General features: G+C 39.5%; 1 protein-coding gene across 1 annotated transcript; it reads left to right on the plus strand.

The window, feature by feature from the left end:
- Positions 1 to 21,839: 21,839 nt before the first annotated feature.
- LOC149279458 (thioredoxin-related transmembrane protein 1-like) lies at positions 21,840 to 25,993 on the plus strand. The gene is made up of 8 exons (XM_089501166.1): positions 21,840 to 21,985; positions 23,209 to 23,324; positions 23,521 to 23,566; positions 24,020 to 24,148; positions 24,967 to 25,012; positions 25,148 to 25,249; positions 25,337 to 25,406; positions 25,836 to 25,993. The coding sequence occupies exons 1-8, from the start codon at positions 21,855 to 21,857 to the stop codon at positions 25,991 to 25,993; spliced, it is 798 nt and encodes a 265-aa protein (XP_089357292.1). The 5' UTR covers positions 21,840 to 21,854.
- Positions 25,994 to 72,089: the final 46,096 nt, after the last annotated feature.

Here is a 72,089-nt window from a genome sequence, read left to right on the forward strand (position 1 = left end):
AGGGACTGTCGTGCAGCAGATTCTGGAATGGGCAAAATATGGTTTACTAAACTCAACAAAAACTTGGCTAAATACGTCAGGAAATTCGAATGCAAAAAAAACATTTTTCTTTTGCTTTCTCAGCTTCTGCTTAAAGATCCAGAATGCCGGCTTGGGACGAATGGTGATATAAGAGTGCATCCTTTCTTCGGCATCTTGAACTGGGACCATTTGGAACAACGCAAAATCTGTCCCCCATACCTGCCTCTGGTGGTACGTGTAGCCATTACAAAATGCTTTAGAGCCACTAAGTTCTAATATCACAACTTATTGCTCTTGAACCTTAAAAAGTACTTAATGATGTAAGCACACGTCCCGTGCACAAAGAGAACCCCCACACACATGTAAAGTTACTGTATACGATTTCTTCTTTCGAGCCTTGATACATTTCCTTCCACCAATTAATCATTGCTAACGAGCCCATCTAATGACAACTGACGAGCGGTTTGTTATTACGTACCTGCCGCCATAGTATACATTATGATGTGTTTTTGAAATCAAGGAACTTTCCGCTTTTTTCTTGCAGAACCCAACTGGAGATCTTCACCTCAGTTCCCAGGATATATCCTTTTCATCTGTACAGGGGGCTAATTGTAACAAAAACAAAAAAAGTTGGGATTTGCCTGACCTGTCTTTTGTTAGCCCCAAATGGAGGGAATAAACATCCCTCCATGTATCCAACATCTGAGATGGGAACAAATTCTCTTTTATTCAGGATTCAGCTTGAAGATCTTGCCTGAAAACTCTCCTGTTGGACGACGACCAGCAGTCCAGGGTGTCACCTCCCTGATTCATCTACCACCACAGCAGAGCTGTCCACCACCACAGCAGAGCGCCTACCTCAACAACACAGCAACTCCACCTGCTGTCCACATCACAGAAAACCACCTTCTACAGCTGTCCAACATCACAGCGCGGCACTTCCACCTGCTCTGTCCCACATCACAGCGCGGCAATTCCACCTGCTCTGTCCAACATCACAGCGCGGCAATTCCACCTGCTCTGTCCAACACCACTGCAAAGCCTCTACTTCAGCTGTCTAACAGCACAGCACAGCCATTCCACACGCTGTCCAACATCACAGAAAAGCATTTAATGCAACACAACACCACACAGAACTTCATTGCTGTCCAACATCGTAGTGCTGCACCTTGTCCTGTTGTTCAACAACTTAGCAGCGAGACTCCATCTGGCCTCTAACACATACCTCCCAACTTTTACCCCCAGTGAATCGGGATGCAGGGGGGGTGGTGGGTGGGCGCATGCATAGTAGAGCTTACCTTTAAGCTCTGTCCCCCGGGGTCCTGATTCACAGAGGATACAATGTTACTGCACATGCGCACTGCCTAAAAACTTAGCAGCGAGACTCCATCTGGCCTCTAACACATACCTCCCAACTTTTACCCCCAGTGAATCGGGATGCAGGGGGGGTGGTGGGTGGGCGCATGCATAGTAGAGCTTACCTTTAAGCTCTGTCCCCCGGGGTCCTGATTCACAGAGGATACAATCTTACTGCACATGCGCACTGCCTAAAAACTTAGCAGCGAGACTCCATCTGGCCTCTAACACATACCTCCCAACTTTTACCCCCAGTGAATCGGGATGCAGGGGGGGTGGTGGGTGGGCGCATGCATAGTAGAGCTTACCTTTAAGCTCTGTCCCCCGGGGTCCTGATTCACAGAGGATACAATGTTACTGCACATGCGCACTGCCTAAAAACTTAGCAGCGAGACTCCATCTGGCCTCTAACACATACCTCCCAACTTTTACCCCCAGTGAATCGGGATGCAGGGGGGGTGGTGGGTGGGCGCATGCATAGTAGAGCTTACCTTTAAGCTCTGTCCCCCGGGGTCCTGATTCACAGAGGAAACAATGTTACTGCACATGCGCACTGCCTAAAAACTTAGCAGCGAGACTCCATCTGGCCTCTAACACATACCTCCCAACTTTTACCCCCAGTGAATTGGGATGCAGGGGGGGTGGTGGGTGGGCGCATGCATAGTAGAGCTTACCTTTAAGCTCTGTCCCCCGGGGTCCTGATTCACAGAGGATAGAATGTTACTGCACATGCATTCTCCAGTGTTCCAAACACCAGAGAATATAATCAGAATTGAAGAAATGTGGTTCTGAATCCTGCTGTCCCATAGAGCTCTTCCTCTGTCTTCTCTTTTTGGGACAGAGCTAGAGATCGGTAGCGAGATCGAGTGGCCACACGCAAAGCAGGACTGCTGGGAGCCATGCAGTCTGCTGTCCCCTGTCATACTGTGTCACAGACGGGCTTCCATGCTACGTAACATCAAAGTAGAGGATCCTTTGCTGTCCCACATCACACAAAAGCACCTACAACACAGCAGATGATCTCCCATTCTACCAAATTACAAATAGTATTCCTACCCTACACAATGTAGTAGAGGGAAAAGGTCTATCTGCTTCTTAAAATGTGTTCCTTCTTTGTTCTAGATCCAGCGTGGACCAATTGGACTGAAACAAGTGGAACATGATGATCACATGTACCACGGACAGAACTAAACAAGGGCACTGATTCATTTAAGAAGGTCTTTTGAGTTATTAAACCTTCAAGAGGTTCGCTTTGCCTGGCAGCTGAAACTGTCCCCGGTGCTTGAGGAAAGAACCCTTCAAACCGGAAACATTTAGAATGAATTCTGTCTTTTATCTGTAAGTCTCTTGTCCCCTACTAAAGGTTATAGGTAGTTTAAAATAGTATACATGTACTAACTTATTACTCATTTCTTGTTTCTCTTCATATTTAGAATTCCGCATGGATTTAGATTTTAGCAAACTAAAACCTGCAAGCTATTATTCATTTACTCATTCTCCTATTCCATTATTGGTTCTTCAGAAACTTCTTCTGGGACCTACTTGTAAAGTTGGTACAAGTAAGTAAATCTTCAGACTGTATTTGCTGTAAATGCTTACTATTGAGATTAGAGATAGGAAATATTTAAATGTATAACTTATTTTAATTAATGTTTGGGCTACGGTTACTTGTCTATCTGGTTCCTGGCATCTATTTCTTCTTTCTCTCAGATCAAGCATTGACCAAGTTAACCACATATACTCCTGGACTTAGTGCTACATGCAGGATGATCCGATGTACCATGGAACAAAACGAGGCAGTTGAATCATTTCAGAAGGTCTTTTACTTTCATTGTAAGTTATTAAACCTTTAAGAAGCTTATTACAAATTCCACGGTTGCTCAGTCTGGCTGCTGAAACCATTCCTCTTCCTTTTGCACAGATCTTCAAACCTGCTTAGAAGATCTTGCGTCAGTGTCATATTCTCCTGGTGCCTGAGGAATGAACCCTTCAGACTGGAAGTCTTTTGTCTGTGAGTCTCTTCTTTTTATTTGTCATAAACACAAAATTACCCAATAACTAGTTTTATTTAAAACCAACAAGCTTATTTTCCTTTACTAATTCCTCCCTCCTATTCCCCCATTGGTTCTTGTCTAGTGATGACTGTATCTTCAGGCCGTATATATGCTGTAAATTCAACTTATTTTGATTTGTGCATAGGATGAGATTTCATTTTAATGATCTTTTTTGTTACCTATGCCAGGTGTGATGCTCAGATGTGAATTTGTGTCAACTATCCTTCAAAGCCTGTTCCAGGCAGATCTGTAACAGGTCGGTATCTCCTGTCCCTAACATTTCTTACATGTAACAATTGTGTCTTGTTCTCCATTTCATCTTCTATGCATTATGTGATCACTTGCCCTACATTGTTTGATCTTGTATTTGTCAGTTTGTCCACATTGCTCCTTAAACATCTCCTCTATTCATTCTTCCCATAAGAACGTGTCATTTTCTTACCATGATTTTCCTGGCTTTCATAATCACAGGTTTCTTATTCTTGTTTTCTCCAGCTACCGGAATGGCTTGAGATGTCTGGAAGATCTTTCATCCTTCAAGCTTCCTCTCCTGAAGATCTCTAGAACTTCACTGCCAAAGCAAATTTATCTCCACTCATCAGACGCTGATCCTCTTCTTCTTGTCATTGACGATTGAACCTACAGCATCACACAAATGTTACCATGTTGCAGTTCTTTAAACTATACAGCCCCATAAAAGTAAACTCAATTAAAACCCCTTTAGTTACCTGTACAGCATCCAGTGTGTCATTTGCATACTTTATATATTATCTTGGTTTCACCCAGTTTAATAAAATCCTTTAAGTTTATTTATATTTCAGTGATTACTAATGGATTCATTTAAACATTTTATTAATTGACTTTTATTTCTCCACATACTGTACACAATACATTCAAGCCTCTGTAAACAGTTACAGCAATGTTCTCTGTCAACTCACAACGTGTTCCAAAATAACACACACAATGTAACGTTACTATTGTGTGTTATTTGCTTGTACAACATCTGCTTTTAAACTAGTTATTTTTTAACTTTGACTTATTTGTTTTCCTGCAATAATAAGATATTGAGTGTGGGGCATGTGTTTCTACTCAAAGAAATCAAACCATGTACAACACAATTTAATACAACTTATATAAACGATAAATAAATAGAGGAAGTCCGAGGTGCTGTAATTAGTATCTCCTGGTCTGGTCTGCCGGAGCACAAGTGCACTTCACCGGTGAGGTTGGTAAGCATGCCTTCTGCACCTTGGACTCTTCGCTGTACTTCTTGCTTTTCTCACTTTAATCTTAATATGCCCCCCGGCCTATGGCTGCTGGTGGTACTGTTGGGGCCAGTAATGGCGCACCGTTTGCATATTGTTTGCACCTGACATGGTTTTTTTTGTAGACTGAGAAATGCCACAGCGAAGCTGGGTGCCCAAAGACTCAGCTTTTTAAGGACACCAGTGAGTTCTCTTTTCAGGGAGAACCCTAGAAGATCAGGTCTCCCTTGCTTCGGCTTTGGTCGTCCCCGAAGAAGAACACTGGGGACTCTGTCGCCACCGCCGCCCCTACCACTGCAGCCCCGTTTTTTCCACTTCTTCTGTATAGGAGATGTAGTCCTGAAGCAGCTGGGGAGCCGCAGGTTGGACGCCCCTGATCTACCACAAACTGGGAATTCCTTTTGGCTGTGCGGTCACTACCATGTCTCCTCGGCCTGGAGACGGCAGATGTTGGGATCTCTGAGCTGGACTTCGCTGCCCTCCTGCCATGGAGAATCATCCATCTCTGTGCAATTCTCTTCGCTCTTACAACTGGCTGCCGGAGGCAAAACTGCAACTTTTTCTCGCTTTTAAATTATTATTGCAACTTTCTAGCGTTCAAAGTTTCAATACGTTCATTAAAATAAAATCAAAATGAAGTTGCTTCTCAATATGTCTCTCTCTGTACTTCACAGCATCTAAAATCCATGATGGTTTTTTTTGTTTTTTTTTAAACCGCAAAAGCTGAGTTTTCCGAATTGTTTCCTTAATTTTTAACAGACGGCTGTCGGACCGGAGAACATTTACTGTTCTTTCTCCGATTAGCCCCCGAAGTAACGGGGTCCATCATGCAGCATAGGTTTGTGGTGCCCGGGGGAGAGGAGGAGCATATATTACCCCCTGGACTGCAGATAAAGAATGTTTTTGGGGGCAATACGACATAAAACACACCTTTCTTCAGTGCTGCCCCACTTTGCATATGTTTGCAGTTAACCCCTTCATGACAAAGGGTGTTTTACACCATAAAGACTCAAGCATGTATGTTTAACCATTAGTTTCAGAGTACTAGCCAAAGATTACATTCTTTCAAGGTTTCATATTAAACCATATTCATGCGAATAAATATTATTTATTAACGCTAAAATACAAAGAGTAAAACATTAAAACGTGTCTCCGGACTGTAAGCCTCGGCCAGAATACGCCACGGGCTGTATATACAATAAGGATGTTTAGCCTGGAAGAAAAGTGGGTTTTATCTCATAAGCTGATTATTTATGGCAGTGGCACTAAAGTCTTAATATCTAAAAGGCCAATTCCTCATTTACCTAAATCTCCCTCTAAGACATTGGTTCCCCACGGGCGGTATGAAAAGGAGTCAGGGTGCTTCTCAAGTACAAGTAAAATAACAGAGACAGAACTCATACAAATGGCTAATATGGAGCTCCACAGACATGGCAAAAAAAACCAAAAAACTTTTACTGTAATACTAGTAACACATTTTTAATGCCAGGACAAACAGAAGATTAAAGATTTTAGGTCTGAAAATTGGGACTGCCCTGCAAAATCCAGGATGGTTGGGCTGTAAGGTGTAGGCCTGCATAAGTAGTTTGGTCATCAAACAGTACTCGGTACTTTCGAATGGAAAGATTATCGTTTCAGACAGATACTTCTTACCCCAATTTTAATTTACACACAGGAGGTGAGGACGTCCATGTGGCCAGCAACTAAATGTAAGCAGTTTGAAGCAGTTTTTTGGTTTTTTAATGGAAGTCTAGAAAATTGCAACCTTGGGGATGGGGACATTTGTTTGCAGTATCTAAATTCACCAAACATTAAGACCCTGGTCATTTTATATGATAGATACAAAGATGCCCCATCAATAAATTAAAAGGAATCCACTAGAGTACTTACATCCATAAAGCAGAAGAGTCATCCTTGTGATCTCACAATGTGAGCAGTGAATTGTGACATCAATATCACTGTAAAGCTGGAACGCGTTCACCTGCTTCCTCAGTGTATTTGGGCGCTTGGCACTTGTAAGCAGCTACTCATAGCAGACTTGAAGTGTTGTTACCAAGAACATCAGAGATTGTTGAGATTTAAAAGGAGAACCTTTTAAAAGGAGAGCTATGGAGGAGTGTTGTTTCCTCCATGGACTTAGGTGGATTGTAAAGAGATCCTGCCCCAGAAAACTGCGCAAGTTTTTCAAAAGACTGAAAACAGCTTGCACTAACACCGCAAAAAGGAGTACGGATCAGAACAAGGAGCACTCGGCCAGTAGAGTCCCTGTGCTCAAAAAGAAGAAAGAGAGTAGCAATACTCAGGAAGAAAGAGGGAGAGCGAGGAAGAGGACCAAACGTACTCCTAAAGAGAGGGAGGAGAGCAGCCTGTGTGTGAGGGCAAAGGACACAACAAAACGCCCCAGAACCAGCACAGGCAGCTCCGAACATGACAAAAAGCGGTGTAGATACAGCGAGAAAAGCAGCCAGAATCTGAGGCAGCAGGAGAAAGAAAGAACAGAGGAACATCTGGAGGAGCGCAGAAGGGGAAAGGTTCCCATGAAAAGACGCAGGAGTATGGAGGAAAGCAGTCTTACTGCGAAAAGATTTCGGAGCCTTCTCCCCATGACGCTCTCCGGCTTTACCTTCCATTCAGTACTAGGAGAAGGATCATTTGGAAAGGTCATGCTGGCTTCTGTACCTAGAAGAGATTCCATGGTAGCGGTCAAAGCCATCCGCAAGAAAGCCATAAACCCCCAAGACTTACTGAAAGAGAGGAGGATGCTGGAGATGGCTCGAGACAGCCCGTTCCTGTGTCACGGATATGCAGCATTCCAAACTGAGAGATGCGTATTATTTGCGATGGAATATATGGCTGGTGGAAGCCTCAAGTCATATATGAACAGGGTGGGCTGCCTCACCGACACCACAGCTGCATTTTATTCAGCTGAAATCATCTGTGGCATTCAGTTCCTCCACTCTCGGGGCGTTATACATCGAGACCTGAAGCCGGACAACATCTTGCTTGACGGAGAGGGCCATGCAAAGATCTGTGATTTCGGTCTTGTTGCAGAAGGTATTTTTGGAACAGCAGAAGCAGAAGGAGAATGTGGAACATTCTTGTACATGGCCCCGGAAATACATGAGAACAAAGCATACGGTGTTGCTGTGGACTGGTGGTCCTTTGGGGTGATTCTATTCCAGATGCTTAACGGGGCTTTACCATTCTATATAGTCTATTCCATTTTACATGAAAGACCTCGGTATATCAAACAGCTCTCTGAAGAAGCTGGTGACATCTTGAAGCATCTTTTGAGGAAACATCCTCAGTATCGCCTCTCGAGCGCAGGATGTATTAGGCAGCATCCATTCTTCCAGAACATTGAGTGGGAGGATATAGAGAGCCGCCGTTCAACTCCCCCGTACCAGCCATCAACACCAAATATCCGCTTGCAGACACTCCAGGAGATTACATTAGATTTGGACACCACAGAGGACTCATCATCTTACATGTCCTCTTCATGTGACATGTCCTCTGCATCTTGCACGTCCTCTTCATCGGGCAGCCAGAGTCTCTCTGGCTTTTCCTTTGTCACTCCAGACTGGATGGCCTGAAGGATGGACGGAGCCCTGGCCAAGTGTATCAAGATCAGTGGTTTCCAATTAACATCATAAAATCAGAATAAATTTGAGAAACACCTGCATTTTTTTGTTATTGTTTCCTTCATGTTGTATAACTACAGGTACCATTGTTCACAGATCGCTCTACATGTCTAGGACCTCACAACAGAGCTTCTGCTTTTAAGACGTCATACACAGATTGTGTATTGTAAAACTGGATTTTAAGTAATCCACTTTATGTGGGCCCAATGTAACTTAAGTCATGTGATAGCATACCCTATAATTTCTAAAGGTTTCTATTTTTCCCATAATAAGGAAATTATAGATTTTGAAATAACACCCACTACTCAGCGTTCAACCGTTATTACTGTTGTCCTTCGATTCCTTAGCATGTCTTTAATAACTTTCAGTACTAATCCATCACATTCTTCCTCGGCATCTCTTATTTCCAGGACTGAGCCCGGTATCATTGGACCTAGAAGGACGCATTTTGGACCCCTCCAATATGTATATATATTTCACTATGGGTGTGTTAATGCCATTACCCTGACAGCCGTGCCAGCCAGTAACAATGTACTATCAACCTTATTGTCGTCGCACATTAGACCAATATCTTGCAATCGCCAAACAGAAATGGCTCATCGGTAGTTGTTATCCTTAATTTCTGCCAATATGTAGTCTATAAAATAGGCATATTAAGGGGCAGGGGCCTTACCAAAAATTTTGATTCAGTGGCCTATTGATGATCTATGTACATGGGGAAATGTTTATGTTTTTCATAATCGATTAGTTGGACGATTATTGTTTCGATTAATCGGATAAAAAAATAAATGTAAATTTTTCATTTCAAATAATTTATTAAACAAACAGGATGTTAAAAACAAACAGCAGAAAAAAACTTTGATAAAAAAAACAACAACTTTTTGATTTCCCAACCTGCCCCCCCAGTTATTTGAGCCCAGGCATGCCACACTGCCTGCCAGATATGCACATACCCCCAGATACGCCACCCTATATGCCTTATACCCTCTGATATGCCACTGTGAACCCTTATATGCCATTCCGTCCTCCCCAGATATGCCTTATACCCCAGTATGCCTTATACCCCCAGATATGCCATTCCGTCCTCCCCAGATATGCCATAGTGCCCTCATAGATTCAGACTCGTTCACAGCACACTGACACAATACTTTTATAAATAAGTACTGGGTTAATCTTCACTGTCCCCAGGATTTAGATTCCCCTTAGTTTGCACCCCTTTACCTCTAACTGAACCTTAAGTTAACTTTATTAATTTAAATTAACCCTCAGTCCTCAGTGTCACGGTCAGGACTACTTGCCAAGCCGTGACTGTGTGGAGGGCGTGGGCATGAAGGGGTTAATAGCACCAGGCCTCTGGATTTACTAACTTGACCCCTTAACAAGGCATAAGCTATACCAAATTAACCCCCAAATCCTGCCTGTATCCCCCCAGGTAGTCTGCCACCACTCACGATTTTGATACCGGATTCGTGAGAAATCCGAATTAGAACCTTTATCTCTATATATATATCAACCCACCCCGGGCAACTAACATATATATATATCCTGTAAAACTTAATAACAATATGGTAACGTGTTATCCTCTCTTAGGGTTTGTGGATATCGATACTAGAGCCCAAAGACAGACTTGGATTATGAATATTTTAATAACAAAAAGACAAAGATTACACAGTGCCAGAATTACAAAAAACAAGACATACAAAATAAAAGTAAAACAGCAAACGTTCTTAAAAACAATAGGACTTAAACACAGGACCCTCACTCACGAGTTTCTCCAATAAGTAGGCCTGTGGGAACTCCTTAAGTCCAGATGGTTTCTTATGATGTTGTTCTGATCACAGAATATCGTGGAGTTCTGCTTTGAGGTCGCTGCATTGTCCCTAAATCAGACTTTTGCAAGCAAACGCCCCTCTGACCACATGACTGATTATATGACACCATCCCCAAGAATCGGGTCCCATCTTTGATGTGCCAATAAGTTATGGTGGGGTAAAGGTGATGGAAACCCCCCTCTTAAGATAGGAATGGAATTCCTATAACTCAGGGTCCTTATCTGTTAGGCCATGAATCACCACAGGGGTCCTTTGGGAAGATGACCCCTCTAGCCAGAACAGATACAGAGGGCATTCACAAAGAAACACATTAAATCAACCTCAGATTAACTCATTGAGTGCTGAAACAAAGAAACTAACCACCTCTGCTGGGTTACCCTTCCATGCATCCACTCCATTATATGAGTTAATCATGACACTCAGCATTAAATTAACCCTAAAGACCCCAATACCCATAGCTGCCCCTAAATTAACCCTAAAGACCCCATAAACCATAACTGCCCCTAAATTAACCCCAATGCCCCATTAACCATAACTGCCCATAAATTAACCCGTAATTCCCCATCAGCCATAACTGCCCCTAAATTAGCCCTAAAGACCCCATCAACCATAACTGCCCCTAAATTAACCCTAACGATGTAATTAACCATAAATGCCCCTAAATTAACCCTAAACACCCCATCAAATATAACTGCCCCTAAATTAACCCGAAAGACCCCATTAACCATTACTGCCCCTAAATTAACCCTAAAGACGCCATCAACCACAACTGCCCCTAAATTAGCCCTAAAGACCCCATCAACCACAACTGGCCCTAAATTAACCCTAAACACCCCATTAACCATAACTGCCGCTAAGTTAACCTAAAAGACCCGATCAACCAATCCTGCCCCTAAATTAACCCTAAGTACCCTATCAACCATAACTGCCCCTAAATTTGCCCTAAAGATCCCATCAACCATAACTGCCCCTAAATTAGCCCTAAACACCCCATTAACCATAACTGCCGCTAAATTAACCCAAAAGACCCGATCAACCAATCCTGCCCCTCAATTAACCCGTAATACCCCCATCAGCCATAACTGCCCCTAAATTAGCCCTAAAGACCCCATCAACCATAACTGCCCCTAAATTACCATTAACAGTGTAATAAACCATAACTGCCCCTAAATTAACCCTAAAGACCCCATCAACCACAACTGCCCCTAAATTAACCCTAAACACCCCATTAACCATAACTGCCGCTAAATTAACCCAAAAGACCCGATCAACCAATCCTGCCCCTCAATTAACCCGTAATACCCCCATCAGCCATAACTGCCCCTAAATTAGCCCTAAAGACCCCATCAACCATAACTGCCCCTAAATTAACATTAACAGTGTAATAAACCATAACTGCCCCTAAATTAACCCTAAAGACCCCATCAACCACAACTGCCCCTAAATTAACCCTAAATACCCTACTAACCATAACTGCCCCTAAATTAGCGCTAAAGACCCCATCAACCACAACTGCCTCCAGATTAACCCTTAACACCCCATTAACCATAACTGTTCCTAAATTAACCTTAAAAACTCAATCAACCACAACTGCCCCTAAATTAACCCTAAATACCCTATCAACCATAACTCCCTTAAATTAGCCCTAAAGATCCCATCAACCATAACTGCTGCTAAATTAACCCAAAAGACCCGATCAACCAATCCTGCCCCTCAATTAACCCGTAATACCCCCATCAGCCATAACTGCCCCTAAATTAGCCCTAAAGACCCCATCAACCATAACTGCCCCTAAATTAACATTAACAGTGTAATAAACCATAACTGCCCCTAAATTAACCCTAAAGACCCCATCAACCACAACTGCCCCTAAATTAACCCTAAATACCCTACTAACCATAACTGCCCCTAAATTAGCGCTAAAGACCCCATCAACCACAACTGCCTCCAGATTAACCCTTAACACCCCATTAACCATAACTGTTCCTAAATTAACCTTAAAGACTCAATCAACCACAACTGCCCCTAAATTAACCCTAAATACCCTATCAACCATAACTCCCTTAAATTAGCCCTAAAGATCCCATCAACCATAACTGCCCCTAAATTAACCCTAAAGACCCCATCAGCCAATCCTGTCCCTAAATTAACCGATAATACCCCATCAGCCAATCCTGCCCCTAAATTAACCCTAAATACCTTATCAACCATAACTGCCCCTAAATTTGCCCTAAAGATCCCATCAACCATAACTGCCCCTAAATTAACCCTAAACACCCCATTAACCATAACTGTCGCTAAATTAACCCAAGTGAGGTCTCAACAGTGCTTTTTACAACGGCATGAGCACTTCTCTCTGTCTACTGCTGATACTTCTGGCTATACAACCAAGCTTCACGAAAAAAAAGGCGTTCTTTAAAAAAAAAAAAAATTGACAGGTTGGGGCTTTAAATTAAAATTTTTGCAATTTATCTAAATTAAGAGTTGTGTCAAAGAACCAATATACTTCATTTTTACAGTCATCTTGGATAAACATTATGTTTCTTGTTTTCGGCAAAATTATTATATACTGAGAACTGTTTTTCACAATTTTTAAATTTATCCCCTTAAATTATCTAGGTGTTAAAATATATTTCTTTTCTATAATGTTATAATTCATTACAATAAACCCATGTTTGGTGTACAAATTGCTTCCACCTCTTCTGTATTGATATAAACTTAATGTGCATTCTATGATTGCATTCTATATCAACAACTTCGTCAATGATGAAGCGTTCATCAAACATCTTTATATATGTTACCCATAAAGCAAATTTATTTATATCAGTTTTAACATATAAGTACCATATGCATGGCTTTCAGTACACTTCACAAAACAAAAGACTGGTATTTATTTGTTCAAACCTCAGTAATTAAGTCAGTTTCAATCATTTTGATTAATATGACTGTAAAACTGAGAGATCCAAAAATCCTGGCCCGTTTGGGATCTTTGGTGCCGGTAGATCCGGGGCCCTGTTCTATCAGCATATTGCTCATGAAAACACTATATTTTACTATCAAAAACAGCTAAGGGGACTTCGATATTTCAAAAACACATTTGAAATGTAAAAAAAACCAAAGATGGCCGCCTTAATCCCGCATGCCAAGTCGCACGGCCGTGGGCATGAGGTCATCATATTCTATATGTGACAGCCTATATATATGGGGCAAACGACAGTTATTAGCTATCAGTTCTTGATTCCCAGTGGTGTATACTATTGGTGCGAGAACAGCGTTTTACTTGGAGAAATGCCATTCCTAGCGGCTTGGAAACGTGGACGACAGGATGAAGACCCGAAGAACCCTGAACCACCAGGAAAAGAGGAGGGAGAGAGGACCGAAGATCTACCCCGGGACGACCAGCAAAAACGGAAGAAACACAGCTCCCAAGGAAGCGAGACGGACCGCGGAAGAAAGAAGAGGAGGAAGAGCCCTGCAGGAGAGCCCAGCGGATCAGAAGATGGACCCAGGAAGCCCCTCAGCCTCACAGACTTCACCTTCTATTCTGAGCTGGGAAGAGGTGGATTTGGCAAAGTGAGTAACGTGTTTCTTTTATCTAGGGGTACAGAAAAAGTTTTTAGGGGAAATATGTAACAAAAAAACACATAAAACATGCCTTTGTCTTACTTCTGGGATCATCCTAGGTAGGGAAAACAGTGACACTTTAATCCAATAAATCAGTTTGAACACAGCCCATATTATAGAAGGTACGGCCTCCAATAGCTGTTTATTTTCATTCATTCCAAACACACAAGCTTTACACTTAAGGCTAGGAGACGATATCCTCGGGTTTGGACTGTGAGAGCAGCAAAGGTAGAGCTTGATACATTGTATCCGGTGTCTATTATACAGGAGAAGCACACTGAGCAGTTACTGGACACTCTACGTGGCAGCGGCAGTTAGGCAGGTGGGAGATACTGATTGGCTCAAACAGCTGTCACTCATGTCCAACATCATTCCTTCATTAATATGAAAAGATCTTAACTTTATATTTGTAACTAAATGGAACAGTAATGAGTGAAATGTTCAGTATATACCAGAGACTGCCAGGCCTACTGAGTGTCCATATTGCCAGATTAAGGAAAAGTGGATGTGCAAGCGCATTGGTGTCATTTATACATCAGGATGTGCCGGGTATTAAGATAAAATGATGTTTTTTTTCCCCTATAATAAAAGATGCAGAAAAATGTGCATGTGTTTTTTTTAAAGGCTAAAGGGGAATCCTGAAGTTATAATGTGAAACTGAAGGGTGAGGGGATTCCATGTAAAGTCAGGAAACTTTACCAAGAGGGTGATAGATAAATGGCCCTCAGCAGAAGTGGTAATACATGGTATAGGCAGATGGTTCCTGAATCTAAGGCAAGGCCAAGGACTGATTAAGCTGTGAGTCTGTACACTCGATGGGCTGGATGGGTCTGCTGGTAGATTCTATGTTTCTATGAATCAGGTAATTTTATCATAGTAACAGATTTAAATGAAAATGCTTAAAGGACTAAAATCAATAGGCTTTAAATGCTATGGGGTCGGCCTTCTACCCAAAACTGCAAATGTAATAATTAGGTAAACTACATCTGAGATAAAATGAGATGTCGATGTTAAAAAGGCATCTGGAGCCTATACTATTCTGTTCATTAAAAGGTGGTCTCAGGTTGTCTTTGCAGATTAAGACATTGAACCTATAGGGCTGGGTTAAGTATTCTACGACTAGTTTTAAAATTAGATTTACGCATCTATATTATAGTGGACGGAGTGAGTGGAATAGCCTCCCAGAACAAGTGGTAGAGGACAAAGCAGTGACATAATTTAAACATACATGGAATAGGCATATGGCTCCTGAATACAAAGTAAGACCAAGGACTGATTACAGTTTGAGTCTTTACATTAGGACGTTGGATGGGCTGAATGGATCTGATCTGCCATCAAACTGCACCTTTCTATGTTGATAATGAGCTTCACATTTCACATATCAATTATAACTGCGTCACCCCTTCCTGGTTATCTCAGGTCATGCTTGCGTCATGGAGGAGCAGTAAACATCCGGTGGCTGTTAAGATCATCAAACGCAGCTCATCATGGAAAGAAGACATCATGCGGGAAAGACGAGTCTTGGAGCTAGCAGCAGAAAGCCCATTCCTCTGCCACGGCTTTGGTGCTTTTCACACCCAGGTACGGAATTGTCTGTTGTTCTGCAGCCTATTCCCGTTCTTTCACCTTCTACCATGCGCCATTTCTACAGAAGATCTGCATGACACTGTACTATTAGTCTCTGCATGACTGTAACTGTTTTTGCTCTATGTTCAAAATAAGCACCGCGTCTTTCTCGTCATGGAGAACGTGAGCGGAGGCAGCCTGTCAAACCACCTGAGGAGGAACGGCCGGATGGGAACCAGTGCTGCAGTGTGAGCAATAGAGTAGACATAAAGCCAATGATCATTTCCATGCTGTTTAAATGGCTCCTCTAGCTTTAATCCCAATGCAGTGAAATCAGATGCTCTCTATCGCTGTAAATAACCCTTTGCTAATATTTAGAAACTACTCACTAAACTGTTTGTGTCCTTCTGGCAGGTTCTACGCTGCAGAGATCACCTGCGGTCTTCAGTTTCTGCACAGCCATGGAATAGTTCATCGGTTAAAAAAATTAGTTCTGCTCTCAACTGTCCATTCTCTTGCTCTTTTGTTGAGTCTTCCATCACCCCAAGTTCCCTTCATCTCACCATTTATTCCATTTCAAAATCTTTCTGAATTCTTAAGAGGAAAATGAACATTTTCTTTATCTGAATCATTTAGGGACCTGAAGCCAGGGAACGTGTTGATGACCAGCGAGGGACACCTGAAGATCTGCGATTTCGGCCTTGTTGTGGAGAAGATCATCGGAGCAGCCAAAACCAAAGGCGTAGTTGGGACCAGAAAATATATGGCCCCTGAGGTGAGAATTTATTAATCAGATTAATGCTATATTTAATCTAAACCTTTTAATATTTAATCTAAACCCTTATTTTACAATGCATTACCTAACTACATTTTACACATATTGAACTTGTTTTGCAGGTTTTTCTGAAGAAGAAATATGGCGCCTCCGCAGACTGGTGGTCGTTTGGAGTCACTCTGTACCGGATGCTGGTGGGAAGGGTCCCAGTTACATCATCACAGCGCAAGAGGGAGTACCGGGACTGCACCGTTCACAATGACATCCCGTACCCAAGCTGGCTGCTAGCAGATCAGAAAGACATCCTCATGAAGGTGAGCGGATCACAAATGTCCTGAGAAGGTGGCTATACAGGAACTTTTATAGACAATAAGGGACTGTCGTGCAGCAGATTCTGGAATGGGCAAAATATGGTTTACTAAACTCAACAAAAACTTGGCTAAATACGTCAGGAAATTCGAATGCAAAAAAAACATTTTTCTTTTGCTTTCTCAGCTTCTGCTTAAAGATCCAGAATGCCGGCTTGGGACGAATGGTGATATAAGAGTGCATCCTTTCTTCGGCATCTTGAACTGGGACCATTTGGAACAACGCAAAATCTGTCCCCCATACCTGCCTCTGGTGGTACGTGTAGCCATTACAAAATGCTTTAGAGCCACTAAGTTCTAATATCACAACTTATTGCTCTTGAACCTTAAAAAGTACTTAATAATGATGTAAGCACACGTCCCGTGCACAAAGAGAACCCCCACACACATGTAAAGTTACTGTATATGATTTCTTCTTTCGAGCCTTGATACATTTCCTTCCACCAATTAATCATTGCTAACGAGCCCATCTAATGACAACTGACGAGCGGTTTGTTATTACGTACCTGCCGCCATAGTATACATTATGATGTGTTTTTGAAATCAAGGAACTTTCCGCTTTTTTCTTGCAGAACCCAACTGGAGATCTTCACCTCAGTTCCCAGGATATATCCTTTTCATCTGTACAGGGGGCTAATTGTAGCAAAAACAAAAAAAGTTGGGATTTGCCTGACCTGTCTTTTGTTAGCCCCAAATGGAGGGAATAAACATCCCTCCATGTATCCAACATCTGAGATGGGAACAAATTCTCTTTTATTCAGGATTCAGCTTGAAGATCTTGCCTGAAAAGTCTCCTGTTGGACGACGACCAGCAGTCCAGGGTGTCACCTCCCTGATTCATCTACCACCACAGCAGAGCTGTCCACCACCACAGCAGAGCGCCTACCTCAACAACACAGCAACTCCACCTGCTGTCCACATCACAGAAAACCACCTTCTACAGCTGTCCAACATCACAGCGCGGCAATTCCACCTGCTCTGTCCCACATCACAGCGCGGCAATTCCACCTGCTCTGTCCAACATCACAGCGCGGCAATTCCACCTGCTCTGTCCAACACCACTGCAAAGCCTCTACTTCAGCTGTCTAACAGCACAGCACAGCCATTCCACACGCTGTCCAACATCACAGAAAAGCATTTAATGCAACACAACACCACACAGAACTTCATTGCTGTCCAACATCGTAGTGCTGCACCTTGTCCTGTTGTTCAACAACTTAGCAGCGAGACTCCATCTGGCCTCTAACACATACCTCCCAACTTTTACCCCCAGTGAATCGGGATGCAGGGGGGGTGGTGGGTGGGCGCATGCATAGTAGAGCTTACCTTTAAGCTCTGTCCCCCGGGGTCCTGATTCACAGAGGATACAATGTTACTGCACATGCGCACTGCCTAAAAACTTAGCAGCGAGACTCCATCTGGCCTCTAACACATACCTCCCAACTTTTACCCCCAGTGAATCGGGATGCAGGGGGGGTGGTGGGTGGGCGCATGCATAGTAGAGCTTACCTTTAAGCTCTGTCCCCCGGGGTCCTGATTCACAGAGGATACAATGTTACTGCACATGCGCACTGCCTAAAAACTTAGCAGCGAGACTCCATCTGGCCTCTAACACATACCTCCCAACTTTTACCCCCAGTGAATCGGGATGCAGGGGGGGTGGTGGGTGGGCGCATGCATAGTAGAGCTTACCTTTAAGCTCTGTCCCCCGGGGTCCCGATTCACAGAGGATACAATGTTACTGCACATGCATTCTCCAGTGTTCCAAACACCAGAGAATATAATCAGAATTGAAGAAATGTGGTTCTGAATCCTGCTGTCACATAGAGCTCTTCCTCTGTCTTCTCTTTTTGGGACAGAGCTAGAGATCGGTAGCGAGATCGAGCGACCACACGCAAAGCAGGACTGCTGGGAGCCATGCAGTCTGCTGCCCCCTGTCATACTGTGTCACAGACGGGCTTCCATGCTACGTAACATCAAAGTAGAGGATCCTTTGCTGTCCAACATCACACAAAAGCACCTACAACACAGCAGATGATCTCCCATTCTACCAAATTACAAATAGTATTCCTACCCTACACAATGTAGTAGAGGGAAAAGGTCTATCCGCTTCTTAAAATGTGTTTCTTCTTTGTTCTAGATCCAGCGTGGACCAATTGGACTGAAACAAGTGGAACATGATGATCACATGTACCACGGACAGAACTAAACAAGGGCACTGATTCATTTAAGAAGGTCTTTTGAGTTATTAAACCTTCAAGAGGTTCGCTTTGTCTGGCAGCTGAAACTGTCCCCGGTGCTTGAGGAAAGAACCCTTCAAACCGGAAACATTTAGAATGGATCCTGTCTTTTATCTGTAAGTCTCTTGTCCCCTACTAAAGGTTATGGGTAGTTTAAAATAGTATACATGTACTAACTTATTACTCATTTCTTGTTTCTCTTCTTTTCATATTTAGAATTCCGCATGGATTTAGATTTTAGCAAACTAAAACCTGCAAGCTATTATTCATTTACTCATTCTCCTATTCCATTATTGGTTCTTCAGAAACTTCTTCTGGGACCTACTAGTAAAGTTGGTACAAGTAAGTAAATCTTCAGACTGTATTTGCTGTAAATGCTTACTATTGAGATTAGAGATAGGAAATATTTAAATGTATAACTTATTTTAATTAATGTTTGGGCTACGGTTACTTGTCTATCTGATTCTTGGCATCTATTTCTTCTTTCTCTCAGATCAAGCATTGACCAAGTTAACCACATGGAACCATGGAACAAAACGAGGCAGTTGAATCATTTCAGAAGGTCTTTCACTTTCATTGTAAGTTATTAAACCTTTAAGAAGCTTATTACAAATTCCACGGTTGCTCAGTCTGGCTGCTGAAACCATTCCTCTTCCTTTTGCACAGATCTTCAAACCTGCTTAGAAGATCTTGCGTCAGTGTCATATTCTCCTGGTGCCTGAGGAATGAACCCTTCAGACTGGAAGTCTTTTGTCTGTGAGTCTCTTCTTTTTATTTGTCATAAACACAAAATTACCCAATAACTAGTTTTATTTAAAACCAACAAGCTTATTTTCCTTTACTAATCCCTCCCTCCTATTCCCCCATTGGTTCTTGTCTAGTGATGACTGTATCTTCAGGCCGTATATATGCTGTAAATTCAACTTATTTTGATTTGTGCATAGGATGAGATTTCATTTTAATGATCTTTTTTGTTACCTATGCCAGGTGTGATGCTCAGATGTGAATTTGTGTCAACTATCCTTCAAAGCCTGTTCCAGGCAGATCTGTAACAGGTCGGTATCTCCTGTCCCTAACATTTCTTACATGTAACAATTGTGTCTTGTTCTCCATTTCATCTTCTATGCATTATGTGATCACTTGCCCTACATTGTTTGATCTTGTATTTGTCAGTTTGTCCACATTGTTCCTTAAACATCTCCTCTATTCATTCTTCCCATAAGAACGTGTCATTTTCTTACCATGATTTTCCTGGCTTTCATAATCACAGGTTTCTTATTCTTGTTTTCTCCAGCTACCGGAATGGCTTGAGATGTCTGGAAGATCTTTCATCCTTCAAGCTTCCTCTCCTGAAGATCTCTAGAACTTCACTGCCAAAGCAAATTTATCTCCACTCATCAGACGCTGATCCTCTTCTTCTTGTCATTGACAATTAAACCTACAGCATCACACAAATGTTACCATGTTGCAGTTCTTTAAACTATACAGCCCTATATAAGTAAACTCACTTAAAACCCCTTTAGTTACCTGTACAGCATCCAGTGTGTCATTTGCATACTTTATATATTATCTTGGTTTCACCCAGTTTAATAAAATCCTTTAAGTTTATTTATATTTCAGTGATTACTAATGGATTCATTTAAACATTTTATTAATTGACTTTTATTTCTCCACATCCTGTACACAATACATTCAAGCCTCTGTAAACAGTTACAGCAATGTTCTCTGTCAACTCACAACGTGTTCCAAAATAACACACACAATGTAACGTTACTATTGTGTGTTATTTGCCTGTACAACATCTGCTTTCAAACTAGTTTCATCTGAACAAAAAAATTCCATGTTATTTTTTTACTTTGACTTATTTGTTTTCCTGCAATAATAACATATTGAGTGTGGGGCATGTGTCTCTACTCAAAGGACTCAAACCACGTACAACACAATTTAAATACAACTATTATAAACGATAAATAGTACAAAAGTGAATGTACACAGCGCCTGATTAGCTGCATTTCCCTCTGTTGTCTCAACCAGAACAAAATTCAAATTCAAATTTACACTGATGGGCATAAAAGATTAAAGTTTGGCACCTTCATTCTCATAACGTAGGATCCATATACATGGAAAAAACAGAAACAAATATATAGTGCAATATGTTTAAATCATATCAACATATAGCACGTAATCTGATTAAAATTTATTGCACTATATATTTGTTTCTGGTTTTTTTCCATCATGGTTCCATCAATAGTATAGATTTTTTTTTGGCAAATGGGAGACGAGCCTTTGTTTTGTTTTTGGTCAGGAGTGGTTTTCACCTTGCATCTTTCCCATGGAAGCCATTGTTGTCTCTTTCTTATATTGTAATCACAAACACCTTATGTCAGGCCCCATTCAGGCTGCGGAGCTCTAGTTTCCCCTGTCTCGCTACTCTGCCGTTTACTTCGGATACTTTGTTTCAGTCCTGTTTTAAGTGTGCATTTTGTGTTCCTCCTTTCCCATGTTAACATAGTTCTTGTTAGTTGTTTCCATTTCCTCCTTGCTTTTATCTTATCATTTATTTTGACTAATTTCTTCAGGAACCTCTTCAAGCCACAAACATCCAAGGCAAGATTTACCTGCATCTGCATTTTTCATGTGGAGAAAAAGTCTCATATAGACCCGGAAGAAGCTGAGGCCTCCTACCCCCGTCTTTTTCCTTTGCACGTTATACGTTACCCAAAACAAAATGATTTCATAATAAATAAAAATGATCAAAAATCTATTTATCTTAATAAGTTGCATTTTTTCAATTTCCTCTTACTATAAAAAAAATGTAATGTGCGGCTGCAACTACGTCACGTAGCGGCTGCTGGCCACAAGATGGCGCCGCGACCGGCACTTTCCTATTAGAGGCGTATAACGTTTCCGTTTGCGAACCACAAGATGGCGCCGTGATCGGCACTTTTTTCCAGCCATTAAATGGAAGCGTATAATCGATTCTGTTTGACAACCACAAGATGGCGATACCAAGCCTGCGCAAAGGACGAACGTATGTTGCGTCCCATCCCCGCCCTCCAAGGCGGAAGTAACACTTGAGGCTTGTGTGGCTGTTGGAGTGAGTGGAGCTGTCATGGCGCTGCCCATACTGTGCTGTTTGCTGGTAATCTTTCTGCCTGCAGGACTGGCCAAGAAAAGCGATGTGATAGAAATCACTGATGACAACTGGCGAGACATCCTGGAGGGAGAGTGGATGATTAAATTGTGAGTGCGATGATCACCCTATGCGGCTTGATGTGGGAATACAATCAGAGGCTGGGGGTATCAATGACTACAACTACATCAATGGAGCGATGGATCCAGGACTGATGCAATTAACCCCTTCAGGGGCAAAAGTTTACCTGCTGCATTGCTATTAGCACTTGGTACACTTTGTAAAGGGCATGGCTGCTGCAGAACTTCTTGTGAAGACAAGTTGTTGATCACTGCCTTGATGATAACCCCTAGAAGGAGCGAAACAGATTTGTCATAGCAGCAGGTTATATGTATCATGGTTGGGTTAATGCGGTAGCAGTGTGAGAAACTGTGACGGCGAGAAATAAGTGGAATGGCCTCCCTGCGGGAGTGGTAGAGGTTAATACAGTATGGAAATTTAAACATGCATGGGATAGGCATGCAGCTCCTGACTCTAAGACGAGACCGATAACTGATTAATGGGCTGAATGGGTCTGATCTGCTGAGCTGCTATGTAATAGTTTTACTGTAACCCCATTCTGTGTATTTCTAGATGTTAAGAAATACCCCCCCCCCCGCCGCTGAGGACTGAAAGCTCCTCTCTATTTTAGTTGTCATGTCCTAATACCCCGTGCGACTCCAATGTTCTAATCCTCATCGTCTCAGTGTCTATTACTCCACAATAATTACTTGGCTTTTATAGCCTTGCGTTCAGATACACACCCCGTTTGGTTTAACTCTTTCAGCAGCTGCACTACACATGTGCGGGCATGGTGAAAAAGATTTACGAAATATGTTTTTTGGGATTTTTTTTTTTGGGTCGTGAATGTTATATGTAATCTATGTTATATGTAATCTCTATTACGTTTTACTGCCGTGTGTGGGAATGCTTTTACGAGACTGGTTTTGGATTCATTGTTACGGAGGATGGGTGGGTTAAACAGCACCACACTGCGCGATACGCAGAATAAAGTAGCATAGCGCTAGAAATTATGCCGTCTCTTGTACGTCTTAACGCTTTAATTGTGAAAGTATTCAGGTAACCACGTGACATTCCATATGTTGGTGTGCTTCAAATACTTGATCTCTATGATAAGATAGACTTGGGTAACGAGAGTGCTTTACTGCCATTCGTTGGCTGTCTTATGCTGCAAAAACCGGTGCCAAACAGAGAGGGATGTGCTCCATTTTTTGTCATTAATTGGGCAGGAAAAGATGGCGTCCTTGTAATCCTTCCTTACATGTCTTGCTAGTTATGCGCCATGGTGTCCGGCCTGCCAGAAGCTGCAGTCGGAATGGCAAGACTTTGCAGAATGGGGAGAAGATCTCAATGTTAACGTGGCCAAAGTGGATGTTACTGCTCAACCCGGTAAGTCACGGCAAACATTATACTAAAAAACCCAAGTGACGTCTAGCCAAGCAGATTCTGACCCCGCTGATATCATCGAGTAACTAAAGCATTTTCTTAAGGAGGCTTCTGCTCTCTTGATTTGGCATATTTTACTTTGGCTAATATGGGTTTATGAATTAATCTCATACTTTTTCAACTTTTTTTATTATTAAAGGTTTGAGTGGAAGGTTTGTCATAACAGCCTTGCCAACCATCTATCAGTAAGTATACGATATGCTTTGGAGACTGTTGCATGTATGACGTTAGATGCTATGCGCTCTTCTAGAACCTGACCATCACGTTCTCATAGAGCTGCGTAGAAAATTTTTCATTTGTTTCTAGTAATCCGGCTCCGTTGTCCTTCACCTTTCTCTTGCAGCAAATGGATTAATGCTGATAATTTAGGGTCTTCTTAGGCTTTATGCTGAGATCATACTTAGGTCCGTGTTAAAGAGGTCATCTTGTATGTGCAGTCAGTTTGTTTCCATGAACCAGCCCACAGCTCGATGGCCCTCTATCTACTCAAATATGTCTGTCCTTCTGATTTCACGTGTCCATATAGTAACATATTAATGCATATGTTTATGGGAAAGCCCTTCTGATGGTTTAAATGTATGACATTTCTCTTTCTCAAATCAGTGCTTGATGCTTCACCATCATTCTCTTTCATGTAGCTGCAAAGAAGGAGTATTCAGAAAGTATCAAGGTTCAAGAACGCACAAGGACTTTATTAGCTTTATAAATGAGAAGGAATGGGAGGCTGTCGAACCCATGTCAACCTGGTTTGGCCCAGACTCTCTTCTGTAAGTAAATAATACAAATAGGAGAAGCCATTTCTGTGCGTATGGATATATATAAATATTATATATCTTGTAAATTTGTTGTTTAGAAGGGGGCATCTTCACTGGAGTCAGTGGGCTGTCTGTGGTCAGAATAAACAGTCCGCAGAAAGCTACTAAAAGCAAATCCCAGATGCGGTTGTCGGTGACCCCGGTGTCTGGTCCTGCTGATCACACTTTGTAGGGAGCAGCTTACTGATCAGAGTGAGCATTGTCTGTAAAGGGTCCGATGGTTGTGGGAGCGAGTGGTTATTACGAAGGTACTGAGTTTAATTGGAGAAAGCGACTTGTAGGGGCTCTATAAGGGGGTGATATCAGAGAGACCTACAGTATGGTGAAGAGGTTATAGTCTAACCAGGAAGATCAAAGACTACATATATATTGAGGTAAACTGGAGAAGCCTTCCAGTGTAAGTTGTAGTATGTAAAATAATGAGGGAAGTTTACGTACAGAGCCATCCTGGGACATGTAAGGTTTGAGACTTTACAAGCGGTACAGATGAAGCAAGCATTTTACTCGCTGTGCCGTTATGCCTGTGTGGGGCAGCCTGCTCCAGCTAAACAGTTCCGCTCATGTGGAGGGCCTGCCTATTAATGGGGTGAGAGTGCTTCTACTGGGGTGCTGTCTCAAAGAAGCATTATATGTACAACCGCAGCAGCACTGTCTATAGAGAGGATCTTTCTCTGGTTAAGAAGAGCTGTCTATGTGGTGGGATTGCTGCCCGCACCATGAGGAGCCACCTCCAGTTCCCTACCTTAGTTTGCTTTTTTTCCCCCCCGTAGGATGAACGCTATGTCTGCTTTATTCCAGCTGTCAATGTGGATTAGGGTAAGTACCGTTTCCGCTGTATGTCTGCAGCTTCCCATGTTGACTTTGTTCCATCCGCCTGCCGGCAGAGGCTGATGTTCTCATTTCTGAAAAATGCCCTTGTTTTCCTTACCTTGTTTTTTTTTGCATCCACAGCAATGCCACAATTACATTGTGGATGACATTGGTATTCCGGTCTGGGGCTCGTACATTATTTTTGCATTGATGACGCTGGTCTTAGGTCTTGTTTTGGGCCTGGTAAGTACAGACTAGTGTATTATTCTACAGACTGCTGAAATTTCCAATCAAGGGCACTTCAGAACTGTCTTTTTTTTTTTTTGGCAGATCCTGGTTTTTGTAGCAGATTGCTTCTGTCCTTCAAAAAGATACAGACCTCAAGGATACATTTACCCCAGTAAGTACCATTTGCCTGGATACTTTGCTTCCTTTTAGAGATTTTTGCATTTGCAGGTTAAGGAGGTAATTGAGCTGGAATCTCATGACCTTTCTCAGAAGTAGAGGTCACATCACCTTCACTGTACATTATGAAGGGGAAAGTGTAATAGACGCAGAGGTAACGAGAGCCTAAAAGAACTAACTAATCCCTTTTTACATTTATTCTTTGATACCTTTAAGCACATCCCAAGAATTTAATTACAGGAATTTTGTTCCGTGTGTCTCCTACCGTTTCTATCAATTAACTTCTGCAAGAACAAACAAGTTGATGGGGTTAACATTGGTTTGGACCTTGAACCTGCTGCCTATAAGAAATGTACGTTAATCAATACAGCATGCAACCTGTATGTCTTGTTAAAAAAAAAATATATATATATATATTCCCCAGAAAGCCGTACATCTGAAGCTAGCAAATTGTCCGAAAAGCTGGAAGATGAGCAGTCTGAAGACGAAGAAGATGACACGGATGATGATGATGATGAAGGCACTGGCAGAGCCCCGAATATGACGCGGGACAGTATACGGAAACGCGCTGTGAACTCCTAAACCTTGCCTTACTGATCATCAGGTCTCTTTTTACCTTTTGGGTGTGGAACTATTCTTTGACAGTCTCCTTGTGTTCTGTGTTGCATGTTTCAGTTCTTTTATCACTTTATCGCATATGTGTAAAAATAGGGGGAAAAAAATGGAACACTTGGCATATAGAAAAGAAAAAAGCTTTTACATGCACCATGATAGTGACTTCCATTCTGTTTCCTTGTCAAACAGGTCTTCCAGTTCAAGAACTGTCTCTCCTGTCACCGTGACTCTCCTCAGCTTTTCAGTAATCTGCTATTCATACCACCTTTTTTTATTTTTTCGCTGATCATCTTCAAAACCAACCTTCAATACGCTTATGCCTCCTGTACTATTCTGGACTGATTAGTAGATTCCATCGCATTCTTCAGTTATCTGTCTGTTTTTTGGAAGACGAGGCTAGTTACAAGTGAATGGGATAAAGTGTCTATAATTATTTAAAACAATAAAATAAAGACAACTAAAATTAATAGCGACCGGAAATGAAAAGGTAAACCCGTGACCTATTTCCGGTTCTAAGCTTTTGGGTTCGTGGGGCATAAGCTATAATGTATTTCCAGGTCTGGTTAGTAAGGTGTGAAAGTGTTCTGCTAGGAATGTTCATTTTGGAAGAAAATGAGTATTTCGGATAATATGAGTAATGTGTAACTTTAGGTTAACTGATAAATTCCATTTTTAACAATCCTAACCGGTCTTTAAAAAAATTCTGAAAACTTAATGTTATTTACTCTTAGTTTTAGTGGATCGATTGAGAACACTGGACGAAACGTGTGTTTTATTATTTGCAAATGTACTTTTTACTTTATTTTGGCACAGGCAAGCACATAATATAAATTCAGTAAAACCTTTTATTTCTAGTAAAGGGGTACTATGGTTATGTACTATGGTTATGTACTATGTTAATGACTAATTCTCAAAGTACATATCGGCAACAGTCCAGCTCTTATATGTGGACCATTCATAGTTTGGTGAGTGATTTGTTATACAGACAGATGTTGGAGACACTACACAAACAGGATTTAAGGAAACCCTTGTTTGTAACCATACAGGCAATCGTCAAAATCAGAGAGATCTAAATACTTCTGTGTTTTTATGTACTGATTTTTAGTATGACAGCCGTACTTTTACGGCAAAAGGGAAGTAACTTGCAAATGTATTTTACTCTACTGATGGAGAGACTGCCTTCTTGATCCATCTCCCTGGTTTGCTTATGAACAAGATTATATTATTACTGTGCTGCACCTTTTTATTGACCGCAACTCATATTATGCACTTGTCAGCATTTGTGGGAATTGCAGCCATGTCAAAGTATTAATAGGCTTTTGAAATTCTAGTTTATAAAAAAAACAAAAAAAAAACATTTGGGGGTAAATATTTCATCGGAATTTTGGGTGAAAAAATTGGTTCTGGGGTTTATACATTTTCTTTGAGGATTTAGAAATAAATGCAAACTACACATTGTGTATGATTTTGTATTTTTGTAGCATGCTACAAAGAACTTAATAAAACTCCCTATGCTTTTACATGATTTATTGTTTTGTTTTTTTACCCTTAAAAAAAAAAAAAAAAAATAATACACAGCTTTTTTTGTAAAGCAAATCTTTCTAGGACCCACAGGTCTGAACACTTTTCCGGTTTACCTAAATCATTTACCATTTAATTATCCAGGAACATCGACCCTGTAGCAAATCTTCATGTCATCAGCAAAAAAAAAATACTTTTATAAGTGGGGTCTGGTTTACTTCCATGTCCAAATTAGCAGTGACATATTCTGTCCTAGGGCAGAAGGTCTGGGCAGTGGAAGTCCCCTCTGCTATGAAACAGGGGGCAGATCAGACCCCTCAATATCCTGCTGGCCAAGGGTCTGGTTACAGGGGAAACCTTTGATCAGCCCATTTACACTGTGAAGGTTGTGTCCCACTGTCTGCACCTAAGACACAGAGCGCAGGCTTTTGTGTCTTAAAGGACGCATTGGCTCAATTGAGGAGCGGTGGCTTGGGCACTGCCCTAGGTCAGGGCAAAAGGACATTAAAAGTGCATTAGATAATTTATACGGAAAGACATTTACAACGTAGAAATAATTGTCAGATGAACTCAGCTGCAATTGTTCACTGGCATCGTTACCTGCTCTATGAACACTAGAGGGCAGGCATGGCTCGAGAGAAAGAATAGACTTTGACCATAACCTGAGAACCACAGACTGGTAAATCTAACATCTTTAGTGAGATATGTATTTACCACAGACGACGGTACTAATTCCTAAAAAGAGTACAGAGCTACAGATACAACTGGATTCATTAACCCTTCCTGTCCTGGGGTTTTTCATAAAAAAGGACCAAAATATTTTCTGTTATTTTTACCATATGGTTGTTAAAGCATATTTGATGAACCCGCACAAATTATATATCATTTTGTTCAGGAGAAGTAGGGCACTCTTTTAAAATGATTGAAATATATAAAACATAAATATTAGTCATAACAGATTTTTTAAAAATGCAACCTTACTTTAATTTTCTTCTATACGGTAAGCTCCACAGCTGAACAATAACATCTCCTGACAGTCATACCCCACATACATGTTTTTTTGTGTCCCATAGGGCCAAATCCATGCTTTACATATTAACCCATATTACATAGACTCACTGGTGACTTTATTAGGTACACCTTGCTAGTACCAGGTTGGACACCCTTTTGCTTTAAGAACTGGCTTCATTCTTGATTCTTGCTGGAAACATTCCTCAGTTGTTGCAGATTTGACCTCTGCACATCCATGATGTGAATCTCCCGTTCCACCACATCCCAAAGGAGCCCTATTGGATTGACTGTGTAGGCCACTGGAGTACAGTGAACTCATTGTCATGTTCAAGTTTGAGATGATGTGAGCTTTGCGACATGGTGCATTATCCTGCTGGAAGAAGCCATCAGAAGATGGGTACACTGTGGTCATGAAGGGATGGACATGGTCAACAACAATACTCAGGTAGGCTGTCGCGTTTAAGCGATGCTCAGCGGCCCAAACTGTGCCAAGAAAATGTCCCCCACACCCTTACACCACCACCAGTCTGAACCGTTCATACAAGCCAGGATGGATCCATGCTTTCGTATTATTTACACCAAAGTCTGACCCTGCCGTTTGAATGTCACAGCTGCAATCGAGACTCACCAGACAATTCTTCCAGTCTTCCATTGTTCAATTTTAGTGAGCCTGTGCGAATTCTAGCCTAGCTGACAGCAGCGGAACCCAGTGTGGTTTACTGCTGCTGTAGCACATCTGCCTGAATATGATGTGCCCACTGACCGGGAGGCAGAAGAAGAAGATGAGAACAGGAGGAGCAAGGAGAGGAAGAAGAGCAGCAGGAAAGTAGACATTGTGAGAGTGTGACAAAGCATGAGTAAGTGTGTGATGGGAACTATGGTTTACCACCATCATTTACTGGCTCAATAAAAAGTGATGGGAGTCAAGTTGTACCACAATCAGTGACTGGCTCAGTATGAGGTGATGGGAGTTAAAGTATGCCACCGTCTGTCTCAGTATATAGTGATGGGAGTTATGCTGTAGCATCATCAATTTCTGTCTCAGTATATAGTGATGGGAGTTATGCTGCACCACTGTCATTGTCTGGTTCAGTATATACTGAGTGGAGTAATGCTTTACAATCATCAATGTCTGGCTTGGTATTAAGTGATGGGAGTAAAGCTGTACCACTGTTAATGACTGGCTCAGTATATAGTTTACATGAATATAGCTTGATCACTTTGCAGAAATAGAGGCTCAAATGGAGAAGATGTAAATCCATTTGTTTTGCAGAATAGTTATATTGCAGAATAATATATTTAACAATGATTTAACGTATTCGCCCCTTAAGGGTAGAGTTGTTTTTATATTTTTTGTACCCCTCGACAATGCTGAATGCCTTACCAGGTCATTGATTGCTCATGTAACCCCATCACATGCTAGGCACGTCAAATGTCGGTAAGGCGATGCATTTCTGTGGTGTGCCTGGAGTCTCATTTGTTTAAATACATTTTTACATTTAAAGTGTGTGTGTGGTGCCACCTATAGGATCTGCTCAGGTACCAAATCTTTCAATGAACCTTTGGACTACCTAGTTTTAGTTCTTTTTTTAAGTGATAGTAAATATATAATTTTCTGTATTTATATATTTAAAGTAATGGTATGGATGGTCTCAGGGTGCCCCTGCTTGTTTTCTTTACAAGAATAATATATCAATAGAAGAAAGGATCTTTGTCCAATGAAATGTAAGCCAGTCACGGAATTCTTGTGGCGTCCTACCTAGAATGATAATGTTGGGCTGTTATAATAACAGGGTGTCACGATCAGGCAAGAACCTCACAACCGTGATATGAACAGCCAAGGGATACAACCGCTAATCACATTAAAAGCATCATTTAAAGTATGTTGTCTCTACAAAATTGCAAGGCTGCATTTTACTGTTATTATGAAATTATAGGTGTAAATCTATAGAAAAGACTGACGTGAGAACGTCGAGATCAAAGATACTAATTCTTATCAGGAGAATGACAGGTTAGACTGCTAAATTATAGCCCTTGTCAAAGCAGTGAATACTTAAGTTCAGATCCATGGCTGATGTTAGAAGTGGGAATTAGAAAACTACAACCCTCTAATGGATTAGCCTGATGCTTTTATAGATATTTCCACTTATTAAAGTGGCAGTAATGCTTTTTATTTTTTTTTTCAGAGTTGAGTGAAGCAAATGAGTGTTTGCCTCACCAGCCGTTGGGCTCGTATCCAATGGGGCTACTACTGAATGATACTGGCGCTCCAGCAGCAGATTGGGCCCTGCAATGTCGGGCCACCAGCTGGGCACTGCAAGGGAATAAAAATGCCTTAACCCCTTCCTGTCATGCTTTTTATGATTCTGGAGGGAGCACTGTCAGCACAAAGAACATATTCATGTTATGATTCTACTGTGTTAACAGTACTGCATACCCTGTATAACCCTAATGCTTAGTCCTGGGACCCACGCCATGATATATAGCATCTTTGAAGATGCCCTGCTTGGATGCTCTTCATGTTCCAATGATTTTATCATAGCATCTATCCAAATAACATTTATGGCAGGGCTAGGAAAAAGATATATTTTGTGATATTCATGTAGGATGCCTTGTTAACCTCTACTATCCATGAATATAGGCATTTTGCATTTCCCACAACAACAACAACAAAAATCTAAAAGAGAGGAACAGTAGCCTTGGTCTCAAAGGATCATAAACTCCAAAGAAAGGCATTTGGGAGGCATGGATGTTTTTATTTGGGAAAAGTGGACTAAACCCTCAAATTAAAAATCCTCCCCTAATTTTGGTTATTGTTTCCTTGAAAGTGGAGCGTAATATATAGAAATAGGTGATACTGTTGTGAAGAAATATGGAGACATATTGCAGACTAATGTGAAGAGCTGCGGTAAGACTAGGGAAAACAGCAAAATGCTGAGGGTTTAGTTGGATAACTTAACAAAATAGCACCGCACCAGAAGAAGCATTTTAAAATCATGGTCTAAAATATCATTTGAATAAATCGTAATTCCTGGATACAAGTAGAATATTTAAAGTTGTATTTGGAGCATTTCAGTCTTGACATAAGAAAAAAACTATGTGAGGTCACAGTATATGATGTCAGGCTAAACCTGCATTATGAGGTCATACGCACCCTGTAATTTTACAACAGGAAGGAAACAATAACTAAAATTAGGGGAGGATTTTAAATTTAATTTTTTAGTTCTTGGAGACAACAAATTTGGAAACTCTTGACAATGGCTTAATATCTTCAATACATGCAGTCTGGGGTCACAAAGACAAGCCGCACAGGCTCTGGTTACTAGATGAAGAGCAAGTGTCCAAAATCTCCAAAACTGATGGTATCCGTTGAAGATTATTGAGATGGCGATTGGACCTTTCAGCCTTCTGGCATGGGGGAACTTTGCTCCAGCTCTGTATGTCTACCCAACTGATGATGTGAAAGAACGAATGCTGTCTAATGTTTTCAGTCATCCCAAGGCGATGCTGAGGATCTTTCTTTAACAAATGATTCAATATATCCACAGCTTGTTGGCCTATTTTGGGCTGTCACAAACAATAGAACGGACACTTGCCTTCCTGCAGCAGCCAGTGGGAAAGGGAAAAGTTCCATTAAGCATTCGGAAGAGCATCACCCCAAAGGACCACAAGTTGACAGCAACACCATATTCTTTCATAAGATTTCTGGGGTCATGTACTGTAGAGAAGTGTTCCACGATGTCCTGTAACTGTGCTTCCAAAAACACCTTCTGCAACAGCACCAAAATCACTGGTATAGTGTTATGTGTAACTTAAAAGAAAAAAAAAAGTGTAAGGGGGTGTAAAAGGCATAAATATTGGGGATTCCATCACACTATATGGCCAAAGATTGTTTAGCCCGCCACTGTGTCAAAGCACCCCAAGTTTGGTGAGTCCTACCTAATAATCATGGCTATATTGCTCACTAAGGAGGTGAATTGGTGGGCTGCACTACATTTAAACCCAGTGGCATTAAGAGACCATGCACACAACTGCGGAAAACAATATGTAGGAAGAAAGTGAGCCCATACCATTTTAAAAAAATATATAAAATAAACACAGTAAATGCACACACTTCCAATAGAGAAATCCACTGGCAGATATGTCTCAACTCCTGGCACGCCGATGGATATAAAAAGTGTTTACAAACAAAGTGGTATATAATATCTTTTCACGATTCTGCTCTGAGCTCACTTTTTTTATGTCATTCCCAGCACATTTTGTAAGGTGGAAAAATGGATAATATATCACTTAAATAGAAGGATCAATTTTATTATTTAAATATGTATTACTAGGCTGAGTTTGGAATTAAATGTCATATTTACAAATTTAGCATTGAAAGGGTTCTCATTTAAAAACGATTATGCCAAGGTAGTCCTTGGTAGAACCTGAAAATCATTAATGGTGCCAGAGAGAGAAGTCTCTGTGAGCAGACAATTAGCTCTGTTACTGTGTGTAGATCTCCCATTACTCCTGTGGGGCCTTAATGGAAATTTACTGCAATATTAAACTAATTTCTGATTTTAATTATAATTACTTTACTGCATGCCACACAATTATGGCTTTACATTTTTAGGAACCTTAAAGAAACTTGAAGGGAGTAGGGCATCTAGAACAGATGGATTTAATTACACAGAATGCGGCATATGATCATGTGCATTATAATGATTATTATCATTTGATTTGTCTGTACCTCTCTGATGGGTGTCCAAAGTCCACTGATTTTGGCTAAATGCTGGTCTGCTGACTTTCAACGTTCATCATGCATTGTGAGGGATCAATTTCTCCAGAAGAAGGTCTGAGGTGGTCTTGCATAGTTCAAATGATGAGGTGACCTTCAAAAAAATCTCTGATTTAACTATGCACCATACAGGCCACCAAGCCCTTCTTACAGCAGAAACTCATTGGGGTTTGATCTTCTTAATGTATAGTGAGGCTGGGTCAACTATTCTGCAAACTTTAGTGAATAAACCCCAAAAAAGTGTGCTGTAAACATTAAGTCTTTGTACCAAGGGCCACCTGGTGTGTAAGTCAATCCTCGCCACCAAAAAAGCTGATTGCACATTTAAATAAGAGAAGGTTAAACAGGTTATCTCTTTGTGGGATATTCAGTGAAATATTATTCCATGTGGGATCTAAGCAAAGATCATTCTAGAGATGGCGGAGAGGTGAGTGGTTTCACTCCCAATACCTCTGGCTAATTAGAAGTGTAAGCTTCTTGTCTCTAATAGGAAAACACAGATTCCATTAATTTAACTCCTTTATCATCCTGGAAATGACACTGCAGCTGCTGATAACACGGAAGTTCCAGACTCTGGCCAAACAGTGCATTGTTTGCTCAGTAATGTCACTCCATGTTTTTTGTGGCCCACAACAACTTCATTTGCTTGCTAAGTTTCCTTACCTTGAGAGGAGCAACGAGAGAGAATATGTTCTGGAGCTTGAAAGGGACATAGAATCCTTATTACAATAAATTATATTAAATACTGGACGTTAAAAAGCTATCTTTGGCACCTATTTGGGAAGGGATTGGAGGTTACAACAGAAGAAATGTGATTGTTTATTTTGCAAGTAACTGTCTCCGAATTGGGCAATGTTCATGTTCAATCATTGTGTTGGGTTTTGACTTCCCATTGATTGGGGTTTTTCTGTAAAGCCAACGTACAATTGGACACAAACTGTTGAATGTAATATTTTTGTAACCGTTGCGTGCCCAGTCTCTTCCAAGAAACTATTCTTTGATCTGGTAAACTTTTGACTCTTTCATGTTTTTGCAGACAACACTTAATTGTCATGTGGTACAAAAGCAGGGTTTGCAGCCATAGAAACTGAAAAGGCTTCTTCAAAGTTTCTGTGTTATTCTTGTGCGGATCTGCTTACGGTTTATTTGCATAAGAGTCAATCAAGCTGATAAGACTGAATTCATTATAAGGGAGTCATAAACCAATTTGCAATAATTAATTTTACATTTATAAAGAGGCATTAATAACATTGATTGCACCAATCCAACACCTCTTTTAAATGTATCAAACTCACAGGCCTTCTGCTTTTTTACTAAATTCCTTTACATGTGATCGCCTCTGGTCTTTTGAGAAGATAAGTGCTTTTCTCTCATCCTTAACCCTTCTGTATAGCATTGTGTTCCTACTGGCTTTCTTGTTATTCTTTTACATGTTAAACAAGGGTCATTTACCATGAGGTGACAAACTTCTAACACCCTTAAAAAACAGTTGTTAGATAAAATCAATTGGTCCAAATTCAGTTGTGTTACTCCTGCTGAGTTCACACATTACTTTAATTAATGGTAATCCCTGATTGGCACCATTTTCCATAATCTGGTATCTGTATATAAAACTGTAAACTGTATGTATTAGTTGTATATACTTCATATTAAAGTGCAAAAATATTTATTCGTTTAGGTCATATTGATGTTTCGGTCTCCTACACTGAGCCTTCATCAGGACATACTATACAAATCTTATTTTAATGTAATAATAAAAAAAAAAATTTTTGATGGGAGTTGAAGGATATAGAAGTAATTAGTGCAGACCCGAAGTAAAATTATCACTATTTTATACACCACCAAAGGATTATACTGATCTATGCAGAAATTCTTCCAACTGATGCCGGAACGTTACAAGCAATATAGCCTGGTATATATTAAAGACTCATAAAAATAATAATTTGCATTTTTACTGCAGGCCTAGTATGTGTGTGGCCGGAGCTCCTTCTTGTTTCTACAAAATGTAGTTCTTCTATCCCATATGTCTTTCTGTTTGATGTGGGTACATCAATCTGTGCAATGCTAGAGGGCAAATCTCTGGTGTATATCATTACAACACCATCACAATGTATGAGAAAAGCGTGACCCAGCCTGCAGTACAGTTCACAGTTGTAAGCAACTGTAATTCTCAGTAATCTTTCTTCACATAGTCAAATTAATGATTCAAATGTGCTGACCATTACTGCAATTGACCAAATAATTGCACACAAAGAGGCGTTGTCTGTTCCTTTAAGGTATGACGTCATAGTCAAAGAGCTATGGTTCTTCATCGACACATTGGAAACACGAGATCTCACATCAAGTAGATCAGTATAAAATTATACAATTGCTAAGCAGCTGGACTTTAGACAGGTCTTCTTAGCCGTGAGTGCACTTGTGTCGACCCACAAGCATATGGCCTGTTGTTTCAGAGTATGACCAAGCACTGAGTGGTCGGGATGAGCTTCAGAGAGTAGTACCAACATTCAGGTCTATCGATTGATTACTGCAAAGTGTGAAAAGAGGAAAGACACAGCACCTTAAAAAGTACAGTTTTGATAGCATCAAAAAAATCATTCAGCTAGATTTACTGTAGTTGCAATATTTGAAAAGGCTAGAAGGACACATTTGTTTTAAAAGGTATGGTTAGAAGGTGTGATTTGAAAACCTATGATAGCTATATTTATTTAATGGAACATTAAATAAATCTACTCTTTCTATAAACATTAATGTGGGTTTTAGGGCTATAGAACACTGAAATATTCATCCCTGGAAAACATTCTGGAAAGAGGGGCTTAGGAATTTGGGTACCAACAGGGACTGTGCTTTCTAAGGAAGGACAATTGGGACGTATGCCGCTATGCCATCTGTACTAAAAGCTTTGAGCCGGGACAGGTTATAGGCATACCTAGGAACTCTCTGGGTTTTGCGGCATGCCCCATGCCCCGCCAACTTTCCCTCCAAAATTGGCATGTGTCCCGCAACGTCAGTGGGGGGGGGGGCAATTATTTCCTATGCCTGGGTGTTATACCTGGCTAAGTTCCCCCCTGCAAATAATTTCTCTGCAACCTACTCTGTACAGCTTTATCACTGCCCGATCCTGCTGGGCCTTAGAAATATTGCTATCTACAGTATAGCAAAGAATGGGGGGCCAAGAGAATGTTCTTGGGTTGGGTGCCACTTGGTCTAGGAGTGTCCCTTGAGAGGAGGGGGGTTGTGTGTATGTACTTGTAAGTATATGATATTAAAGTGAGCAACTTTGAAGTTAGCATGTGCGCGTGTTGTGTAATGGAGGGGGGTGCCGGAGAAATACTTCAATGGGGTGCCACTAACTCTAGGCTCACCCCTGTTAATCACATCCATTTCCCTCTCACTCTCCACCCACTAAAGGCTGTTTTGGGGCTAGCCACACCCCCGTTTGCAGCTGCCCCACCCGTTTGTAAGGTTACTCCCGTAGAAGGGGGGAAGCTCAGTGTAGCCTGCCATTGGAAGTACATGAATCCCTCTGTAGGTTCTTCAACTGTTCATGTCAACCTGATAAACAAACAGTCATTAACCCTGTGTAATGCCCACTTTGGTTAATCTTAAAATAGGGTTTTATGAATAGAATATTTGTTCCCACCATCCATCAATGGAATGACTGTGGGAATATAAATATAAATTTACTTTTTAATAAATTGAGGCTAATTTGTTTTTAGGAGTATTATCTGATACTATATAAATATTAATAATTATGGCCTGATTTTGTACCGCAGTGCACAGGCCCTTTGAGGCTGTTGTAATTTTATGCGCATGTTTAGAAAACATCAAACTGGTCTTCCCATTAAAATGTTCCATGTGGGATTTTCCGTGCCGGTTATTTTTATCCGGTACTAACAGAAGCTGTTCTTATTTTTCTTCAAGAAGCCTCAGCGGGAGCAGGAAGTGGCTGCACTGAAGCCACACAGTCTGGTCTTTTGATTTGATTTATTATGGACAAAAGGAAGAATATTTGACATTACAACCTCAAAGGAACTGATTTAACCTTTTTTTTCAATTTTTTTTTTTTTTTTTTTTTAACACAAATGCAGGTTGACTCCTTGAAAAGCATTTCTAACCCAATAATGCGTCACTTTGCACAGATACATACACACTGTACGTGATACCATAACTGTTTTAAAGTCTCATCAAAAAATAAAAAAACTGGATCTGGGAAAGAACAATTAATAACTCAATAGTTTGCTTGTATTATTATACTGTATATTGCAAAGAGACATCTGCAATGTAGCTTTTTCTCATTTGACACTTCCTGGGAGTCATTAGTCATGCCCAGCTAGTACTAAAACTAATATGTATACCAGTTGTTGGTTATTTTGGCCACAGAAGTGTCATTAAGTTTCTAATGATATCTAATGTGTCTTTCGGAACGCACTTCATCTTGGCCAAAAGTTCCCACCTGTGCTGTAGCATTTATAAATGTATCAAAGAGGATGCTCAGATATCATTAAATATGAATGAGTCGGCTCCAGAGTGGAGGTCTGCCCATCACACATGAGATCTGGGTTAAAAAAAGAGATTTGGGGCAAACCCTAACAGTTCATCAGTTTGCTTATATCAGGTGAGGGCCTGACCGATAAACCTGTGCTCTGTAACATACAGCAAAGTCTGAAACAGACAGCACAGGTCAAGTAGAAGAAAACCTTCTGACCTGTAAGAAATGATCCCGCCATTCACTTTAATCCTCTGCCTTTACTCTTTTCCCATTTAAAGGGCTGTCAGTCAAGTATTTTACAAGGTAATTTGAAGTGACATTAAAAGTGTATAATTCATCTCAAATTATTAGACAAACACTCTTTCTAGCACCCTCCCCATTTCACACCTTAACAGTTGTTAAGTTTGTCTATAAAAGCTTTGTGAATGTGAACTTTTATTATACTCTATATCCATCCCTTGGTCCATCACTTACCCACCTATTTAATCTTTCTCTATCATCTGGAACTGTACCATCTGCCTTCAAGCATGCGCTAATCACACCAATTCTAAAGAATCCTTCCTCAGATCCCGTCTGTTTGTCTAACTACCGCCCTATCTCTCTGCTTCCTTTTACCTCTAAGCTGCTTGAACGGATTGTGTACAACCGCCTCATTAACTTCCTCTCCTCTAATTCCCTCCTTGACCCTCTACAGTCTGGTTTCAAACCCCTTCACTCTACTGAAACAGCTCTAACAAAAGTCTCCAATGACTTGCTCTCTGCCAAAGCAAAAGGTCACTACTCTATTCTAATTCTACTGGATCTCTCTGCTGCTTTCGATACTGTTGATCACCACCTTCTTCTAGACTCACTTGCTTCTATAGGCATTCGAGATACAGCTCTCTCCTGGATCTCCTCATATCTGTCTAACCGTTCCTTCTCTGTCAACTTCTCTGGCAAGACATCATCGCCCCTTCCACTTTCGGTTGGTGTCCCCCAAGGTTCAGTCCTTGGCCCTCTGCTGTTCTCTCTTTATACTTCATCTCTTGGCAAACTAATCAACTCATTTGGCCTCCAGTATCACCTATATGCAGATGATACCCAAATCTACCTGTCTTCTCCTGATCTCTCTCCATCTCTCCTGTCCCGTATTACCAATTGCTTGTCTGTTATTTCTTCATGGATGTCACAACACTACCTGAAACTTAATCTTTCTAAAACTGAACTCATTATCTTCCCTCCCTCCATCTCCACTCCACTACCTGAATTCTCTATCACCATTAACAACACGACTATCTCTCCTACTAACCAGGCCCGATGCCTTGGGGTCATCCTTGACTCAAACCTCTCCTTCATCCCTCACATTCAGTCCCTCGCCAGATCCTGCCGCTTGCACCTAAAAAACATCTCTCGTATCCGCCCATTCCTCACCCAAGAATCCACAAAAACCCTGGTTCATTCCCTTATCATTTCCCGTCTTGACTACTGCAACACTCTTCTGGTTGGCACTCCACTGTCTCGACTCTCTCCTTTACAGTCTATCCTTAATGCGGCTGCTAGGCTCATCTTCCTTGCACGTCGCTCCTCTTCTGCTTCCCCCCTCTGTGAAACCCTTCACTGGCTCCCAATTACCTTTAGAATTAAATTTAAGATCCTGGTACTGACATATAAGGCCATCCATAATACTGCTCCTCCGTACATTTCTGACCTCATTAGCAAATACTCTCCTACTCGATCCCTACGTTCCTCCCATGGGCTAAGGCTCTCCTCCTCACTCATCACCTCTTCCTTTTCCCGTCTACAAGATTTCACTCGAGCTGCCCCATATCTCTGGAATCTTCTCCCAAGGAACCTTCAGCATTCTCCCTCCCTCCCAACATTCAAGAAACATCTAAAAACCCACTTCTTCAGAGAAGCATACCATCTTAGCTGCTAGAACTTCCTTGTCATCGATACAACCCCCACAATACCTCTCACCCTTTCTCTATGCCTTATGTTTGTCACCCCATTTCCCTCTAGATTGTAAGCTTGCGAGCAGGGCTCTCTCCACTAAATGTATCGGTTTGTCTTAGTCTGTCAATTCTTGTCTTGTCATATCTCTTGAATTTATGTATTGTATTAAGCGCTGCGTAAACTGTTGGCGCTATATAAATAAAGGATAATAATAAATAATAATAATAATAGTGACCAAGGTGAACTGTATTGGATTACTGTGGAAATCTAAGGTGTTTATATACACTACATGACCAGAAGTATGCAGACATCACTCCTAATTATTGAGTTTAGAGTTTTCAGCCACATTCATCCCTAGCAGATATATAAAATCTAGCACACGGATAGCCATCTCCATGGGCAAGCATTGGCAATAGAATGGAGCATACTGAAGAGCTTAGTGACTTGAACACGACACTGTCATAGGAGCCCACCTTTGCCACAAGTCACTTTGTGACATTTCTGCCCTTCAAGATCTGCCTTAGTTCGTTGTAAGTGTTATTATTGTGAAATGGAAGCCTCTATGAGTTACAACAGCTCAGCCACAAAGTGGTAGACCACCAACGTTCATAGAGTGGGGCTGCTGAGTGCTGAAGCACATAGCGTGTAAAACTCTTGAAGCAACTTCATGAGCTTCATGAAATGGGTTTTCATGGCCGAGCAGCTGCATACAATCCGAAGATCACTATGCGCAATACCAATCGTCGTCTGGAGTGATGTAAAGCACGCCGCCGCTGGAATCTGGAGCAGTAGAAACGTGTTACGTGGAGTGATGAATCACGCTTTACTATCTGATGGATGAATTCGGCAGATGCCAGGAGAACGTTATGTAGCAGAATACATAGCGCCTGCAGTAAGGTTTGATGGCGGAGGGATAATGGGGTGGGGCTGTTTTTCAGAGTTTGGGCACATTAGTTCCAGTGAAGGGTTATGTTAATCCTCCGGCATACCAAGACATTTTAGACAGTTACATGCTTACAACTTTGTAGCACCAGTTGGAGAAAGGCCCCTTCCTGTCCCAACATAACTGTGCCCCGTGCACACACAGAGGACAGCACTCCCAGTGGGCAATGATCCACCAAAAACATTGAAAGAAGACCCTTTGGAAAATATTGACAGGGATCCCTTTTGACGTGTGTCATGGCTTTAAAGTTTTTCAACATTTTTATATATATGCACTCCAGAAGTGCCACATAAATAATGGGCTTATCTACTGCAGAGTTCACAGGAAGTGTTTCTGAGATTAAAACAAGGAGAACATTTTTAAGAATGACTGGTGATTAAAGCAAATGGCCATGCATAATTCCATGTTCTAAGTGTGCAATTTAAGATGAACACTATGTAATCTAGTGATGATGATGTACATGTGGGCTACACAGCAGAAACACTATAATTTATCAAGGAAAAAAATAAAACCAAATCATTTGACTTGAGAGCCAAGATTGAAAGACTTGGGAAACACATTTGTTAGTTCCCTCCTGTCTTGATCTATTTTGACGTTTGCATTTATTTGTTTTACGCTTTATCTACCTGACTGTTCCTTTGAGTGTGGGTCTCTTGTCTCTGCCATCACTACAAACTACATCTTGCCAGAAACATGGCTTAACCTGTTCAGTTTCTTAAGCTACTTATTTGTCCTTCAGCGGAGGTTTTCACACATTTTTGTCCACAACCCAACATCCAAAGATGTTCTCTGGATTGGTTCCTCTTCCAGCGAAGATGACTGCATCTCTGTTAACTTAATTCTCTTTGGCATCACAAATCCAACAGGATCTGCGCTCTAATCTGTTGTCTTTACAACTATCTGCAAAAAATAAGCAGAGAAGCAGATGTAACTATGAATTCCAGCACCTTGTGTTATTTTTTTCTAGTGCAATAACATGTCTACGGTGGGTGTCGGCAAGATTCTTTGAAGTTTCAAACCAAAAATGTATGCTATTTGTGTCCAGATCCGGATGTCTTACAAATGCACAATGCAAATATTTATGGAACATACGATTTGAGAGGAACAATAAGCTTAGTATGAATTGACCCATTAAACATCCCCTTTACTTCCTCATTGGGACTTTCCTCAGACAGCCTGCCCCCTGTCTGAAGCTGTGTCTTATAATGAAGTAAATACGGACGCATGGCAACGTATCTAGTTTTATTAATCAAGGGAATAACTAGCTGTAATTGTACCACTTTATAAGTAAAGAGCGAGAGGTTTAATCATATATTTGATGGTGAAGAGCAGCCTGTATAAAACCTATCCCTCGGAATTCTTCACATTTTGCCAGGAAACTCCGGGTGAAGCTCCTCTTCTCTGGCTCACTAAGAGGAAACTCTGTGTCACAGAAGTGGAGTCATGGCACGCCCCAATGAACCTGCATCCACTTCATCATTGAAAATAGTGTATGTCCCACAACGTTGGCGTGACAGCCCACTGATTCCAGGGTGACTACCCGCAACATCAGAGGGACAACCCACCAATGTCTGCGAGACCACCCACCAACATCAGCAGGACAACCCACCACAAAGGGTACCTCCAGGTATGATAATACCACTTGCTTTCTCTGTTTAGTTCCATAACAGTAAACTGAGATAAGATAGAACATCAGACAAGATCAATTCTTCCCATCTAGCCTGCTCACTTTTCTTGATGTAAAGATTCAAATATTAATTCTTTTGGTCTTTGGTCGTGATTTAGATTCAAGATAGACTTATCCCTCTCCAGTACATGTTTAAATTCCCTCACTGTATTCCGACCTTGGAATAAGGTCAATACTCTTTTTAACCTGAAACCTAAAATATTTTCCGACCTTGTCTTAGGTGGCGATTCTGTATGGATCCTTTCTGCGACGCTCAGAAATATCATTCGCTTCCCACAGTGAAACAGCCAAGTTAAAACATCTGTGTTCAATTGGGGTTGGATGAATCAGTCAGTTCTATGAATTAGCCCTGACACACAAAAGTATAAAAAATAAATAGCTTTTTGTAGCATTATAGCATAATTGTAGAGTATTGCATATTTAAAGATTATATGTACAATTAGAAAATATGTAATCCCTATGGTTCCAGCTTTAAGGCATTTATTAAAAGGACAGCCATGTAATTTTACGATCAATAATATCTATAGTAAACCATATTTTATTTGCAGATCCAGACCATGATTTTCTTAAATGAACTTAAAAATCCAGTCCATGATTTTCTTAAATGAAAGTGCATAGGGGGTTAATGGGCTTAGAGTACATTTCTCTGTTTATTTTTTAAAAGGGGTATATTTAAGCTCCTTGCCACAGAGTTTCCTCCAAAAGGTACAAACAATACAGGGCTACAAGTTTTGTTTTTAAGATAAGTGGTTTGCTTTTTGTAGAGTACTGTTATTTTTAATAGTCTCCATATTCACTTTACTTTAACTAGAGAAGGGTTTATCTCTGTTTATTCCCCGCCAGCGCAGAAAGGTGACATCTCATGACATGAAAGTAGAAGCCAAAGAATGAGGTTTAGGGAGGGTGTGAGATAAACTTTAGATGGGTGAAATGGAGCCAAGGGGATTTGGGAGAGTTCCGAATGTGCTCACATTCTTGTACATTGGCCAGATGTGAATGTGCCAGAATGTGGCTTTAGTTAAAGTCCATAGACTCGAGTGGCTGGGTGGATGCTGCGCTTTTCTCTTTGCCATTGGCAAGTTAATGTGTTATTTACATATTTGACAACTAGCAACTCTCTGCTCATCTGCTTTCATTTTTAGTTTGTGATTTCTACGCGTCAATATTATCCTTCGTGTATAGAGAAAACGGTCCTTGCCTTTTTCAGGGAAGCAATCTGTGATTTTAAGGAACAGCCAACCTCTCAGGATTATACAGTGAACAGTGAAATTCAAACCAAATAAAGTTAATTAATGTTCCTCTGGTTTAATGATCCCATGCTGTGTGAGAGCATGTTTCTTCACCGCCTCCAGAAGTAAACTTCTCAAACCTGTTTTATAGCAATTGACATCTTATATTAATTATGTATGGAACCTTGAGAATTGCCAAGATAAGGACGGTTGATTATACCTTATGGGTAACTCCCACAATTCTGGTTTACGAGTGAATTCTATATTATGGTATAATGTTCGCTTACTCATATTGCTTGCATACCTAGACTTCATAAGTTGTAGTCCCTAATAGCTTCATAACATTAGTGACATTGGAGATGGTAGGAGAAGTCTAAAATGGACTGTTCCCAAGGTCCATCATAAACAGACTTTGCTGATGGGACATTAGGATGATGTTAAGGGGTATTTAATATTTTAGATCTATTTAGTTCCGCACTATATTGTTTCTTGGTTACTGAACAGGAAAACATACATCTTAGATATATGAAATCCTTTTATTTTCTTTAGGATTTTTATCAGAATTACCTCACCTCTTCACAAGACTGAAAGCACATCTTATTTTGTTCCTAAAACGGCAAAACAGTTTGCACAGATGGAACATATTCTACGTTCTGTAATTCAACCTATTTTGTCCCAGGATGTGGGCTTCACATCTCAGCCAAGAATGTAAGTTTCAGGCAGCTAAATATTATACACTTCATACGGTTACTCCCTGGCTGATAAATGTACTTTCCATGGGTTGGGGGAACGGTGCTATAGCAACACAATACTTCCTTTGCAAAGTGTTTAAAGAATAATTATCTTGACTTGCATAGGGTTCCATTACAGACATATTGCCAAAATAACCCATTTGTAAAAATAAGTTTCTAGGGATAGGATTATAGAGGCCCTAAGAATAGTAACTTTGGGAGAAATGATTTCATTATCTATAAATAACATATCGAATGCACCTGTTTGAGTCATTGTTTTAATACATGTCTTCCTCCTTATCCTCACAAATGGGGCTATAATATAAGATGCTTATGTGGTAGTTCTATCTTTTGCGCTGCCCTGGGCTCGATCAAGGGCAGCAACCCCAGCCACCCCTCTTTAAGACTCTTTTTCTTAAAGGTGCGTAGCATCTTCTGATGCAGTCTATGGAGCCTCCATAGTGGAAATGGGACAGTTGCGAAAATCAGAGATTTTTCCTACAACTGGCACATTGACCAGTGGGACATTGTGGGGCCTGCTCGCCCAAGAGGGTATTCTGCCCCCTCGGGACGGCAGCAGGGGGACTATAGCCCACTGATCCCAGTTGGGGGGGTGTTTATCGCATCTCTCAAAGAGACCTAAATGTACTTCATTCACCAAATATTGTCCAAGTTTCCCGTTTCTCAAAATACGAAATTAGCTTGGAGTCTGAAAGGCTTTTAACCCAACTATTCGTTAATTGATTTAGGATGCACAGTAAGCATTATTTTGTAATCATTAATATGGTGTATGACTATACCAAATTAAAAAATATTTAATGTATTTTTCAACAGTATATTATACCATTACTGCATTACTTGGAAGAATTAAGAATATATTAATTGTCATGGATTGGGAATTGCTTTTATAAAAATTGTATTATAAAATAAATAGCCAACAGTATTCGAAAGGAGCCAGCTAAGAGATCAATTATTTTCTGACATCTCTATCTATTTAGTTCTCTAGCTGTTAGTTTTGCAAAATCAGCTTTTGTATTGACCATCCTGTTTCCAAACCCCAAAAAGCATACTCCAGCTGACCGCTGCGTCTACAGTTCCCACCATTTGCCCCTTTCTTTGTGCTTCTTTAAAATAGGTTGGACAGAACATCTGGTGGTTAGGAAAATAGATGAAACAAATTAGGCTCACTGTTACTGTACATAAAGGACACTCAATACTTGTTGGGATCAACAATGGGTGCAGCATTAATTCCCCTCTTCTAAAGTTAGAACTTCCAAACCTTGGCCCAAGTGCTTTGTTTTTTTTTTGCAAAAAACCTAATTCCTCATACCCTACTTTAATCTTGCACTGTGATCATATAGTATTATTAGGGTTAAAGCCCCCTTCTGCTTGCTTCATATTGATAATGGTGGTAAGACATGTCTCTGCCTTCTTGCTTGATGATACCCTTGTTGTCTCTGTATACCCTTTGAAGATCTATGTGTAATGTTTACCATTAACACTCAAGGAAGGACAGCACTAATCTGGCTCCAGTAAAATCTCTTTTTACAAGAAGATAAACTGGGTTATGCATGTTCTGATAATAATTGCATGCTGCCAGTGCCTATGGGGAGAATGTGTTTGATCATCTAGCAATAAATACAGAAATTATCCATGCCCCATTTACATTTATCTAGAAGACTGTCCTGCTTTGTTTATGTGTTTGTACAGTATACTCTTAAGGACATGTTTCTGGTATTCCCCTTAGCATTGTCAAACCATTAATAAGAATTCCCATGGCTGCCCCTTTAAGTGGAGTTTTCAGGATTATCTGCCATGTCAAGTTGGCAGATGGAACAGGGCCAAGCTTGCTATGATGTAAAAAAACAAAGATGACCTATAGACAGTAATATTGTTTTAAAGATAACATCACATACACAACACAGAGAGCAAATCCCTTTTAGACCACCGGTCTAGTCCTTGTTTTTCATATACAATAGGGACCTAATCACTTATCTCAAGTGCTGGTATGCTTTAAATCTGGAGCCAATACATAGATCTGGCCAGGCCCTGATAACAACAAAGGTCAGGGCTAATACACAATTTGATAATATCACAGTAACCCTGTCCATGAAGAATACAAAATGCCATATGAAGAAAGTTCGGGAAATAAAAGAAAAGGAAGGCAGAAAAGGAAGGAAATGTATTTCTATATTGTATATTAAAATTACATTCTTCTTCTTTGTGCCCCCTTTTGTTGACTTTGGACAAAGAAAACAGAGTATTGTGTTTTATTTTATTGTGTCATCAAAACTGTGGATGGAAGCTCACCTAGAACATTTCTCAAAAACCTGAATTGTCAACTATATTGTTATCATTATTAGAGAAGAAAACCCCCCAAAGCATTGGAAATTGATTTCTCACAATTTAATTATCTTATAATTTAGTGTAATAAAATTCTTGGAAATAAAACAATAAATACTGTATATTTCAATTAGCCTTCATTAACAGTATCAACAAAATCCATTTTTCTAAAGCCAAATATGTTTTTGTTTTCTGCTTGCGTCTGTGTGCTGTTGTAATAGAGGTTTATGTGCTTTTAGTGAAAGCACTAAACTGAAAGTTTGGTTTTTTAAGTTTTAAGTTCAAAGTGACACTTTGTAGTTTTCACCACAGTCAATAAGTAACAAATATATCATTACTGAAAATAATAAGAGCAGTCAATTGTGGAAAAGTGCTTTGCTGTCCAGAAATCAATGGGTATCTTTGTGTTCCAAATGTTGGCATATGTTCAGATATGGTCTCGATTTGAGTTTGGAACAATTTCGAAACATAAAATGCACAGACGTGCTGCCTGTTGATTAATTAAATATGTGAGTAACAATAGGCTATTCAGAGAGCTTCACTCTGCATGGCTGCATGGAGCATTTTCATCACATATTAACTCAATTGGGACGTGTGGGCTTCCATCATACCAAAAAAAATGACCTCGAAGAATAATTGACTATGTGGGTTCATGGAATTGCAGCTGTTTAACCCTTTAAGTGGCAACTGGGATTGCGAGGGATGTACAGTTTTACACTAACTGCCACATGGGCTTCCTTATATGCCACTTTTTTATATAGAGCTGTAGGGCCAGAGTAGGGGATGACTAAGTCGCCCTGGCACTTTAAGGGCAGCACCCAACAAATGTTATGTTTTTATACTCAGTATGGGACATTATCGGCCACCAACATTTGCCAACCGGCCAGCTGAGCCTGCATAGCTGTGAGCATATCATATGGTATTTACCGTATTCAATGGCATCATAAAAAATCCACGCCAACAAATAAATTTTATTAAGTACTACTAATTTAGATGAGACAATACAAACTAGAAACATACCTGGGATACCAGGCTGTGACTACCAAGAGCCCTCGCTCTTCAGGAGAGTGGCTTCATGAGGGGTGGGACTAATGACATAAGTGGGAATGACTATTGCCATGTGAGGGGAGGTGCTAGCCCCAAACTCCTTAAATTTGCAGGAAGGTGGGCAGGGTAATGGGTAGGGAGTGGGCGTGTATAAATGGCGCCCCTGTGACCCATAGATTTAGCTCTGTGTCCTGGAGAACCAGAGAAGCCGTGATTCTTCTCTAGTCTCTGTATGTTATGAGGCTTTTTCCATAAACCTTGACCTTAACACAAAGGTCAGCATCAAAATGTAAAATACGAATGTGCCAATTAAGCCGACTAATCCTTATTTATTTTAAGAAAAAACTTAATTGCTAAGGGTCTGAGACTGTTCATTCCCTGAGGGAGGCAGCTTATGAGATTTCATATTAAGACGCTAGATAATTTGAAATAATTAAGCTTCATGACTTTTTAGTTTGAAACTAATATATTGCCTGGAGAAGGTGCAACAGATTTTATATGGTATGAAATCTGCAAAGAGCATAAAAATATAAGCCAAATCTTACAGTGGGGAGAGAAGGCTGCTCTCTTATTAGGGGGAAGTGATTACACATTACATGCTCATGCCTCCCAACATCCCAAATGGCCCAAGAAAGAATGAGTTTCTAACCCTGCAGGAGATCGCAATGCCAGCTATCACCATTTTGTTGCCTCAAACCCATCCTGGCGACCCTCCTGAGGCAGAGAGTAATGGAATATGATGTCATACCTCACACATTTTGCCACGGTAAGACCTAAAGGATGCGTGTAGAGAACCAAAAAGCTGCTTAACCAAAAATGTGATGAGCGTCCACCCTGCATAAAATGTAAGTAAGTAGGAGTATCAAATAATACAAAAAGGTATGAATAAACATGTTTTTGTCTTCAGTCAAAGGTTTTAACTGCTATTGGGGCAACATCTTGGGCCAATAAACAGTATCCCATTTAATGAAAAACTAGTATGTCATGTCTTGTACCAATATGAATTACATTCTTGTTATGTTTGAGTATATGTGTTATGTGTAGCGATTCATAACTAGCATGTATAAGTATGTACAGTGGGGCAAAAAAGTATTTAGTCAGCCACCAATTGTGCAAGTTCTCCCACTTACAAAGATGAGAGAGGCCTGTAATTTTCACCATAGGTACACTTCAACTATGAGAGACAGAATGGGGGGGAAAGAATACAGGAAATCACATTGTAGGATTTCTAATGAATTCATTGGTAAATTCCTCAGTAAAATAAGTATTTGGTCACCTAAAAACAAAATGATATTTGGCTCTCACAGACCTGTAACATCTTCTTTAAGAGTCTCCTCTGTCCTCCACTCGTTACCTGTATTAATGGCACTTGTTTGAACTTGTTATCAGTATAAAAGACACCTGTCCACAACCTCAAACAGTCACACTTAAAATTACACACAGTCACACTTAAAATTACATTCTTCTTCTTTGTGCCCCCTTTTGTTGACTTTGGACAAAGAAAACAGAGAATTGTGTTTTATTTTATTGTGTCATCAAAACTGTGGATGGATGCTCACCTAGAACATTTCTCAAAAACCTGAATTGTCAACTATATTGTTATCATTATTAGAGAAGAAAACCCCCCAAAGCATTGGAAATTGATTTCTCACAATTTAATTATCTTATAATTTAGTGTAATAAAATTCTTGGAAATAAAACAATAAATACTGTATATTTCAATTAGCGTTCATTAACAGTATCCATTTTTCTAAAGGCAAATATGTATTTTTTTCTGCTTGCGTCTGTGTGCTGTTGTAATAGAGGCCAAGACCAAAGAGCTGTCGAAGGACACCAGAAACAAAATTGTAGACCTGCACCAGGCTGGTAAGACTAAATCTGCAATAGGCAAGCAGCTTGGTGTGAAGAAATCAACTGTGGGAGCAATTATTCGAAAAAGGAAGACATACAGGACCACTGATAATCTCCCTCGATCTGGGGCTCCACGCAAGATCTCACCCCGTGGTGTCAAAATGATCACAAGAACGGTGAGCAAAAATCGCAGAACCACACGGGGGGACCTAGTGAATGACCTGCAGAGAGCTGGGACCAAAGTAACAAAGGCTACCATCAGTAACACACTACGCCGCCAGGTACTCAAATCATGCAGTGCCAGACGTGTCCCCCTGCTTAAGCCAGTACATGTCCGGGCCCGTCTGAAGTTTGCTAGAGAGCATTTGGATGATCCAGAAGAGGATTGGGCGAATGTCATATTGTCAGATGAAACCAAGGTAGAACTTTTTGGTAGAAACTCAACTCGTCGTGTTTGGAGGAGAAAGAATGCTGAGTTACATCCAAAGAACACCATACCTACGGTGAAGCATGGGGGTGGAAACATCATGCTTTGGGGCTGTTTTTCTGCAAAGGGACCAGGACGACTGATCCGTGTAAAGAAAAGAATGAATGGGGCCATGTATCGTGAGATTTTGAGTGAAAACCTCCTTCCATCAGCAAGGGCATTGAAGATGAAACATAGCTGGGTCTTTCAGCATGACAATGATCCCAGACACTCCGCCCGGGCAACGAAGGAGTGGCTTCGTAAGAAGCATTTCAGGGTCCTGGAGTGGCCTAGCCAGTCTCCAGATCTCAACCCCATAGAAAACCTTTGGAGGGACTTTGGCCCAGCGACAGCTCCAAAACATCACTGCTCTAGAGGAGATCTGCATTGAGGAATGGTCCAAAATACCAGCAACAGTGTGTGAAAACCTTGTGAAGACTTACAGAAAACGTTTGACCTCTGTCATTGCCAACAAAGGGTATATAACAAAGTATTGATATGAACTTTTGTTATTGACCAAATACTTATTTTCCACTATAATTTGCAAACAAATTCTTTAAAAATCAGACAATTTTATTTATGGACTTTGTTGTCTCATTCTGTCTCTCATAGTTGAAGTGTACCTATGGTGAAAATTACAGGCCTCTCTCATCTTTGTAAGTGGGAGAACTTTCACAATTGGTGGCTGACTACATACTTTTTTGCCCCACTGTATATGAGTGAGTTTGGGTATATGCATGTAAATTTATGTATATGTACTATGCAGGGCTGGACTGACGATGATGGGGTGGCCCTGGCACGCGAATGCCAGCTCCTGATGATGTAAGTGTGGCTGACGGCTGGGTATGGCTGCATGCCACCCAGAGAAGTGTATCTTTAACTCACCTCTGTTTTTGTGGTTAAATGGATAAGCCTTAAACTGATCATTGTGTCCCGTGCACCATTGGATTGGAGGATTTATATGTCTATGCCGTTCCATGTTAGGACATATGAAATTTGTCAGCAATTACAGTGTTTAGTAATATGCACATTGATTATCATCACAAAGTACCAAATGTCTAACCATTCAGGGCGGAATGTTCTCTATTTTTATATAAGCCCCTCTATGCCACAATGAGTCAGAGGCATGTGATACAATAATATTAATGTGTGTAGGCAACATGCCCAAGGCTTTACTGACTCACCACAACAGAATCAGGATATTCCCAGCTTCACATTGCTGTAGGTCGTTGGAAAATCAGATTACATTAGGGTAAATCGGTTACTGTTAGAGAGTATTACTCTAAACAAAAGAATGATTCCAAATGAATACATCAGATCAATTATGTTTTCATTCTTGATCAAATATTTCATACTCCACAAAATGTAAATCAAATAGAAGTATGTGTGTGTGTGTGCGGGTCTTTTCTTATTGTCGGTGCTAGATTGTAAACTATGATGGGCAGGGATCTGACACCGTGTTGAGTAGAAATTTTATTTTATTTTATGCACTTCTGTTACTTTCCCCAAATAATTCAATTTACAATTCCACACACTGTGTAAAGCTATGTGATGTGTTTAGTAACATATAGTTACTTGCCTTGGTAGAACCATCTGAACTTTAAAGAGGAACTCTCATCATACTTTTATATCCTTTAGTTAATCGTCCTATGGTTGTAAGTAATATGTCTCAGAAACATTAACATTTATTTCTATATTTCATTCAAGTACTCATCTACACATATAGAGGAAACTACCTCCTCTGATTATTAAGCTTCTGTCTCTAGTACCAGTTGTGGTTAATCAGCAATATGTTTTTGGCTCATAAGATATTTAATCTCTCTTTCACTAGAGGTTGGTAAACCGGCCGCTTGTGCAGCGTGACTCAAGCCTGGTGGAGCTAAGCCATAGGCTTAGCTAATAGAGAGACAGACAGGGACTCAAGTGGACCTGTTCTCCTCTGCACATGATATAAGTCCTCAGCTCTGGCTATCTCTCGCCAACTCTTGTTGAGCTGAACCTTGCAAGATGTTGGTCTCAAGCTCAACCAATGCCAGTGCTGGCCCTCACAGCTATTTTGTAGGACTATAGCATTATATATATTTTGGGTGGGTCGTAGAAAAGCATTTGGGGTTTTAAAATTAGTATAGAGCTCATGCATAAAAAGGAATAATGAACAACCAGTTCTGTTGGTTACTCTGGGAGTTATACTTAAAACACTGTTGCCCCTGAAAACACTGTTGTCTTTGAGCTTTTCTTACATCAGCTCAGAAGCAATTACAAGCATATTCTAAGGCCACCGTTAGAAAAACAGAATCTACTTAGAGGTCATACTTCAAGGTAATTTTCCCACGCATGAATGCATCCATTAGGACCCGTGTTCTGCTACTGCATCCGATGTGAGACTTTTTGGGATACTGCAGGATTGTTATGTACTATGTACAACATAAGACATGTCTGCTTTCAGTTATACAAAGCATCAGAAACCACTATCACCTTGCGGTGTAGTGACATATTGTGTATGTGTAGGAGTGTAATGGATACACTTGTATGCTACCTGATCTCAGGCCTATGGTGGAAACTATCACACCATTGTTGAAAAGGTAGCTCCAAGATCTCCTCTTCCCCACAAGGGGTTAGCACACGTATCGAAGCATGTTCACAGAACCCAAAATCCCAATTGGCCAGAACCTTTCAGTTACTATTTGTTCTTTGTAAGTTAATTACTCTCAATATACAAACTAATTCACAGCCAAAACTTTTACTGACACCTTCTGTATTGTTGATTTATATGGTGTCGCATATTATTTTTTTACTAAAATTAATATTAATTATTATTACCTTTTATTTATATAGCACCAACATTTTACATAGCACTTCTTACAGTCCATGCGTTCAAAGGGTATGACAAAACTAGAGTAAGACAAACCGATACACTAGGTAAAGAGGGCCCTGTGCGCAAGCTTACAAACTTGGTTGTACCCTTATTTTTGTCACCTGCAAGCAGTTTTTTTATGAAATGTTAATAGCATGCACACCTCCCGGGCACTGAAAGGGTTAAGCCTAAGAGACAGGTGCTTATACATCTGTCACTCGTATTGTATAATGACGATTGTCGGTGTCCATATTAGGAATTCTACATTCTTGCTTTGCAACTAATCCGTGTTCCTCCTTCCTTCACTGAAATGCATGTCACAGCTTGACTTGTTCAACTCCTTGAAACTACCGGGAAGGTATTGGTGTATTAACCCAAAACATTCTAAAATGTAGTATACTGTGTGTTTTTGCGCAATGTAGAGCATGTCAGGAGTATACATTTTTTCTGGATTAAGTATAACTTTGGTGTGAGATCTGACTCTACGTGAAAGGAATACTTTTCCGCATCAGCTCCTGGACAGGTAAGGACATGCGACTACTTATTAACAGAGCTTGTCTGCCAGGCCGTACAGAGCTTGTCAATGCTTCTCCGCGTTGCACAATACTCCATGGGAAGAAGAAGATAGTAAGGTGTTGCAGATGAAACCCAGAATACCTTCCCTATTGTGCTTTTCTGTTTCAATATTTTTGTTATGTTTCCATATATTTGTAAGTGTTTGGAAAATAGCCCAGAAAGTTATAAAATAAGTACCGGTATATATATCAAAGGCTTTGATGGAGATCGTTTTTAAAGAAAACCAGTAGAATAATTCCACAAGGTTCCTGAAATCCACACCAGACAAAGGTAAGAACATTTGAATGGGGTTTATTTAGTTGGTGTATCTAATTTATTCTGTCAAAACAATTCTCACACTATTCATTCTGCGCTTTTATTTGCTCTAAGTATTATTTTATTTGCACAAGTCAATGACCAGCGGCGTCTTTTACAACAAGGTTAAAAGTAGTAGGAAATTGTATTACCAAGAGCTTGCGGTCTGTTAAATGTGGATGACTTAGGCTGTGGTTGCCCTGGGCACTGCTAAGGACTAACCTTTTCCATGTTGGCCTCGGCATGTCATTGAGGAGCTAGTAAATCTACAAGTATTCCGAAATGTGTTTTTTTTTAATAAAGGGCTAATACTTTAACCATATCTGTGCCAGACAGATTTCTTTGCAAAAATGGTGTGTTGCCCTCTGGCACCTATAAACTTAAAAGCATGTCATAAAGTACACATGAATTAGTAATTATTATTAAAGCTCACTTTGTGGTGTCTCAACTACATAGTCTTCTTCTTATTAAAAATATATTTCGAACTCAAACCAGTTCATTCTTACAGCATTTGCCGGGACAGCTGTGAATCTGCTTATCAGGGCTCTTTCTGCAAAATCAGAACAGTTGGTAGCTCCAGACACAGGGTGTTCTTCCACAAAAGACCCACCAATATGATGCATTTAGAAGAACTGATAAACAATACAGTCAACAGCAATTTAGAAGACAATAGAAAGGTTGAGATATTTGTTAGATTCTCTTGCATCCATGTTGTCAGGCAAGAAACATTAGTGATGACCCTGAAACCTCCTGGGCATCACCACTGCCTGTTTGATGGAATAACTAAGCCACAATGCCATACTGTATCTTTCCCAGTCACTGAAACAGAGGACGAACATGTCAAGATAGAATATAGAGATATATAGATATCTAGTCTGCCCTTTTTGAAACAATATTTACTTCTTGAGGATATCATGCTTGTTTTAATTATTTTACTGTGATTGTATTTACTACATCCACTGGTGGTCTATTTCAGGTATCTACACTGTGTGTGGACATTTGTACCACCCTTTTTAAATTATTCACTGTATGATCAATAACAGTCCTGGTCTGGCCAAACGTTCAGGATCTTCAAAGCAACAGTCTGTATAGTGAGTGATAGGGTTCTTTTAAAGTGAATCTGCAAGTATAGCAAAATAAATACGGTAAACTCTATTTATACCCCCCCAAAAACCCTAAAAAGTTATATTGATCTCGAAAATAATTTTATAATTCTCTACCATCTAATAATACAGCCAGCCCTTGATCATATGTAATTTTATGCAGTTAACTTACATGTATGCCCAAGTTGATGATAAGTTATCTTGTTGACCTCGTTAATAAGTGATGCTGTTTTGAATGATGATTGGTGAAATTTAATAAGTAATATCACATTTAAGAAAGTTTAAATAAGGAGGGCTACAAAAATCATAGACACATCACCTTACCATTAATGGAAAGGTCCAATCAGCATAAACATTCCATTGGTTACTATGGCGATAAGACCATTCTTAAATAGGAACTGCTTTGCGCCTGATTTGGCTATTCTTCTGTTTTTCAGTAAACAAGATTACCGTATAATTGTATTATCTATTAAAATACATAATTATTAGGACTATTGTAGGAACAATTCTCATTGTTAAACTGTTCTTACAAAATGTTCCAAAAAATAGAACTATTGATCTTATTGTATCTATAGCCCAGTTAAGCTTTTTATTTTTTTTTTATTTTCTTTATCATTTCCCAGCAAAATATTGTTTGTTAGTTTTTTTGAGATTTAACTGTAAATGTATTTTACTTAATTTCAACCATTGCTCTGTGACCCTCAATAGTAAATAAACTACTTTGAGTTTGTCACTTTAAAGAAAGTGCTTTGGTTTAAATGGGGGATAGAGATTTATCACACTGTGTTCTATTTTTAGAGCAAGCATTAGAATTCACAGGAAAAGACAAATCCCGTTTGATAAATCTTCCTCATAAATGATTTTCCAGCCTGACAATTGTGTCTGAGACGCTGCCTGCGAATCATTAGGGGTTTCTGCGAGGCGGCAGACTGTGAATGTTAGAGTTTTGCTTAAATCATAAAGGGAAACTTAAAGTGACTTGTATCTACTTAAGAATAAATCCTCATATACTCCATTTTCACGCTAGTGACTGGAACATATATAGAATAATTACCATTGTTCATTATCGTATAAATTATCAGCATAATTTAAAATTTGAAATGCTTAAACGTTAAATAGGATACATGGAAAAATGCATATGTTGCCATTTTATTGTAACAGTAAATATTGAACGACAATATTTCAATATGTATTTTTCAATAAAGAATGCTTTTATCACAGCTAAGCACTTATGTGAGAATGCTCAATCAGGCAGCAGAGCAATACACTGAATGTTACTTGTTGCTAACTAATAAGGTGTAGCAGTGGTTGTTGAACAAGATTATGTGGTGGAATAAAACTCAAATATGGCATCCACCTCTTGGCTACAGTAGCTCACCCAATGATATGTGGTGCAGTGGACAGATTATAAATTAGAGCACAGGATTATGTGATGCTCTGGCACCCATAGATATGTGCCTTGTGTGCCTAATGGATAATCTGGCTCACTCCCTACTCTACACTTTTCCATCTACCACATAGAGCAGATACAAACCAGCTGTTTGGGGACACGGACAAACTCTGGCAAAGATGGCACAGACAGGCTGTTTGGGGGCTCTGACAAGCTGTTTGGTGGCAACAATGTCACAAGCAGGCAGTTTGGGGGCACTGACAAGCTGCTTGGGGCAAAGATGGCACAGGCAAACTGGCGGCACAGATCGCACAGACAAGCTGTTTGAGGGTAAAGATAGCCTAGGCAAGCTGTTTGGGGACAAAGATGGCAAAGACAAACTTTGCCAGCTAAGATGGCACTGATACATTGTTTGTGGGCTAAGATGGCACTGATACATTGTTTGTGGGCTAAAATGGCACTGATAACCTGTTTGACAAGACAAAGGTAGCACTCACAATCTGGGGGAAAAGCTGGCACTGTGAGACATGTTGCTTGGTTTTAATTGATTGCAGCTGAACTAAGTACACTTAAATATGCTCTCTCTAAATTCAGCAGATTGCATCAAAGTTTTGTTGTTTTGTCACAACAAAGGAGTCAAATACTTTTTTTTGTTTTATTTTTTTTTACATTTATATGTATTTTTCCTTAACATAGTTTCATATATCAATGAAAAAATCTATTTAAATTCAGATTGTAACAAAATAATAATTAAAAAGGGCAAACATTTACATAAGACACTCTGTTACTGGATTTCCAAATAGCTGCCAACATGTCGGACAGCCAAACATTTGTCCCAGTTGTTGGCTGTCCTGGCAAATGTCACATTTAGTGCATGCACAATGCCCAAATTAGCTGGTAAACTTGGCATGTTTCTGGTTACCACATAACTGTGTTTTACTGCAGATGGACAGAAATAGACAAAACGTGGTATTATAGTCAATCACACCTGGAGAGCCTATCCATGTGTGTGAATCATCAAAGCAACCTAATTAAATTAGTGGTCCTCCACCCTTTGTTAGGGAAAGTGTCAGAAGTTCAGTAGGTGAACACCCAAGTTGTAGGCGAGCTTAGATCAGGTTAGCCATGTCAGCTCTCCCACTGAGGCCAACCTTGCAAGGATTTCTTGTAATTTATAGTTAAAATCTCCAGGATGACATTTAAGAAGTATCAATGATTTAGGCAGGGTCAAGTCAGCCTATTGTAGAAGAAACGTGCCAGGGCTGGCTTTGCATAATGAATAGTAAAGCTGGTGAGATCAAATGTCTCACACAACTCACTGTTTACTGAATAAACCTGGTGTTTGCCAAAAGAGTAAAGAATGTGGTTATGTCTCTCAAACATCTGCATCCCAGAAGCTGTGTTTGAACTACTACTGCTGCTATTAACTACTATGTGTTAGTTTTAGTTTCTAATTTAGTAGGAATTCAGAGTTAATCTCTTATATTAATTGACATAACCTATTATGCATTTAGTAGATGGACAGCAGATATTAGCATCAGCAGTGACATATTATAGCATAGGATAACTGGGCCTAGAGCAGCAGGTCGGGGAGCTCTTTTTCTTTGTTAACAGGGCACAACATCGAGCAGGGCGATCAGGCTTCTCGGAGTTGCTACAGATCAATGTGACAGTTGGTTTACTTAGAAATCTCCCTTGTAACCAACCGATTTACAAAAGGAAGGCTTATGACCATACCAGGGAACTCTCCATACTACCCATAGCCCTGCTCCTCTGTTAAGCCTACTGTTCTGGGTCCCGGGTATGCCTATGCCTAGCCAGCGCAGAACGCCAAAGTATCTCCCCTACGTGACCTTCTAAGGTGAACTGCCAGGATATTTTGTCATGTTCTGGGACACAAAGGACGCATAGTGCAAAGAAGAGGATTCACTTGTTAAAGTAAGTCCTGGGGACTAAAGTGTATGCATTGGCTTGGGTGTCAAAGAAGACTAATAGCAGGTACATAATTAAGCCGTGCTTTTCTGGGTGTGATTTCTTTGAAACAACAGTTTAATCGAGGTTAAGCAAGATCAGGTTGCAAAACTACCAATGTTCTAATCACATGGATATACACCAACTGGAACATGGGGTCTGTCTATACAATTAAACATGAAATTGTATTTATTATTACAGGGAAGATAAAAGGGAGAACATTCCATTTTATCAAACAATAAATGCAGAAAGGCAAGTCTGAACAGCCAACCGGTTGCCTGAAAGAATGCTTAATATAAGTTTATGTTCACACATCTGCCTTTATTCACCTGTTAGTGATTATAGTAATTATTTATAGCAATCAGTCTGATTTCAAACATAGGTTTATTTGTACCAGTTTTATTTCTTACATGTTTATATATAAATAAAATCATGGGTTTTAATGTTATTAGGTATAGGATAACACTTTTTTCTAAATGAACGCACACGTTTGTTATATTGCTGATTTCTTGGGGAAGCTGCGTAATACAAACCATTCTATATTATCCGGAGTTATTATTACATTTAATCACTTTTGTTTGGTTTGCACAAAATGAACACTAAGACACATATTGAGTTTGACATCCCTGATCTATGTATTATTCTTAGTATTTTTCCAAAAATAGTGATGACACAACATGGATTTTTTTGACATCACAGTCCCTTTAATAGAAATATATAATATTTTATAAAATGTTCCACAACCGTTTCTCCTGAATTTAATGTATTTTTACCACCATAACAACCAATGAAATGGTCCATTCTAGAAGAAATAGTCCACTGGTTGCTATGGTGATAGGACTAGTTTTTCAAACTTTACACTTTTTTATACATAACCCCCATCATGAGATCTCAGCTGTCCAGTAACGCTATGAAATATTTATCTTACTTATATATAAGAAGCAGCGATTGTCAGTGAACGTACTACACAACAGACAAAGACATGTTCGTCTATTTTATATTCCACGATGCCTTTCACATTTTATGCAATAAATGACAAAACGTGGCAGCCCATTATGATTAACAAGTAGTTTAATCTACTTGTATTTATATGCTAATGTCTGATGCTTCTTTTACAAGCTATTTCATTTGTATTGCGATGTTATAACCTCTTGAGTGTATTAAAATGCCTAAAGGTTCAGTGACAAAGCTAAGGCATTAAGTCAGAGAAATGTTTTTACAATAATTGGGTAACAATAAAACTAACCTAGCCTCCTATTTTCTTCCCAAAAATGGCACTGTTTCACCTAAAACATCAAATACAAACAAGGGTTTTAAATGTATTTGCTGTTATCATTTTTGTTGCTTATAGTTCTTGCTACCGCAGTTTGCAGACACAACCCTTTTGGAGCTTCTATTTCATTTTTCATGGAGTTCTGTAGAACTGGTTATTAATCAAAAACAAAGTAAAACTAACATGGAATTGAGAATCTATATAAAAGCCCTGTAGATCTTAAGGCATTTTGCAAATGTATGCTATTTTGGTGATCAATTCCATCTTAGACCCCGAAGACAGTACCCTTCAAGCTATGTGTGATGGCGGAACTAGAAGCACGCGGAAGGGTTTATATTTCGATCTAAAGCAACAATAACTAACTGCACCTAAAATAATGCAGTATTCCAAAAAAGAACTTAAACACCAATTGCTCTCTAGTTAAGGGCATGTTAACTAAATATGCTGTACGGTTTCACATTATTGTTGGAATAGATGTATTTTCATAAAAAACAGTTGCTTATTTATAATAAGGGTTAGCCGCACAGAAGAAACTATAAAATATGTAGCAGAGGAATAGAATAACCACAACCATCTTTTTTTATAAAACACCAATATATTCCACAGAGCTGTACAATCATCATTAAGTGTTTTTGGGCTCATCTCTAAAACAAATGATGGATGGAATGTACACAAAGCAACTGAATATGTACGTTATGTTCATTTGTACCGTTGAATACGTATTCCAGGAACACAATGAAATCTGTTTAATATATGGCATAGGTCTTTTATTCTCTTTCTATGATGAGAGGGTTGATTAATTATTGAGCCCTAAGCAGCTGATTCCTTAAGCACCACCTTAATGTACAATGTGGAGACTCGTTAAGAGTCATCAAATAAGTTGGAGGCATCAAAGTTCCCTTTCAAAGATTATTTCAAACAAATGATATTAGAACAATAAAATGAATCATAAATCCTAGATTCTGTAAAAGATGTCTAAACAAATTGTTACATTTATTAATTAATTTTTTTTAAAAAAAATTCATGGAAAAGTCATCCATTGTAGTGTGAGAGAGGTTTCTGTTCATTCTTTGGATAATTAAAATTGTATGTACTATTGTGTCTGCTGTTGCCAGTTTCAATATTGTGTGACATATTTTATGGTCTTGACAAGTCTATTACAATGAAACCCAAAAGTTACTTTGTTAAGAATTATGGTTTCTCCTTTATTCTTGAGTAAGGATTTATAATACCATTATATAAGTTATGGTGGGTAAAAGGTGTTGGAAACCCTTCCATTTAAATTTAAGGGGTAGTAGAAGTATTATTATTTTTCCCTCAGAAATCTTATGGCGCTGCCACAACCACAAGGGATTCTGGGTAGGGGCATGCAAATAAGGTTAACAATTATCACCTTTGCCTCTATATCCACTTTATACATGGATCACTTGAAAGTAATTGCCCGCTGTACAAGACAGCCTTTAGACAAAACCCGGGAAGAGGTCTTTATAAGGAATAAGGATTTATAAGGAAGACTCCCTGACTCCTGGGCTCTTTTAATTGACATACTGAAGAGTTCTGTTTTCTGTCCAGAGCCAGGGAGCAAATGGTGACGGATAGCAAGGTGAGATGGGTTGAGAGGTCAACTGTATCAGTAAGAGTTAAACAGTAGCTTGCTGAAGGTGTTCCAACGTCTCAAATTGAAATTGGTAAATAGACTCTACAGGGTACATTGTACTTATTATGCATTCAGAAATGGGTGTTATGTAGATCCCTAAAACCCAACATTTAAACAGGAACAGTTTAAATACTGTTAGACACTGTTACCTATGTGCACAGCCACATAACTTCCAAGTCTCACAATTTCGTTATTTCATACAAACGTCTGAAAAGGAGGAGGGACCCCCGATGAAACAAACAAAAATGAAGTAGATAGCTCCAAAGTTTGTTTGCGCGGATCTGTAGAGAAAGAGAAGCAATTGTTCACCTTTCTCCACAAATTTATCTACATTATTCTGACCTCTTAAAGTATTTCCAGCCTCTCCCTATTCCTCGAATTGGAGTGGATGCGCGCGGAGGCTAGGCTCTTTTGCGGAAGCGCTCTGGGAGGCATGGTTAATAGAGCAGATAGTGGGCAGTGGCGAAGAAAGAAGTCAGAAGAAGCGAAAAGGAGATGGGGACACAGAAGGGGTTGGCGGAGAAGAGAGACATTGAGAGAGTATGTGAATGAGAGTGAGTAACAATCAACTTTTTTTTGAGAAAGCACTCTGAATTTTGTCTGGACGGAAAGGGCAAGAAACAAGATTAGTGGTCCAAAAACTAATGGACCAAAAAAACAAAATTAAAAATCCATTTGGACCATGTCTAATAAGGAATGGGCAAGTTTACAGTTGGGTATAGTTGCCTGTAGCTTTTCTACCTATGTAAAGAATTGAGGTAGAGCTGTCAACCACTGCTTCTTTAACACTGTGTTTATCTTTTATATGTACTATGTATGAAAAATTATGTCATTACAAGCCATAACCCTTAACTGGATCTGACATGGGTGATCTGCAGTGCCACATTCATTCATTCAACCCTGAGTAAATCAGTACCTTTGTAAAGCTGTCCTCTGGTTATATAGTTGGAAGATCTGGATGGTTCACTTGCTGCTTATCAACATTCTCTCAATGGGTGCATCTTCAGGACATGCCCGGCCTTGTCTTATACAAATTGCATGATCTGGGCTGATCCACTGTGTGGAACAAATGGTGAAAAGATTGTAGCTGTAGCACCCTCCTTACAAACAATATTCAGAATCGTGGGAGAATTATTATACAAGGTGTGGCATGGTATTAACCAGGTAAATGTATAATCTGCCCACATTAACTTACATATAGGATTATTACAATTTTCCTTGATCTTCATTGTTTCACTGTAAACACTTTAGAATTTTTGTAGGTAATACCATAGTTCCCCTCTTTTTAGGAGATCAAAATCTTTGCTAAGTACAAATTAATCATCAAATTATCTTACATTGATTTATAGATCACCAGGAGGTTCTGTAAAGCTATTACAATAGGGGAGAGCGAAAACTAAAAATAACATTAACATTGAGAGTATACAAAACTGACAACAACATAAACACGTTAGGACATGCTGGTACAGAAGAGGGACCTGCTCTTGCAAGCTTAAAATAGAAGGTCCACCTTTTAGTCTACCTACAGTTCAGTAGTTTTCACTGCAGACTTTAGAAAATAAAAGAGAGTTTGCATTGACCATTATCCAAACTTGACAAGTGGAATGATGAACATAGCATACCTTTGTCTGCTGATATATGTCTTTCGGTATATGAAATTACTGGTAACACAGTTGCAAATCAGATGCCATACTCTCCCACCTCCAGAGAAACATCACAAAGCAATTCATCAATTCTGTTATGCAAAAGAAGATTGCCTCAGCTGCTCAATGAATTTAAATTTGACCGTAATTGCATTCAAAAGAAAGTCTAACACACTTAGACTTAACATTATAACTTTCTTCCGAAAGAGACAGCCCATCTTTTAAATAATCAGAAAGAGCCAGCAGAGTTTTGTATTCCCTTTGGCAGTAGCATTGCAGTATATATTATTCATTTAGGGATCCGTTTTCGAGCAAGATTTAATGCCACCAGCTATTGCTGAGTTATTGATACCACTCAGAAACAGGTTAGGTACACTAAATCCTATGATATCAATTAGTTGACATTATACAATCCTTTTATATGCATAGTAGGGATAGGAACATGACAGACACCCTCTACGTTATTGGAAGCATGGTAATTAATTTTTCAATGTTGAGTAATTTATTGACCTCTGGTTATATTTTGTTTTTTATACTATTGCTCAACACTGTTTCCAGACAGATCCATTTTCTTATGCACTTTTACATTTCTTTATCCTGCCATCATCTTGTTTTTACTTCCCTTCTCCAATCTTCTTACTCATACTGTTCATCTCACTGTCCCCATGCTAAACCTATGTCCTTCCCACTCTCCTTCACCCTACTTTCTCAACTTCTCTTATATAATCTGCTGCATATCCTCTTGCCCTTCTCGCATTTCACATTAGCCCATTACCACTGGGCCCATTACCACTATGTCCTACCTATGCCCCTGGGGGTTATTTATGTTTCTAGTCAAGTTTCACATAAACTTGTCTAATCACAAAAATGAACTCAAGCATGGTTACACTCGACTCTAGTTGAAACTCATATATTTACAATAATTTAAAAAAAACTAAAGAAACTCAACACAGAGAGAGGAGGAGATTTGATTAAAAACTTAATACTACTAAGTAATACCAGTAGGTCAGCCAAAGTAGATGCCAAGCTCAACCACTCAACAAACAAAACAGGCCTAACTGGACTAACAAAACAGGCTCAACCTCTCAAATCTACCCAAAACAAACTTGACTGATAGACACAATGATCAACTTAACAACTGTCTAATTAACTCAATGGTAACTCCATCTCATGCAATGTTCAAGTCTACTCAACTAGAAAGGAACTGTGTGACCTCTCTGTGTCTTGACTGACTACTCCAATCTACCTAAATAGATCTGGTTGTCCTTCACTTGTAATCAACATAGTGTAACTGTGCAAGTTCTTGTGACTTGTCTTTCTACTACTCTCCAGTATAAGTGTGTAACCCAAATCTTATAGATACATGATCTATGGAGGATAAGAACAGTAGATTGTAACACCCCAAACATTAGTAATGCAATATCAGCCAACTGACAGCATAACCATAAACAAAGAATGATAATAGTTTGCTTTTTTGGAAAGTTACTCCTTTTTTCCAATATATTTTTTTACTTTTTCATTTGACATAGTTGGGATCCTTCAGGTTAGACCATTAATATATTCCTATGTTAAGGTTTTAGATCACTTGAATGTGTGGATGAGCTTTTGTAGGAGCCATCTGTATCACATACAGTTCTGCTGGTTGTTCTATATATTGTTCTATGTCAATGAAGCTGACAGAAAATAATTTTGAGATTATGTTGCTACTATGATATTCTTGAATTATTAGTACTTGATTGAACCATCTGTCAGATGTCTGTCCCTGGTGGGGCATTATAAGGTTCCTAAATGTAAATGTAATAGTTTTTGAGTAACCCAGAACTATTGTCTTTGACGAATACCCTCTAAGTGGTGATAGGATAAAGTTCTTATATTGAGTTGTCTTTCAGTCAACCATTATGCACTGTCCACTATTAATGAAAACAGTAACACCAGCAGGCTCTACACTATATTGTGAAGATAAATATTCAGATCTATTATATTTGTTATTTTTCTGTAGTTTGCATGGCTGATGGAATCTAGTTTCATGCTTTGCAAATTACATTATTATTATTATTACAATGAGAAGTATCATCCAGACACCATGGACAGGGATAGACTGTCTTAGATAGAGACAATAAAAAATATCTGTCAAAGTCTAAATGGAAACTACACTGATGACAAACATTGAGGAACAAAGTGTTTTATATATAGAAGTTTTTAGATTAACTCTAAAAAAGTTCATAATTATGGATAAGCCGCAATTTGTCTGTTCCCTGTTGTTTTGGATAAGCTGCTGAAATATGTAATGTGTTTAATGTAATACACCTTATCTGAGTTTAGGTTCTGTAACTTGCTAACTCTTGGGTTTTAGTGGGGATTAGAGCATGACTTGCTTCTCTCCATATATTATTGCTTTGAGCAAAAGAGTATTGAGGCACAGTGAGGTCTTTGTCATGTCAACGACCTGTCAATCTACACGCTTGCAGACAGAAAATAATATGCTTTATAGTTTATACACAGACATCTTTCTCAGCATCGCTCACCCTGCCAAAACACAATATCATATAGAAAACTTTGTTTTCCATAAAGTCTTTTCTAACCAAGGTTCTGAAAGACATTATGATCTGATTATGCATTTTGTTAATTACATGTATTCTTGTCAAAAATAAAATCTTGCTACGTTTCTTGGTATCACAAAAATTGTAAAAATGGCTGTATTAATAATAAGCAAAACACCAAAAAGTAGCCTATACTTGCAACTTTCTTGTGTTTTAAAACTGGTCGCTGTATGCTCAGTATACTTAGCATTGTACATTTTTAAATATCATTGTTTATTTTAAGTAAAGTATCTAGACATTTTCCACTCCAGCCATACTTTCTAAACCACTGACCCAATACTTCATTACCCAATTGTTCCATCTAGATGAAGTTAAATTGCCACTGGGTCCTAGGAAGATATGACCCAGAAGTGGCCTCACATGTTATATGTTGTCTAATAAAAAATTTACTCTGCATCCCTTCTCTCTGCTGCACCAGGTTTCTCTGGATTTTATAATTCATAAGATCTTTATATGTTTCCTGCAACTAACTTAAGCTGTTTGGCTTAATGGTTATTTCCATTAATATTTAAAAAATCTTGAATTTGCCATTTTGGACTTACTTCAGACCTATATAGACTACAATAAAGCTAATTATTCCAATGACCTTCTCTGGGCTGTTCAGGGCTCCCTTGGAGACTTCCTACTGAAATGTTACAATGTTCCAAGCTTTTAAGGCTCTGTAATTTCACAATAATTTGAAGCAATCAGGGAACAATATGCCAGGGTACAGGACAGTCAGTCTGTGGGAGGCCACAAACAAAGAAAAGGAATCCCAGCACTCCAAACAGCTTCCAGTCTCTAGGACACTATATTAAGCGAGAGCAAACAAAAGCAAAGTTTCAGCCAAACAGGGCCTTTGTCAAGCTAACACTACACTCCAAATCACACCCTTAAGTAATGAGTATAATTCTATACAAACCAATCAGGTTCAGTAAAAAGTCACACCAAGTAATGCAAACAATTAGTGATAATTACATATCTTATTTAAAAACAATCACCAAGTGATTTAAAAACATCAAATAATTAAAATGTTTACATCTACATTATACAGTATATTGCAAATAATGAGACATTAATAGCACATACTAATCAAATCATAAGTAAATACCTTGTGTCTCCAAACCTTAATCTCTTCCTGTTGCCCTTCTGCCAAAGTCTGATCATGTGACCAGACCAAACCACATGATTGCATGATGACATCATGCCAAAAAATAAAAAAAGATTAGGTATTCCCAGGTGGTCTCCCATCCAGGTACTAACCAGGCCCAATCCTGCTTAGCTTCTGAGATCAGACAAGATCTGATGAGATCAGGCGCATTCAGGATGGTAGTGTCTAAAAACGTATGTCATCAAATCTCCCAAAAAGGGGAAGAAGGTCATCAGGACGACCAAGTACATATAATGTAGACACAATCATTTAATAACATTAAAGAGCCACACCAATAAAGTAAAATGGGAAGAAAAAAAATATATAAATAAATACTACGAGCAAATATGCAATTAAAGTATTAAGCACATAGCATACTGCCCTATACCCAAATTAGTCCATATTCTGAACAAAGTGCAGATTTCAGTGTATTAAAATATTAAGCATATGAATTGAAAAAGTTTATCAAAAAATACAATTAATAAAGGAGTGTAATATTTTCTACAAAAAAATTATTGAAAAATAATGATATTAAATCACATATATATATGAAAGTGTAAAAATCATGTCAAATAGACAAATATAAATAGCTAGACATGTGTCCTCTTATACCTCCTAATATATTACATCATACATATAAAGTGATAATGTGTACTATGTTACACATTTAAAGTGACAGTGTATTAAAGTGAACCAAATTTGGCAAGTGTATAAAATTAAAACTTATAAAATTGTTTCAATAAAAGTGTATAAGAAATCTTAATACTAAATGGAAAAGTAGAACACACGCATATTATTGCTCGAAGATGAGAGTGTGTGAAGTTCTAAAAGTGAACCAGCACCAATTTTCATCAAAGAATCTGTGAAAAACATAAAAAGGTTAATTACTATCAAAAATATCAATAAAAGTTTACTAAAAAATTTAGAAAACATACAATAGAAACACTGATCAAGGGGGTTTATAGAAGAATGCCCTGGTAAGCAGTATGTACTTAATGCTCATACAGTACAGTCCTCATAAAACGCTAATACAACATCGATAATTTTTAAAAAAAAATTCACCTTAAATGTAAATGTGTCAAAATGTATGTGTCAATATGTTTGAGATGTAAAGAGAAATCATTGTCTGACCCAGGGTTTCTATTGCCCTTGGTGAAGTATATCTCTGTCACCCCCTTTTACATGTACCTACCTGTTAACATGAGAGAGACCCTCAAATGGCCCCCCTTCCAGCACAGCCTCCTATGTTTCCTATATGGTAGAGCCAACCATATTTCCAATTATTTGAGCACTTGCACATTCTATTAACCCCTTACGGACAATAAGTGGTCCCTAAACCCATTGAAAACAATGCATTTTGAGCTTATACATGTACGGGCATTGTCATTAAGGGGTTAAGAATTATAACGACTCTGCCCCTTCTGGGGAAAGTGGTTTAATCTGGCCCTTGTGCTATAACTTCTAAAGACTAAGGGAATTAGGGAAACATTTAATCAGATCAAATGTAATGGAGATTTTGAACATACTTTTTCGTTATTCGGATTTTTCTATGTATTTATATCAATGTACAGAATGCAGGCGAAAGCAAGAATTTATGAATAGCCACTGATTTTCTACACAAGAGCTCCTAATGTACTTTACATTTGTTGTTATCTAAAAAGAAATACTCTACTGAATTTCTGAAAAAAAGTTTTTTTTATTCATTTATTACAATACCAAACTCTGCATTAATTTTTCTTTAAAGATGTTCCCATAATGTTTTCTAGCATCTGACATCCTCAAATATTTTAGAATTTAAATCTATTCCATTTAGAAGATTTTTTTTACATATATAGATATATCAAATTTTATCCTGGTCAAAGAGCCAGACATCATCGGGACCCACCACATATCTGGTATTTCCCCCAAATTGTACAGGATACTAAATCTCACTCAACAGCGAAATGCACATAACCTCTATACAATAAGGTCATTGAAATGAGTTAGTAGCTAGAGAGAGAGGATCACGTCCCGTTGATTCTGTGATGGCATGAAGGTACCTCAGATGAGGCAGAGGGGATCTCTATCAAAACCTCTAACGTTGGGTCCTGCAAACATTTGCACTCTGTAAAGCCCATTGTACAGCTCTATGAAATATGATGGAGCTATATAAAACAATACATAATAACAATAAAGCACCACAATAGGATGTCATATACCAACATCCCATACTTTGCAGCTGTGCAAAGGTGCAAATCATGTAGATCTGTGTTCTGCCCTTCACTGGACCACCAGTATTATGTCCTTTCTAAGGTCAATGTTTGAGGGTCCAATGATACAGTGGCATTAGGGAGTTGTTTTCATTTGTATTTGCTGGGTAGTGAGTGTTTTTGTTCATATGGTCAACTACCTTGTAGCAAAGGTCTGAATCATTATGATGGTGCCACCATATTTTTCCTTATTTTTCAGTGTATATTTTTGTTATCATATTAATTATAATGGATTAAGTGAAGCAATAATCTATAAAATTACTATATTATTCATAGGTGTCACCCCTAGATAGGACAGATAAAGGTATTGTATGTGGCAGGAGAACTAATAACAATTCTATCACCATAAGGAGATTAGATGTGCTTCACTTCATTCCAATTCGTAGCAGCACAGTTTTCAGGTGAAAGAAGAATGACATATTTGTCTCTGTTCCCGTTCATGTCATTTCTATATTCAGACTGACGCCCGGCGTGCGTATTTAGCTGCCTGCCAAGGCAACAAATTGCAGAAGCAACTTACTGAATTATAGATGGCCAGCATATAAAAAATTAAAAGCGACCAGGTGCACCTGACACTGATCTGTTTTTTTCATCTTCTAAGCTGTTGGAAAGTCTCTCCAAAACAAAATACAGCTTTTTTTAGAAATATCGAGCCATATCTATTACCACCACTCTTCGACATTTTCTGGTCCCTTTATTTATGGTTTTACTTCTATACTGATAAATATCGATGGAGTTGTTTTGAGCGGAGACTGCCCATAAGCTCCCAGACAGTCCCTATGGGTTGTGGATTGCTGGGGCTTTTTTATACGCCATTTCTTTGTTCCTATAGTGTCGTGGGAATTCAGTGTGGCTGACAGAAATCCTGCTGCAGATTTTGGAAAGGTTAAACTTTTCAACCCAGTAACTATGTAAGTTTGGAGATGTTATTATGTTTCTTTTTAGGTACCTCCCTGTGCTGAACATATAACATGGCCCTGTTATCAGGGACACTTAATTTTGGATACATTTACAAATAGATATATTCATCACTCGGTTTTTAATCAACAGGTGAATCATTCATTCATGCACATATAAACAATATATGAGTGTTTAGCATAAAACTGGCACACACTGAGAACTGATTAAAAATTACAAAGACCACTAGTCAGGGCCCCAATATTCCCATGTGCCCTTAATATATGCCTTGACTTAATTGTAGTTAATCCCAAATTTTACAGCAAAAAAAACACAAGTACTCATGCCCTTAATATTGCCAGTGCCATACTGAAGCTTACCAAGAGGTTGGCCCAATGTCAGCAGCTTGGAAGAGTTGGAAAAAAGAATTGCCTTTAGAATCAGTGCCTTTTCTTTGTAATAAAACTATTAAAAAAACCATAAATAAATAAAAGTTTGTTTAATGTTTAATTATGGGGGCCACTGGGATCATAGGGGCAAATAGTTCTAATTGCTCTGTACACAGAGCCTCTACTGAAGAAATTCATATTTGTTGAAAACAGGATTTCTGTGATCCCCCTCTTTACATCCTTTATAGTCAATAAAACAGAATGTTAGTTAACATAGGGAAAAACCTAATCGCCTTGAATACTTTCTTGGTACCAATCATCAGGCAACATTGTAATTAATGGGTTTTATGTTAATATACACCACCCGAACTTTATGGCTGAACTTCTTTTTTACAAATCTATGTTTTCAAGATTATTATTGTATCACTATGTATCTTGATTTGTATTTGCTTTAGCCTCCACAGCATGTGTCTCCGGACCATAAAGTTAATGTGTGAGATGCAGAATCAGTAATCTCAAGAGGCAATCCTTGCCTCACTACTAAGAACTCATTTCACCCTGTTTAAGATCACATTACGATCCTTCATTAGAAGTGGCATATTTCTAATAAATGACCTGGAATGCGTGTTACGGAGTTATAACAATGCGACATGAGCTAATGCTTCTCACACGCCATCTTTCACCCAGGTGATCTTCACTGAGGAAATGTAGGGGTTTTATAAAGAATCTGTCCATAAAGGTATACTATACCTATATATTGAAAGGACATCACAAGCATCTATATGCATTCAGCATGCATGGCAAGCACTGCTATGCACTCTTAATCAGAGCCTGCCTTAAGTGTTCTGGCGCCCTGTGCAGACTACTCCTCTGGCGCCCCCCAAAAAAAGAAAGGAAAAAAATCTCCCCCCCTCTGCCCCTTCTCACTATCTACCACCTCTGCCCCTTCTCACTGCCTTCCCCCCTCTGCCCCTTCTCACTGCCTTCCCCCCTCTGCCCCGTCTCACTATCTGCCCCTTCTCACTGCCCCCCCTGCCCCTTCTCATTATCAGCATGAAACGCCAGCACCGCAACAGAGTCACGGAGAGTGAGGGGTGCCAAGCGGTTGCTGAAAACTTCACGAGCGACCGCTCGGCGCCCCTAAGGCCGGCCCTGCTCTTAATTCCCATAATCCTCAGAAACGGACAGAATTGGTGCAAATCACCATGGTCTCGATGACATTTAAAAGACAACTAAAAGTTATAATTGGTTCTCCAGAAAAGCAATGATCTATAAGCTGCAACACATACTGTAATAAGTGACCAACCCGAGGGGTTGTCCGAGGCACCTGACAGAAATTATGTTTTTCTATGTAAAAATATTCACCATGTTGCAGATAGCTGAATAATACCATATCTGTTTGGAAGTTGCATGCATTGTGGATACACCTATAAGAAAGATTGATATGAATAATTTGAGAATGATGAAGACCATGGTTGGCAGACATCAAACAGACTACAATTAGAGTCAGCTTTTTAATTAGCTGGAAGTATCTTTGGCATAACCACAAGGTTAGTTCAGTTTGAGGTCATGATGAATATTAAGGAAATGAGCAGAATGTTTGAAAGCTGAAGGGGATTATGAAAGTTAATGATACAAAATTCCACAACTTGGGTGCAGATCTGGGCAAGTCTCGTAGAAAACAGAGTAAGCACCTGGGAAGGATATGACATTCTGCCCAATAACAGTGTACACAGATCTGGCACTCACATTCAATTGGATTGCTTTAATTAGGGAAAGGTTTCATTAATAGCTGACTTTTGTAGAGCCTATTTGGATCTGAGTGACATGTACTTACAGGGCTTAAACACAAATGATGAATATACAGTGGGGCAAAAAAGTATTTAGTCAGCCACCAATTGTGCAAGTTCTCCCACTTACAAAGATGAGAGAGCCCTGTAATTTTCACCATAGGTACACTTCAACTATGAGAGACAGAATGAGACAACAAAGTCCATAAATCACA

The sequence above is a fragment of the Sceloporus occidentalis genome, unplaced genomic scaffold, assembly GCF_023333645.1.
Source record: "Sceloporus occidentalis isolate IW3139 unplaced genomic scaffold, rSceOcc1.0.p SCAF_165, whole genome shotgun sequence".
Taxonomy (NCBI): domain Eukaryota; kingdom Metazoa; phylum Chordata; class Lepidosauria; order Squamata; family Phrynosomatidae; genus Sceloporus; species Sceloporus occidentalis.

Coding starts and splice junctions, on each gene's coding strand:
- LOC149279458 (XM_089501166.1), top strand. CDS start 21,855: ATGGCGCTGCCCATACTGTGCTGTTTGCTGGTAATCTTTCTGCCTGCA. Junction 21,986..23,208: donor GGAGAGTGGATGATTAAATT/GTGAGTGCGATG, acceptor ATGTCTTGCTAG/TTATGCGCCATGGTGTCCGG. Junction 25,013..25,147: donor AGCTGTCAATGTGGATTAGG/GTAAGTACCGTT, acceptor TTGCATCCACAG/CAATGCCACAATTACATTGT.